This window comes from Phyllopteryx taeniolatus, chromosome 14 (assembly GCF_024500385.1).
Source record: "Phyllopteryx taeniolatus isolate TA_2022b chromosome 14, UOR_Ptae_1.2, whole genome shotgun sequence".
NCBI lineage: Eukaryota > Metazoa > Chordata > Actinopteri > Syngnathiformes > Syngnathidae > Phyllopteryx > Phyllopteryx taeniolatus.
The window spans coordinates 7,706,303-7,757,285 of NC_084515.1; the positions used below are offsets into that span (position 1 = coordinate 7,706,303).

At 38.9% G+C, this 50,983-nt stretch overlaps 5 protein-coding genes, 1 long non-coding RNA gene and 1 other non-coding gene across 12 annotated transcripts in view; 5 read left to right on the plus strand and 2 right to left on the minus strand.

Moving 5' to 3' along the window:
- The first annotated feature begins 1,033 nt into the window (after positions 1-1,033).
- On the plus strand, positions 1,034-7,542 carry LOC133489398 (uncharacterized). The gene is made up of 7 exons (XM_061798425.1): positions 1,034-1,248; positions 1,773-1,873; positions 5,200-5,228; positions 5,328-5,385; positions 5,470-5,604; positions 5,679-5,779; positions 7,050-7,542. Exons 2-7 carry the CDS (start codon positions 1,780-1,782, stop codon positions 7,383-7,385), a joined length of 753 nt encoding a protein of 250 aa, XP_061654409.1. The 5' UTR covers positions 1,034-1,248; positions 1,773-1,779; the 3' UTR covers positions 7,386-7,542.
- Positions 7,543-7,959: 417 nt separating this feature from the next.
- On the minus strand, positions 7,960-12,338 carry sf3a2 (splicing factor 3a, subunit 2). 2 transcript variants are annotated; one of them, XM_061798399.1, is made up of 8 exons: positions 12,241-12,338; positions 11,366-11,670; positions 11,243-11,289; positions 9,885-9,994; positions 8,790-8,839; positions 8,573-8,713; positions 8,434-8,502; positions 7,960-8,359 (listed from the first exon to the last, which is right to left on the minus strand). In XM_061798399.1, exons 2-8 carry the CDS (start codon positions 11,561-11,563, stop codon positions 8,117-8,119), a joined length of 858 nt encoding a protein of 285 aa, XP_061654383.1. In that variant the 5' UTR covers positions 11,564-11,670; positions 12,241-12,338; the 3' UTR covers positions 7,960-8,116. The 2 variants fall into 2 exon arrangements, with proteins under 2 accessions (XP_061654383.1, XP_061654384.1); XM_061798400.1 differs by having other exon boundaries at positions 12,245-12,287.
- A 1,003-nt stretch (positions 12,339-13,341) lies between these two features.
- Positions 13,342-17,788, plus strand: plekhj1 (pleckstrin homology domain containing, family J member 1). Its single transcript, XM_061797855.1, has 6 exons — positions 13,342-13,721; positions 13,846-13,913; positions 13,994-14,060; positions 15,018-15,108; positions 15,659-15,722; positions 16,748-17,788. Exons 1-6 carry the CDS (start codon positions 13,514-13,516, stop codon positions 16,838-16,840), a joined length of 591 nt encoding a protein of 196 aa, XP_061653839.1. The 5' UTR covers positions 13,342-13,513; the 3' UTR covers positions 16,841-17,788.
- Positions 17,789-17,920: 132 nt separating this feature from the next.
- LOC133489108 (fizzy-related protein homolog) lies at positions 17,921-32,294 on the plus strand. 2 transcript variants are annotated; one of them, XM_061797852.1, is made up of 14 exons: positions 17,921-18,938; positions 21,053-21,126; positions 22,829-22,957; positions 23,104-23,167; positions 24,057-24,187; positions 24,270-24,352; positions 24,449-24,632; positions 26,047-26,112; positions 27,013-27,115; positions 27,199-27,383; positions 28,127-28,360; positions 29,310-29,414; positions 29,486-29,578; positions 31,320-32,294. In XM_061797852.1, the coding sequence occupies exons 2-14, from the start codon at positions 21,058-21,060 to the stop codon at positions 31,359-31,361; spliced, it is 1,488 nt and encodes a 495-aa protein (XP_061653836.1). In that variant the 5' UTR covers positions 17,921-18,938; positions 21,053-21,057; the 3' UTR covers positions 31,362-32,294. The 2 variants fall into 2 exon arrangements, with proteins under 2 accessions (XP_061653836.1, XP_061653838.1); XM_061797854.1 differs by lacking the exon at positions 26,047-26,112.
- On the plus strand, positions 26,405-26,486 carry trnal-uag (transfer RNA leucine (anticodon UAG)). Its single transcript has one exon. It is a non-coding gene; the product is annotated as a tRNA-Leu (tRNA).
- Positions 32,295-38,125: 5,831 nt separating the features above from the next.
- Positions 38,126-41,512, plus strand: LOC133488440 (uncharacterized). The gene is made up of 2 exons (XR_009791662.1): positions 38,126-38,285; positions 41,123-41,512. It is a non-coding gene; the product is annotated as an uncharacterized LOC133488440 (long non-coding RNA).
- Positions 41,513-50,315: 8,803 nt separating this feature from the next.
- LOC133488795 (spindlin-Z-like) overlaps positions 50,316-50,983 on the minus strand; it is an 8,420-nt gene continuing 7,752 nt past the window's right edge. For all 4 annotated transcript variants that reach the window (XM_061797138.1, XM_061797140.1, XM_061797139.1 and 1 more), the window contains one exon: positions 50,316-50,983. This exon is cut by the window's right edge and continues 367 nt beyond it. The gene's annotated coding sequence lies outside the window, so the exon portion shown is untranslated.

The following is a 50,983-nucleotide window of genomic DNA, read 5'->3' on the forward strand; positions in this document are numbered from 1 at the left end:
AAAATGTTTCCAAACCCTGGACTAAATGCTGCAAAACTCTAACCTGGGCTTCCAAGTCCAGCAGCACACTCTGCCGGTGAATAAAAGAATAGCATGCTTGTTTAACTTGCACAGTTTTGACTGTAGCACGGTGAAATAATGGTTTGCAGGTTCTGGGTTTGAATCAATGTATGGAGTTTGCATGTTCTCCTCGTGCTTGGGTCATCAGGTACTCTGGCTTCTTCTCACATTCTAAATACATCCATGTTAGGCAGAGGTGGCAAAAGTACTCATGTGCTGTACACTGTGGGGATGTTTCACAAATATAACTTTTTGTCATATTTGTTAAAACTCTTAGCATGACTTGACAGTAGTAAATGAGCAATTTTAAATGTGAAAATTCAGAGGCAGAAGGCGTGGCTTACCAGGTGTCACTTTTCTGTTCCACAGGTAAGTTCATCACCGCGTTTTAATTTTGAATTGATTGAACATTCCAAAAAATAAAAACTTCATACCGATATAACATTTATTGTTATAGTAACATTCCATTATGAATAAGGGACTTTTCCCAAGAGCTCAATCAGTCCATCAATGAATCAAAATCTTACTTGCAGTTGATGTTACCTCTCTATACTTTTACATTGTGTCGTTAGTCTAGAAATATAAGGAGAAAAAGTAAAAAGTAATCAGAAAAATAAACACTCAAGTTAAGTACTGTACAGATACCTGAAAAATCGACTTAAGTACAATAACGTAGTATTTGTACTTTGCTACTTCCAATCACTGATCGTAGGTTAATTGGAAACTCTTAATTGTCCATGAAGGTCAATGTGAGTGTAAATAGTTGCTTGTCTATATGTGCCCTGCAATTGGCTGGCAACCAGGTCCAGGGCGTACTTGCCCAGACAGCCAGGATAGGCTCCGGTTCCCCCATGACCCATGACGGCAAGCACTTTAGAAAATGAATGGACGGATGTATTGTGATTTCCTTTGGCCACACTTTGGTGCCCCGTGGCCTTCTCTCTCCCTCTCAGCCAGGCCCAGCGTCGTGATTTGTCGGTTGGACAGCACACGGTGATGTCAACATGGCCTCTGTCAACGCCTCTCACTTGACACGCCGTGCTTTCTATTTTTTGTTTTTTGTCTTCTCCTGCACCTGTTTCGGGCTGTCAGAGCTGTTCACATTGTGCCGCCGCCTCTCCGGAGGAACAACAACTCTGTGACAAAGGTCCCCCGACACAGCCTTGGGACCCCCAAATGTCGAGTCAGGTAGGTTCTTGCTTCACTGCGGGTCAAAGGTTAGGCCTCAACTTTGTATGATACGACCAGTTTGTTTTCTTTTGTGTTGTGTGCATCCATCGTGTGGGGATTTTTCCCCACATCTATTTATAGTGGTGCTAGGACATTAACTCAGTATCATGAAATGTCATAAGGGCCTCACAGCATTTTAATGTAAATGTGAAGGTCGTGAGATAGTTTTATTTTCATTCAAATTGGAAATCTTGACGTTGTGATTTTGTGATTTCAGTTTAGGAAGAGGAGGCATGTAGAGCCAAATATACTACAAATACTTGGTTACTACGTAGATTTTTCAGATATCTGACACTACTTAATAAAGTACAGAGTGTGTAAACTTTTGCCACCGAATGTAAAAATACACGATTATGCTCAAAATGAAAAAATACTGACACAATTGAACAGCTATCAAAAAAAAAAAAAATCCACAAGGTGATATGTCTTTTTAAACACTTTTATTTTGACATGTTCAAACCCTTTGTGCCATTTTGTCTCAGGAAAGACATGGAGGAAAGCTATGAGACATTTGAAGAGGAGTTAGGGCCACCAAGAGACGATCCTCCTCCGCAGAAGCCTGTTCGACAGATCAGACAACCAGGTGGTGACACACACAAACAACCGCACACACATGCACAAAATCTGTGATGCCTGCACATGCAGTAAAATGTCTACTGTACTGTATTTACAGCATTGTATATTACAAAAACAAATATAAATACAGATACAAGCCACTGAAACACGATCCCTTGTCCAATGCAACATGGTGATAATGTGCCGGAGTTGTCCTACAGAGATAGTTGGTGCATGAATCATTCCGACTATATAATTAGCCTAAATCCCACTGAACATTTGTCTGACAGAGCCCAGAAAATAAGAGAACATGCACTGTTAGTAGCAAGGTATTTTTGGACTAGAGTACTAAATACTATTTTTGCAGATGAGCATGATCCCCAGCGGATCCAACCTTTTAGAAGGCAAGGACCCACATTTGGTCAGTTAGAGTTGACATGCGTCACCATAAGGCAGAACTGAATCATTTCTCCCAGACAATCAGTGAATAAAGGGACCATGAATAGTTCCCTCGCCCAAAAAGAGACAAAACAAAAAGAAAAACAAGGGGAAAAAAATGAAAAACATTTTAAATATATATATATATATGCAAATAGATGAATCAGCGGGTGCCGAACCGGGACTATGTGCAGGTCCACTGTAAGCAAAATTTTCAATACTGTACAATGGATCTTCCTAAAAGTGGTACATTTTGAGTTCAATCAAAATATGCCACGGAAGTCAAACGAAACTTAGACAGGATCCAATTATCATCATTATACATAATGTCATCTAAGACAAATTTTGTAAGACTTTGGCGTAAAAAAGGATTAACTCCAGCTACAAGTGTGTTTTGCCTTTTCTTTGGCTTTTTTTGTGATGCCACCACATACAGTAGACATGTGATGGCAAAGAGGAAAAATGTAATGATTACCATAGAACAAAAAATTGAACTTACTGTGTCTACTATCAGGAGATGCTAACATAATGACTAGTGTAAAAATAGGCTATTACTTTAAATGTATACTATTGTAAAGGGTAAGTAGTTTTATGTTGATTTAGTTTTATCAGCCACCTTGTCAGTCACACCTTCTGTCTCTGGTCTCTGATTGGTTATTTTTCCTCCGGTGTGTTAGTTTCTTGCAAATCAATTTAGAGGCACAAGATCGGGCCAGCGATAGTTGCTGTTTTCACAAATCATATTTATCATGTACTACAGTCAGGTCATCATGACAGTTTTAACAAAAATGGAAAGTGATTATTTTTATTTATTTATTTATTTTAGTTAAGGTTTTATGATGGAGACAATTTGTGCCTGGAATGGATTAAATTCATTTACATTATTTCCTTTGGAAAATACAAGCCCAATTCCAATGAAGTTGGAATGTTGTGTTAAACGTAAATAAAAACAGAATACAATGATTTGCAAATCATGTTCAACCTATATTTAATTGAATACACGACAAAGACAAGATATGTAATGTTCAAACTGATAAACTTGATTGTTTTTAGCAAATAATCATTAACTTAGAATTTTATGGCGTTCCAAAGAAGCTGGGACAGGTGGCAAAAAGGACTGAGAAAGTTGAGGAATGCTCATCAAACACCTGTTTGGAACATCACACAGGTGAACAGGCTAATTGGGAACAGGTGGGTGCCATGATTGGGTATAAAAGGAGCTTCCCTGAATTGCTCAGTCATTCACAAGCAAAGATGGGGCGAGGTTCACCTCTTTGTGAACAAGTGCGTGAGAAAATAGTCGAACAGTTTAAGGACAATGTTCCTCAACGTACAATTGCAAGGAATTTAGGGATTTCATCATCTACGGTCCATAATATCATCAAAAGGTTCAGAGAATCTGGAGAAATCACTGCATGTAAGCGGCAAGGCCGAAAACCAACATTGAATGCCCGTGACCTTCGATCCCTCAGGTGGCACTGCATCAAAAAATGACATCAATATGTATGAGCCACATGGGCTCAGGAACACGTCAGAAAACCAATGTCAGTAAATACAGTTTGGCGCTACATCTGTAAGTGCAACTTAAAACTCTACTATGCAAAGCAAAAGCCATTTATCAACAACACCCAGAAACGCCGCCGGCTTTTCTGGGCCCGAGCTCATCTAAAATGGACTGGAAAAGTATTCTGTGGTCCGACGAGTCCACATTTCAAATTGTTTTTGGAAATTGTGGACGTCGTGTCCTCCGGGCCAAAGAGGAAAAGAACCATCCGGACTGTTATGGACGCAAAGTTCAAAAGCCAGCATCTGTGATGTTATGGGGCTGTGTTAGTGCCAATGGCATGGGTAACTTACACATCTGTGAAGGCTCCATTAATGCTGAAAGGTACATACAAGTTTTGGAGAAACATATGCTGCCATCCAAGCCACGTCTTTTTCATGGACGCCCCTGCTTATTTCAGCAAGACAATGCCAAACCGCATTTGGCACGTGTTACAAAGGCGTGGCTTCATAGTAAAAGAGTGCAGGTACTAGACTGTCCTGAAGCGTAAAATACGACAACGGAGACCCCAGACTGTGAACAGCTGAAGCTGTACATCAAGCAAGAATGGTAAAAAAATCCACCTACAAAGCTTCAACTATTAATGTCCTCAGTTCCCAAATGTTTATTGAATGTTGTTAAAAGAAAAGGTGATGTAACACAGTGGTAAACATCAGAATCAGAATCAGAATCATCTTTATTTGCCAAGTATGTCCAAAAACACAAGGAATTTGTCTCCGTCTCTGACTGTCCCTGTCCCAGCTTTTTTGGAACGTGTTGCAGCCATAAAATTCCAAGTTAATGATTATTTGCTAAAAACAATAAAGTTTTTCAGTTTTAACATTAAATATCTTGTCTTTGTAGTGTATTCAATTAAATATAGGTTGAACATGATTTGCAAATCATTGTATTCTGTTTTTATTTATGTTTAACACAACGTCCCAACTTCATTGGAATTGGGCTTGTATGTTTGAAATTAGAACTTGAAGTCAACCAACATCACAAAACTGATTGTTAAATTTTGAATATTCCACTGTACACTGATAAATGAATGAGGAATAAAAATGTAGTCTCCCACCCTCCCAAAAAAATATGTGCGAAAATGGGGTTTAATTACAATAATATAATTACAATGAGCCCCCAATAAAGAGTTAAATAAATAGCTGTTTGATGTTCAATGTTGCTATTCTTTTCTGATTTTACACATTGTTTATGTATACCAATCATTTTAAGATTAATTATTGACTAACGAATGTGATGTTTTATATAACGTCAGTATTTCTTTCCTATGGAAGTTAGTCTTTTGACAGAATTGCCTCGAATGGATTTATTTTGCCTGGTTTAAATGAATCTCATTTTGTCTGTCGTTGTAGAAATGTATGTAAGCAGGAAAGTTGGAGAGGTTAGTAGATAAACAACCATTATCATATATATATATATATATATATATATTTCTTTTTTTTCTTATTACACAATGTGTATTATATTATGTCTGCGGTAGGAAATTTCTGAAGTAGAACCAAAGACTTTACACATGGATTCAAGCGCTCCCAGGAAATGTGAGTCTCTATAGTATTTCCTCTCTAACTGACATTATTAAAACAAACCAAAACAACTTATCTGTCTTTTTTTTCTTCCTTCAGTTCCTATGCAAAAAACCTTGTCCATGCAGAATTTGGGCCAGATTGAGACACCGTGGGAGAACGTCACACTCAACCGCTGTCTCTTTGTGGCCATTACCATCCTGGTGCTCACCTCGGGGTGCCAGAGACTTCATGGTGAGCACAGCAGATGGAACGAGGACAAGGTTGTGTGCCGGCTGTGACTGAATGCTGTCTTTACAATGTAACAGAAACCCTGCGTGGTCAGGAAACAGCAGAGGAGGAGGAGGGGGAGGTCAAATTGACCGTGAGACATCCCACCACGTTACGACACAGAGGCAAACCACCGGAGGTAAAATGAAATTAGGCCTTCTATGCTGGCCTAAACCCTATCAGAAGCACTGTGCCACATTTACAGTACAACCTAAATATATAAAATATTTGTTCCATGGAATTAATTTAATTTATTCCCAACAGTCTCTTCTAAAGACTTGGTCGTGTTTCTCTTGGTTGCACTGCTTCCAGTACATGTATGTGGAGATTAGATTTATTTTATTTTTTTTGTCCAATCAAATTTCAGCCTCCATGTGTTGCCATATCATTCTAATCTGCCCAGGCTCTGCAGCATTAATAGTGCTTGTCCAGGTAACTGAAAGTACACAGTGAACTGGGATAGCAAAAATGTGCAAGTAATTGACACCTCCCTCTAAAAAGGTTTAAAACTGCTTCAAGTTGCAAAACACAACACACAGCTCTTCTATTCACTTCAACATAGATCTTTGGCACCAAGATGCCGGTGGCAAAGCACTTACACAAAGCTCTTCAACTCACTTCAACATAGTTAATTGGTTCCAATATGCCACCTGATGGTGGCAAAGCCCTGCACGAAGCTCCTCAACTCACTTCAACATAATTACTTGGTACTAAGAAGCCGCGACAGCAGAAAAGCACTACACACAGCTCTTCAACTCACTTCAATGTAGTTCCTTGGCCCTAAGATTCCACATGATGGCGGAAAAGCACTAAACAAAGCTCCTCAAAGCACTTTAACATAGTTCATTGGCACCAAGATGCCACAAGATGGTGCCAAGACAACACTTTTATTGGTTTGGCCTGAGTAGGTAAGTTTTTCACAGGATAACAGAGGATAAGTAAAAAAAATAATAATAATAAAATAAAATCTGCAAATAGGGGAATTCTGTAATGCCCAACGGCAAATATGTTTTGATTGTATTAGCAACAGGACAGTTTCTTTAACCAATCAGATTTCAAATTCGCCTGACACAGCCAGCTCGAAGGCCCACAGTAACGTCAAGCATTTTTCCATCCTCTGGTTGGTTGGTCAGAGAACAGCCAAGTTCAACCAGCAAAACATGTTTGCGGCGATCTGCACACATCAATACATTAAAAAAATTGCATCTCTGGTGAGTTGAAAAAAAAAAAAGTTTTTTTTAATATTTATTAGATAAATATTCATTCTGAATTCTCCAGATGTACACGGCAGAGTTGCGTACTGTTATATTGTTTTTCCACATTGATAATTGCGAAATCATAGTGGTGGTAATAGGTGAATTAAGCCCTTTGTGCCATCAAATGTTAACGCACCCATTTTATGTTTTTAGCCTGAGACGACCCTGTGGGAAGTTTTGTTTTGGTGGCTGCCGGACCTTGATGACGATGAGAATGATGTAAAACGGAGGAGAAGAGGAGCAACGGGCCAAAGCTCGAGGGGTCTCAGAAACAAGCCAGTCCCAGACAAAAAACTCATGAAGCAGAGCGAAGGGACATTAAAGACCAAGAGAGCCAAGAAAGCCCGAGAACATAAGGCTAAAGACAAGAAAGACAAGGACATACTGAAGACACACGAAGGAGAGGACAAAAAGGTTGAAAATGAGGAGTTGGTATCAAACACAATGAGAGAGACTAAGGAAAAGAAGAAAAAGACTGAAAAGGAATGATGTCTTTTTCTCGGTACAAATGATTTCTTGCAGTTTTAGTATAACTGAATATAACTTGCTGGTTTGTCTTAGTATCTCCACCAACCAGTCACCTTGCCACTTGCATCCACATCTGTCAATACAGCTAGATAATTTAAATAAAAAGATGTACTCCTTGTGTTCTTGCTAAACATGTCATGTTACATTTCAATCTCAAATATCACTTTATTTTTCCGCTTTGAATTCAGTGACGTTCACCTTTAACACTTTATTTAAACTCCAAAGTGGATGTCAAAGGGCATATTTTTAAAAGAAATTAAAAGACTAATGTGCTCATGCGAATTACACTTTTCGGATATGTAACTATTAAGTCTGAAGTCACAGATGTTGCCACTTTAAGTATTACAACCCATTACTGTATTTCAGAATCGTTATGGTAACTGACAAATGAGCTCCAAATTTCATTTTGTCCTCAACTTTAAGGCAAAAACACCCAAGAGCACTACAATGATATTCTGCAATTTTCCCAATTCATATCATCATCACTAAATATGTTCACATGTGGCATATTTTTGGAAGAAATACATACCAAACCTTTTGTTTTCAAGAATATTTAATTACAAAATCTTACAAATTAGTTTGTTTTCAAATGTATCACTCCATAATCAGACATCTAAAATCACACCAGATGGAGACAAAAAAAGAAAAGAAATGAAAAACAATCAGCTTTAACACAATTAATTGTTACCCATTTAAATAGCCTCGGGGGGTGGTGGCCTCATTGGCATTGGTGGCATGGGCATCTGAGGAGGCATTTGAGGAGTACCGGGGGCACCAGGGGGGAGGATCATCCCGCCTGGAGGTGGGGGCATGGATTCGTTTTGTGGGCGAGGAGCACTCATAAGAGGTGGAGGACGCTTCATACCAGCCGGAGGCGGTGGACCAGTGGGTGGTATGAGAGCTTTTTCCATTTTGAAGTGGAACTGAAGGAAGAACTGAGGGGAGGAAATACGAAGTTTAGACCACACACCTTCGCAGTTATCAAAGACTAACATCATCTAATTGGTACCTGTTTCGTTTCTCGATTCCAGTGTGTCCAGAAGCGGCTCTCTGCTTTGTCAATTTCTCTACTGGGCACCTAAAAAAGACCCAAAGTGTTTATATCACGTTGGAGAGAAAATAAAATACAATTAGTAGTTAAGAGTCACCTTAAATGCAATTGTCTCATAAGGTTCTGCGGCCAGCAGCAGGTACTGCCAACGGCGGTCGGGGGGCTCGATGCGCTGTTCGTATGCAGACATGAAACGGTGCCGGGGCCCGATACCCTCGGCCACTTCTGGGTAGTCAATCTGAAGGTCAAACAAAACTCATTTAAGATTCTTTATATATTTCTGTTAGTTTCATTTTATTTTAGTTCAGACCAACCTGGAAAAGTAAAGACTGCTGCCCAGTTTCTGGATCCCTCTGCTTGGTTACTAAGAAGGACAAGAAGGACATCAACCACAATCAGAAAAACATGAGGATACTGCACTGACACACACACTGCTCACAAACAGTTAGGCATATTGGGCTTGAGGGTGAAATTTCACCATGAACCGAAAATGCTCTATTACCTTTACAGGTGAACTTCATCTGAACTTCTCTAAACTTTTGAATGTCCAACTGTTTAATGTTTCAGTACGTTTTGCAGCAAAATTCCCAACAGGTGTTTGCGCAATTAAAATTGTCGAGGACAACCACCTCTATGCCTTTCTGTTACTCTTCCAGTCTATGGCAAGCTCTTTTAACATTTAACAGCTAGACTGAATATGTGCTGCAGATTTCTGTAATTCAATTTTGCGTAGTCAAAAAGAACATTTCAGATATCCATAACTACAGTCTTCCTATCCACAAGTGTCATTTCAAATATCTGCAATGTCATTTTACCCAGGACAAATTACGTCACTTTTGCAGTTCACCTGTAAGGTGTTTCTCATTATAGATATCTGCAATTCAATTGCAGATATCCGCTATGTTGAATTACGGACTAGAAATCTGCAACTGAATTGTAGATATCTATAATTCCAGTTTGAGATGTCTACAATTTGATTCTGACTAGTCGTCATTCCAGTTCAAGATATAACTAATTCACCACAATTCAAGATCTCTACATGCCCCTTTTCAGATAGCTTAAATTAAGTTTTAACTAGGCGAAAAGACATCTGTGACTGGAATAATGACTAGTCAAAATGACATTAAGATATTTCAAACTGGAGTTGCATATATCTATAATTCAGTTGCAGATATCCATAATTCACTAGCAGATATCTGTGACTGAAGTGTAGCTGGTTAATGACATACCCCATACACATGAATGGCAAAAGTAATCTCATTTGTCCAAGGCAAAATTATATTGCAGATATTTGTATAAAATATTATATGAGGTTTTAATAAGGTAAAACTAAAAAGTAAAATTTTACCTGGAAGCCAAATATTTCAAACTTCTTGTGATTAGTGTGCAATCACATTGCTGTACTCTACCTTTATATCCGGGCCGACCAATTTTCACAAACTTCCTGACCTCGACCTTCACTTTAGCTGGAGCTGGCTGAGCTGGCGCTTCTTTAGCCTCTTTGGCAGCTCGCCGCGCTCTGAAAACAAACAACCCAAAATGTTTTAACTGCGTGACAATGAAGTGGGGGTTGATTTTGATTTGATTTATAGAGGCTTTACATGATGAGGATTTCTGGGGCCGATCAGCGAGTTTAAAAAAACGATAACCAATCGGATCACAAGATGGAGCAGTGTGTCTATTTAAATGACTTGTTCATTTAATTAATTGCTCACAAAATTATATTAACAATAAATATATCTTTGTTCATCTATTTATGCCAGTGAGGCATTGTGACAGACAGAACAAATAAATGCTCTTCTATTAGATGGCAGGAAGCACATACAGTAATTAATGTATCCACTTTTTGTGACATTTTTTGTTTGTTGGTGTGCTGTGAGATTTTTCAATTGTAAAATATGTTCCTTGGCTCCATAAAGGTTGGAAATCACTGCTCTAGTCAGGTCATGTATTCTAATCAGTAGGTGAAACCAACATTACAACATGACAGAAATAATTGGTGCTAACTTATTGTAATTAAATTACTTTATTGTAATTACATTACTCCACACACACCGGAACTATATAGCATGATTCGACAGAACGCCGGTACAACTGTTAGTACTAGCTCTAGCTTGCTAGGCTACATAACGTTTTTTTACTTGCTTGCGACCAGTATCGCATTAAAAATATGTGAACATACTTCAAGCAATCCTTGCATTAAAGTCCTCTCCCGAGCACCGGTGCCCATCAACACAGGTTTTTCCCCATTTAGTTCTTATAATACACACGACACGATCGATTGTTGTTGTCGTGCCCGTGGCAACGAGTGTATCCGGTCGCGTTTGAGTTGACAAGATGAAGCCCAGTGATCGTAAAAAACAGGATGCGGTGGTATCGGAATACAAGATTTTATTGCATTAGTCTGACATAGTGCAATCGTGAAAGACCATTTTTGTCTTGTAGTCTGCCCCACAGCGCCAACGTTTTTTTTTTTTTAAATAACTATCGGATGTCAGATATTTACAGTACTACGTCAAAGGACTAGGCTAAAAATTGTCTGTGTGAGGCTAAGAATAAACTAGCTTTTGGAAGCAAATATACCGTACACGATGGCGACGTGGAGTAAATGTCTTTTGCGGCGAATTATGACATTAAAGCCGATCAGCATAAAATGCTAATTACCGATCTGGCCGATAAGCTCGGTTTAAAGTCTAGATTTATATTAACCTTATCACAAGACTGCCAACCATTGTCCACATAACAAATAACAAGCCATGGTACTTACAGATTGGTCTGATGTTTCTTTCCTTGTGTATGGGCTAAGTAGCTGCCCTGTAATGAACAAGAGCACATAGTTAATATTGTACTTGAACCACACGGGATGTGCATGTAACAATGTAATTGTAACCTCGTTGTTGTGAAGCGTCAGGCAAAGTTTGCACTCGTATGATCCTAAATGATTCTTCATGAAGTAGGGATCTTTATTGATGTCAATGGTCTCCAGAGCCAGCTGGCGTAACCGCTCTCGTCTGTCCCGATTACTCTCCGAGGAGGACGCCACCCCTCCGCTGCCCGTCTTCCCTCCAGCTCGATGTTGGAAATCCATTTTTGCGAGGTGATTGACCGAAACTTGGGAGATGCTCGCAGGCAAACGCCCAGTTGATCCAACACTGGACAACTACACTTTCCCCCCCCTCTTCTTGTATAGGTTACCTAAGTGGGGAAATAAGCAGCTCAAGTTAGAAATGTACTAATAGAAGCACACAAATCATTTGTAGACTGACTTTTAGGCTATTATAAATGTGAAGTGAGAGGATACAAGAGTAAGAGTAAATAGGACAGTTTTACAGCGAATAACGGAGGATAGGTTCCAAAAATAAATAAATAAAAATGAATTAGTAGCGAACAGCGAATGGACGGGGATTACTATTCACCCAGTTTAGATTGGTACGCTTAGTACTAAATTGCGAATTCTCTCAACCTAGTTAGCAGTTATGTTATTATTAAGGATTATATTATTCAACCAAAAACAAATACTTAAAGTTACAACAACAAGACGATTTGCTGTTGTGTTACGTTGTCGGTAACTCTGAATGAAGTGTGGCAAAGCTACTGCTAAGTTACAGAGTTAGCTAGCTCGAGGCGTAACAAACCCCGTCTAACGGGCAGAAGAATTTACAACGAAAAAGTATAAAAAGTGCATTGCGGCAACATGTATTATAAGACACTCAAATGCTTTGTAAATATATATCACGTATCGTTGTATTTAGATAAGACAGTTACCAACAATACACCCGCAGAGATCTCGCGAACAGCGAATCCAGTCAGTGCGCATGCGCAAATCATCTATACTTCTTCGCTATAATTGTGCACTTGCTTCATTGTGATTCTAGCGCCATCTAATGGTCGGGAGACGCACAAGGCCAAATTCGACGCGTTTTGAGCAAAATAAGATTAAATGGCCTTGGGTCAGTGTTCAACTTGACTCGTTCAGCCAGCCACCGATCAAGTGTGAAATCTTGGTGTAAATGTTGACTCGAACTTTGAATTTTAAAAGCCACTTACAAGCTGTGAGCCTGTGACTGCTTATCTCTAGAATTAGAAACAGAAAAGCTGGTTCATGAACAAAAAAAACAAAAACAAACAAAAAATTAATTCCAATGCTGCAACTGGTCCAGAATGCTGCTACTCAAATTCGTACTGATACCAGGAAACTAGACCGCATCACACCCATCCTAAAATCTCTACTCTGGCTTCATGGGAGAAAAAAAATGTAAAAATTATTTTATTACTACAAACCTCAGAAAGGTCTTGGCAATAAATATATTCAAGACCTTTCCATATGAGACCTAGACTCCTTATGCATATTGAATGTTTCCAGAACCAGAACTAAATAAAGTGAGCAGGAGCGCGGTTCCTTCGACTGTGGAAGAAACTCCACGAACAACCTGAAACCTGCTCAAACTGTCGACACATTCAAAGCTGACCTTGTTTGCTACTACTTTTTCATGAATAAAAACAGTATTTCTTGTTTTTGCCATCTTTCTTTTGTTTAGTGATAGTTTATCATGATCATTTATGTTGTCAATTTACTGTTGTTGTTTATTTAAAATTAATCCTACCTTTTTTTGGCCTGGGGGTTATCTTTATTTGCATTATTTAATTTAGTCTCTTAGTCTTTCTTTCCCACTGGAAAACACTGGTGCTTTCCAAATCAAGTAAGACAAAACCATATGGATGTATCTTTTGAATGGTGCTATACAAATAAACTTAGTACTTATATTTACATTGCAGTAAAATTATCTAGACACAAAAAAAATATTACATTGTATAACCTTAGTGGCTGTTTGTAGTCAGTGACAGGTACAATTCGCCTAGTTCGACCCTTCCCAACTTCCGTACAACGAGCCCGCAGAGGAGTGGTTCTGCTGTGTGTGCTTTGACGGGTAATATTCGGATACATTTGTTTTCCTTGACGTCTAAAATGCTTAGCATTACTCCGTCACAACCAGTAAATAACATCTAACTATGGAGAGACTTGTTTAACAAGCAGTCAATGTTTTTGACGACGCCATTGGATACCGTCGTTGTTGTTTTCAGTGTGGGAAATGACCGGGGCTGTGGCGAGTGTGCAGCGGTCGTGTTAAATTCAAAACTTTTACGGTCAGTGATGCGTTTTAACGAGAAGGAGATGGTGCACTTGAGCCGACAGCCGTCAGAAATGGTCGCCGAGCTGGGCATGCGAGGACCCAAGAAAGGAGATGGTAACCTATTCATCTATTTGGTCGTTTCCGAGTCCAATATGGGTGACAGCTAAGGCTAGCCAAGCACTAGCCACAAGACAGCTTGCTGTGTGTGAGTTTCACTTTGCTTCCTTTTGTGTTGCAGTTGTCAAGAGGAGGCTAGTGAAACTCGTTGTTAACTTCCTCTTCTATTTTAAGACTGACGAGGAAGAAGTGAGTGTAACTACTACCATTTTCACTTATTGGTCTGTCATGAACTGTTTACAAACGGGTTAATAACAATTCTTTGTTAGCCTATTGGAGCTCTGCTGTTGGAGCAATGTCGGGTGGAGAAGGAGGACAACCTAACATTCACCATTGGTGAGTGGAAGTAATTAAACATTTTCATGTCTTTATGCCATAATGCAGCGTTTCCCAACATGTACTGAGCCAATGCACATATTTTGTATCCTTTCATTTTCTATACTGCTTATCCTCACTCGAGTTGCAGGTGAGCTGAAGCCTATCGCAGCTGACTTTGTTCGCCAGCTAATTGCAGTGTACATATAGACAAAAACAAAAAAAACAACCCAAAAAAAAAACATCTACGCTCACATTCTCACCTAACAACAATTAAGTCTTCAATTAGCTTAAAACGTGTTTTTAACATGTGGAAGGACCTGGAATAAGCCCATGCAAGCACAGGGAGAACATGCAAACCCCCAATATTAGAACTGGAAGGTTGGTGTGCTAACCGTTCGTTTACCATGCAGTGGTTACATATTTTACATTAGAAAAATCTCACAGAACACATTTATTCACTATACGTCACTGGCATAGATCAGTGATTCCCAATCAGTGTGCCGTGGCACATTAGTGTGCCGTGAGCGCTTTTCAGATGTACCGTGGGAAATTATAAATTTTACTTACTTGCTCAAAAAATTCTTTATTTACAATAAGTCGTGTATCTTTGTTCATCTATTTATGCCAGTGAGGCATACTGACAAACTGAACAAAGAAATGTTCTTCTATTAGATGGCAGGAAGTACATACAGTAATTAATGTATCCACTTTTTGTGACATTTTTGTTTGTTGGTGTGCTGTGAGATTTTTCAATTGTAAAATATGTGTATTGGCACCATAAAGGTTGGAAATCACTATCATAGATAGATGAACAAAGATACATAATTTGTAGTTAAAAAAAAAAAATTTGACCAATTAAGTAAAATTGAAGAATTTCACATTGTACACCTGGCAGTCTCTTCCACAAAATGGTTGGCAATAACTTTAATGATGTACTTGTCAGTCCATTTGCTGTAAATATGTTTTTGTCTGCAGCATTTCTAGAAGACGCAGAGAGGAAATATCTTTTTGTGTGTGACTCTGAGGAGCAATGTGGGAAGTGGATAGACTCCATCATCAGGGCTAGGTAAGAGTGTTTTGTTTGGGGATAAAATCAGCAACTAGTTGAATTTAAAGTCAGTCATCTTGAATATTTAATTCATAAAAAGCTTGTCTGGTAGCTTCAGGGCACAGATATGTCTTCGGTTGACACCAATGGGTTTGGATGCCTGTTTTTGACTCCCTTGTTTAACTGTTGGCACACTATAGCATCAAATGGGACATGCGATCAACACAGCAGGATTTACCACTTAAAGTTGCAAGAGTTAGTTTTGTGGCACTAATTGTGGGACACTAATTTAAAAAAAAAGTAATTGGAATAGAAAACAGTCATTTTACTAGAATACATTTGTATTTCTTTGAAAAAGGTATTTCATTGTGAAACTGATAATGAATACTCCCTTGACTAAAGCCTCTCAACGTCATTCTTTCAGTGTGGTCTTGATACTCCTCTGTTGTGTTTGTGTTAAGACTGAAATAGATTGTTACAGCTCAGATCCTCATCTGCATTTTTTTTAACAACTGGATCTTTTTTTGTTTTTAGCTGAAAGTCAACTCTCATTTCTTATCTCTTGCAGCTATGAGTTCATGAGGCGGAATCTCATATTCTACAGAACTGAAATCCACAGGCTCACTGGAAAAGTAACTACATTTTGTGTATAAATGTTGTCAACGTTTAGCGGAATTGAACATCTAGTACACGGAATTTAATTTAATATGTTCGAACAGCCAATCTTTAAAACCCTGTCCCGTCCAAAGTTGGAAATCCATCCCTCAGAGTGAATTATATCCAGTGGAACCTTGGTTTTTGCATTATTCAGTTTTGGACAATTTTTTTCGGCAAAATGTTATCACGGTTTATGTACTAAAAAAAAAAAAAAAACTAACAAAATCGTTTGAGTCGGCCATTTATTTCCTGGAATTAATGCTCGTTCATCCAAAGCATTTCATAAGTTGTGTTAAAGGGTTCGACAGACTATAAGGAATATGCCACAATGTACTCAGGCAACACCTGTGCAACACAACCTGTCAAAAGTCAGACCTTCAAAATAAAAGCACTAAGTACAATAACACAGTTTCAGCACACATTCTTGGGCCAAGTGTTGGCTTACTTATCAACTAACTTTTAATTAACACAATTAACTTGTGACAGGATGGCACACTAATGTTGCCCCAACTTGTCAAAGTATTGCGGAGTAGACTGGGAAGGTTTATTACCTTGAATTGTTAACAAAAGCTTGATTTGTGGAATACGCCTCGCCATCTGTTGAAAGTACAATAGAAAGTGCCAGTCTTTTGATAAAGAAGGCCAGAAACACAAGAGACTTTAAGAAAGAACTTGGAAAATGGCTCCTCTCTCTCCCCTACTTGCTGTATACGGCAATAAGAATCTTCAATCAAGGTAAAAGTGATCTTAAATGTTCATTTAACCACTTTATTAGTTATTTATTGATTTATTTCACACTGATTTTAATATTTTTGGGGTGCCTAAACTGGATTAATTGGATTTACATTGTTTCCTATGGGAAATATTGCTTTGGATTTTGTATGATTACGTTTTTGTCAGACTTTCTGCGATGGATTAATCACGAAAACCGAGGTTCCATTGTACTATGCCAAAACGCATATACAGTGAGCTCATGGCCATTTCTTTTCTGTGTCCACAGGATCCATTGGAGCAGTACGGCATATCAGATGAAGCTCGCTTTCAAGTTACTAATGGCCTGCAGCATACGCCCAGAGATGCCTCCTCAATGTAGACTAGCATTCTGCCTATTTTGATCTTTATTTTATTTTCAGTTCAGCTTGCCACTCAAATAGCGCCACCACCCTGGACTGAAAAGCAAAGGCATTACTGTAAGCGCTTAAGGGTGTGTGCACACTCTGCTTTTTATTGTTTAGTTTTTTCACCAGTTGAAAATTGAACATAGGATTTCAACTGTGTGTGAATCTTGTACCACCAGCTTGTTGTGGCCTTCAGAAATCATGTCTGATTATGGGTTCTCAGTGCCAGCTTCTGTCATCACAAGTTTTTTTCCTTTATTTTATAGTTAATAGTCTCTAATTTTAGATAATGTGGATATTGTGAGTCACTGGCAATATTTGACTTGCTACTGGGAGAATCAGTCAGGACAATAGGAAAAATATTAACAATGGCTGCAGAGCAACATTTTAGATAAATGGCTTAATTAAACTAAGACTTACCGATGGTATTTAAACTACTGAGTTGAGCCACAATTATATACATATAATATAGCGAGGGAAAATATTGTTTTTTTTTCTCCATGAGTGTTTATCGTCCTGCTCATCTAAACTACTTGGCTTGTTAAGATACTTTTGCACACTGTACTGTACTTTACTTGTTCTTGAGAGTTTATTTTATGAGTTTCTAAAATGTACTTGAATTAACTTTTTATTTTCTATTGCACTGTAATTCGCATTTCTTTGGTTAAGGTGGACCATGCTAAGTCTTTTGACTTCCTCTTGTTTTTGTATGTCGCTACAGCTCTGAACCACGTTACATGTAAACACAGTTCTGTAGTCTGCAATTTGGTAAACATTCCATACACGTCTATTTTATAATTAGCGTACAGTATGCTTCACTTGCTTTCCCAGTGTCTTGTCGTCTTCATTGAGAACATATTTAACTTCAACTTTTATAGATGATTTCTTTTTTTTTTTTTTTAATAAAATATTTTTATCTGATATTTAATTTTCTAAGTAAAGTGAATCTAGTGACATTTATAGGTCAGATAAGTGTTTAGCATTTAGAAGGTAAGAAGTGACATGATTTACTGGTGAGTAGTCCGGCACAAGGTCTATACTGGCCTTAACACTATCAGAAGAACTGAACTACATTTGTTCCATGAAATTTTATTAATTTATTCCCAATAGTCTATTATTTTAATTTCACTTGGCTGCACTGCTTCCAGTCCGTGTGAGTGTTATATTAGTAATATCGTATATACATTAGCAATGGGACTGTATTTTTAATCAATCAGATTTCAAATTTGCCTCACCGGACCAGCTTACTAGCCCACAATGTCAGCATTAGTCTGTCCTCTGATTGGTTAGTCAGAGCAAGCCATGTTCAACTACAAAAAACACCTGTAACAATCTGCACACATTAATACATTTAGTAATCACCATGTCTCGTGAGTATGCTGTATTTTATTAAAATAGTTTTTGTGTGAGTGGTGATAGATATTATGTACGTAGCACAGTTTTGTGCAGTTATACTGTATTGCGTTTTTGTATAGTATTGATCATTTCTGTAATTGGGACATGATAGTGGCGAATAAAGAGGTGGCTTGAGTCGCCCAAGTCCCCACTGAAGGGCGAGGCACCAAATGTGAAAAATGGACCTTTTAGACTTTAAATGCTCATCATGACAAATATATGAATTAACATGATGAAAAGGTCGGATACATCAGAGTAAAACAAAAGTTTCACCCTTGCATTTTCTTTTGTGAAAGGAGTCAAAATGGCGCCGATACTTAATAGAACGGTGTCATTTCCATTTTAAGTACGCATGTTTTTCGTAATGTTCCAACTTTGAAAAAAAGTAAAAAGTTTAAAAACATTTTCTTGCAGGAGTTGCCTCAAGAGACACGTTTCCTTAGCAACGGAAAATGCGCGATTCAAAAACAGTGACGTCACATTTTCCCGTGATCCTTAGCGACTGTGGCTTCAGCGCTTAGCGAAAGAAGCCCGAACCCTTTCTCTTAAGAGATTTATCGACTACACTAACCAACTAAACTATCCCCATAAGAGTTTTGGCACCGGTACGGCAATAACAGTGCCGGGCGTGGGATCGGAGGAGTATTTAATTTTTTTCCCCCTCTCTCCCCGGGACCGGTGAGTGTAAATCCAAATGTGGCTTATAAACAATGTTGCTGCCCAAGTTCCTAGACAGCTTAGGTCGCCTAGAATGGCTAGCTGTAGCTACCTTTCATTAGCATTGACACTGGAAAGATTGTTTCAACATTCCCATTCTATTGACAAATAAGACGTCTGACATGTCGGATTAATTGCACTTGAATTGTGTGAAAACGCATATATTTAAAAAATTTTTTTTTTTTTTTTTGGTCTTATAACTGTTAGCAGATAACTAAGCCAACTCGGCATCTTGATCTTCTTGTGTGTTTCTGAAGCTGATATGTGTAAAATCGAGAAATTGAATATGTCCGGTGTTTATGTTATTTCTTAAAGAACGGTGTTCTTTTCGAATGCGTTATTCGCAACAGCACAAGGACGGCAAGGTTTCTTTCCAACACACTTTTTATGGCTATGTGGCTCAAAATGTCTTTTCATTAGTGTGACAACATAAGAACATTTTGCAAAGAGCTGTGTTTGCATGCTTCTAAACTCTGTACTGACAGTACAATAAAATCCATTAAAAATACCACCTAAAAAAAAGTACTTAGCTCTCCAAGTACCACCATAATAATAATGAAAAAAAATGTTTTGCCACTAACATTATAAACATTTGAACATTAACGCCGCACCTAAATATAGGAAAATATAAAACTACTTAAATAATTCAAATATATTGAACATGAAAGTTAAATTAAAAAACATACTAAAATGTTTGAAAACAAACATTTCTAAATGAGGAAATGCAAATGTACTTGAAGGTTAAATGCAACTGAACTGTACTTAGTAAATCTACTGTAATAGATTAAAAGTTGAAGCCACTGTATGGTTGGTTGTGCACAATGTCAACATTCAATTCAGTGATTCTTTCGCATGTCACTTGGGGGAGCCTGCATCACGCTAGTGATACTCTTACCACACAATGATAATAACTGTTTTACATTATCCATGTAGAGAGATTCAGACACTATTTTCTGTTGAAAGTACTACATCAGTTACAAAAACGTTTGATTTGGTGGCTCTAATTAACATTGGATCACGGATATTGATTATTGACCCAAGGACTAATGTAGCGATCAACAACCCTGTTTATGATGTAATTCAGTGTTTCCCACCCTTTTTTGAGCTTGGTACCTATTTTACATCACAAAATTCACACAGCACACCACGAAACAAAAATGTCTCAAAAAGTATGAATACTGAAATAATTATGGATGCCCCAATAAATTATTATTATTATTATTTTTTTTTTTTTTTGCGCCCGAGTTGAGTCACTTGATTTTGAGTATCCGCGGATACCAAGTCCGATCTGATACGTTGGCAATGCATTAAGAAGAAAAGCTACTTACCATCTCAGACTTTACATTTGTGTAGCAGCAGCGTTAACACAATACCCCCCACATCAAAATAACAACATAAACAATATAGGTTTATGTAAATATTTAGTGCAACAATTAATCGATTAATCAGCAACTAATCAGTTGTCAAATTAATCGACAACTATTTGGAAAAATCGATTAATCGTTTAGAGACGACGTTTAACTTTAAATTGTCAAAATTCTTGGAATTGTGGCCTCTCAACAATAAATATTCTCAGATTTCTATTGTCCTCCATGAAAGCAGACTGATTATCCATGTCCATCCATCCATCCATCCATCCATTTTCCGACCCGCTTATGTATAATCAAAATAAGACATTTGCAAACATTTGCTTTTACTTTGGAAAACTATGATTAATGTTCTGTATTTTAAGCACTGTCAATTTGAAATAATGCCCTCAATCTTGAATGAAGGGATACAATACAAAAAAAAAAATGTATCTGATCCATCGATTAATCAAAAAAATAATTGATAGGTTAATCGATTATTAAAGTAATCGCGATTGGCAGCCCTACTCAGTATATATTTATATCGCACTGCTCTACTCTAAGTACAAGTTTTCTGGACAAAGGCGCCAGAGTGTGAATTCGCCTTTTGGTTTTTGTAGCTGCTTCAGGAACCCTGGTTAAGAATCACGGATTATTAACTCTAGCTTCAAGAGTAACTGATCGATATGGATTGTATTATGATTGGATTAATTGATATCCTGTTTTCAGGCATTATGGATCAGGACTATGAGTCTAGGCTGCTAAGGCAAATCAACATCCACAATGCGAATGCCAGCCCAGTGGTAAGTACATGACGTACACGGTACATTGATTTAATTAAACTTTATTGTAATAAAATAATAATAAATACAAACAAAAATTATACCTAAATTAATGTTTAAAAGCCAACACTTAACTACTTCACAGCCAGCCATCTTTAAAGCAGAGTTCCCCACATTGGATATCGCTGTTTTAGGGACCTTTGACTGATTTTTCAAGACTCACAGAATGTTGCGTTCTGTGACAATATAGGCACCAAACCTACCAAAAGAAAGGGGTAGGAGTCAAAATTTATCGATTAATTCCCAGCTAATTAATCATCAAATTAATCAACTATTTTGATAATTGATGAATCCTAGTTTAGACCCATTGTTTAACTTAAAATTGTCCAAGTCCTCAGATTCCAGCCCCTCAACAGTAAATATTCTCTGATTTCTGTCATCTTTCATGAAAGCAGACTGATTATCTCTTGTGTTTAATCAAAATAAGACAAACATCTGCTTTTACTTTGAAAATGAGGATCAACATTATTGCCTATTTTCTGATAGGTTACGGACCAAACTGGTAAGTGTATCCTAATCAATTCATGGAAATAATAATACTCAGTTTAATCTATTCCAAAACTAATCGTTATTTGCAGCCGGAGTATGAATAACCTGTAGTTGACATGTACTTGAACCTGAAACAGCCTCAGTGTATATCAATCTAGTAGCCTTTAGCATTAATCAGTACCCAAGAAGTAGCTCTCACTTTCAAAAGTGTTGGTGAGTACCACGTCCCTCCCTCTCATGTGATATTGCTTAATTGTTGTTTATTTGGTTTTGTTTAATCATTAAACAATATCAAATAAACAACAATCATCGGTTAATATACACTAATTGAAAAAAATATTTATCAATAAACTTTAATGCAAAATAACCGTTTTCCCCTCATTATTTGATTAATTGATGGAATAATCAGAAGAAGAATAAATTCTAAAATGTATTCGATAGTGACGTCCCTAGAAAGAGGTGACTCTTCTTTCACCAGGAACAAGTTTTTTTCTAGCTTTTTCTGTTCTTTAGTAATCCGCAGTAGAACCAGGCTTCTGACTAAAAAGCAGAAAAAAATAGACTTTTTATGAAATGAAACATGTCGAGCAGAACAGTGACTTTGACGGTAATAGGTTTTATGTTTGTGACACCTCTAACTCTAAAATAACAAAAACAAAACTGAGAAAAGGCTTTTGATGGCCAAATAATTTATTTACAGATATACAACAAAGCATGGGTCGAGTGTGGCTTTTTTACATGGTGTACGCCATTCACTCCATGTACTGCTGAAGCTTTTCGCATGATCGCGACACATACTTTTGACTAACTACCACAACACATTCTTAGTTATACCATACATATACACATATACACATTCTATCATTCTAGGATAAGGTGCCTAAACTTGTCCGACTTGTAATGTGTTGGCATTTCCCTCGGAAGAGCTGGAGGAAGTGGCTGGGGAAAGGGAAGTCTGGGCTTCCCCGCTAAAGCTGCTGCCCCCGTGACCCGACCTCAGATAAGCGGAAGAAAATGGATGGATGGATATAAATGTATTGAACTCAGGTTAAATACAACAGAACTGTATTTGGCTACTGATTCTTTCGCATACCACCAGCGAGAGCCCGTGTATCACACTTTGAGAATCATTGCCTTTGGTCATAAATGGCCTCCGGTGTCCTCTCCTGCATAGAAATCTCCTGGCGCCCTTCGAGCTCTTTCGCCAGCCAGCTCCCCGCTGTCGTCCCCGAGCAAGCACGGCGATCGCTTCATTCCTTCGCGTGCCGGCGCCAACTGGAGCGTCAACTTCCACCGCATCAATGTGAGTTTGCTGCAACACAGGGAAAGAGGCAACTGTCAGTTGCATCTTTGTCAAAGTGATTCCTTGAACTGATGGTTAATGCTCTGCCACATCAAGTGTGAGGTCTCGGTTGATGAAGCTAATGTGTTTTTGTTCCTGTGGCGTAGGAAATTGAAAAGTCACACAATCAAAACAGGAAAACGAAAGATGGCACAGCAGACAGCAACAAAGGTAAAGCAATTTTTCCTATTCCTTTTCAGACTGGCAGCACAGTTTCAGTATGGCATATTTATTTTGTAAATTTGTTTTTTGTACAGTGTTTTTGAAATAAAAAAGTTCACTCAAATAAGCATAGTTGAAGGTTTGGACTTAAAACCTTTTGTAGATTATTAAACTCTTATGTCAAGGTACCACTGTACTCCCAAAATAAAGACAAAGCCTGTTCTTCTCCTGCTTTACAAGCCTTGAGCTTTTCATTAGCCAACCATTTGAGTACTGATAGTCAAATACATAGTGTGTCGCTACTCATGCAGTCAGTGCTTGACAGCATTTATTCCTTTTTTTGTTGAGCCTGAAGACTGACTGCTATCTATGCTCATTTCCACACAGTCAAATGTAATCATTTGATTCGCTCTTGTTTGTTATGCTTACATAAGCAGAGTGAATTCTCAGTGTTCTGTAGAGTTGTGAGAAAAGCAGCAAACCGTGGAGGATTTTGAATGAATTAATTTAATCGGGCGGCACGGTGAACGATTGGTTAGAGCGTCTGCCTCACAGTTCTGAGGACCGGGGTTCAATCCCCGGCCCTGCCTGTGTGGAGTTTGCACGTTCTCCCCGTGCCTGCGTGGGTTTTCTCCGGGCACTCCGGTTTCCTCCCACATCCCAAAAACATGCATGAATTGCAGACTCCAAATTGCCCGTAAGTGTGAATGTGAGTGCGAATGGTTGTTTGTTTGTATGTGCCCTGCGATTGGCTGGCAACCAGTTCAGGGTGTACCCCGCCTCCTGCCCGATGACAGCTGGGATAGGCTCCAGCACGCCCGCGACCCTAGTGAGGAGCAGCGGCTCAGAAAATGGATGGATAATTTAATCGGTCTCTTTGCACCTTGTGTGCCTACAGCGGATGGTCTCGCTTACTCCGCGCTGCTGAAGAACGAGCTTCTGGGAGCCGGTATCGACAAAGTCCAGGACCCCCAGTCTGAGGACCGCCGTCTTCAGCCATCCACTCCCACCAGGAGGAGCCTTTTTAAAGTAAAATGTTATCTAATCCTGTTAATAATCTAAATTTCCTTTTGAATCACTGTCAAGCAAAACTACTCCTTGTGTTTTGTAGTATTCTTTGAGTACTAAGAGGTTTCTTGAAGAAGATGGAAACGCAGTCTCTCCTTATTCTTTATCACCCGTCAGTAGCAACAGGTAAATATCCCCCTGGTGTTTTTTGTTTTTTTATTCTTCTTGAAGCTTAAGTGGTTTTGGATCATACTCACCCATACAATCTGTTGCGTTTTGCAGCCAGAAACTGCTACGGTCACCGCGGAAACCCATGCGCAAGATATCCAAAATACCTTTCAAAGTTCTTGATGCTCCAGAGCTTCAGGATGACTTCTACCTCAACCTAGTGGACTGGTCCTCTCTCAATGTACTCAGTGTGGGACTGGGCACTTGTGTGTACCTGTGGAGCGCCTGCACCAGCCAGGTGTGTACGTCATGTGTCTCTGAAAACGACATTTCGCTACGTTCACCTGCAGACTGGTACTGTGTTCCCCTGCTATACTGTATCGCAGTTCATTGTTCCCTCCCCACAATATAGATTTTTTGGGGGGAACGTATCTATTTGTGGGGGATGGTGAATGGTGACCGACCCTTAAGAATAATTGACCTGCCACAAAGTAGTTTGTAATTACGTATAATGCCACAAAATGGCAGAAAATAGGGGTGAAACAAAACCTTCAGTATTTTGAGTACCTAGATTACAAAAAATGCTCGGAATTTTCTCCGCCTCAGGGAACCATTACATTTTTTAGGCTCAAGGGACGCAGAGGCTAATTTTAATGTGGCACAACGCGCGCGCTCACGTCACCTACGTGAGGGAAGAAGAAGGCGTAAACAAACCTTTTTGGTTGAAGGAGTGGGAACATGGAAGGAGTGAGGGGAAATGGCAACGATAGAAGAGAAGAAAAATGTGAGAAAAAAAAGACAAAGTATGGGAACATTTCAGACTGAACAGCAAGGTGATCACAGTGACATGTAATTGTTGTAACACGGCCCTTGCTCTCCGCCAAAGGCGCCCAAAATGGAGCAGACAACCCCAGACAAGGTAAAATTAATGTAGCGCAAATGAGTGAGAATAATGTTAATGTACCTTACTAACACGTTACGTTTAATGTTAGCCCTGCAGAAGGGCTAGGTTTCTGTTAATTATGACTACGGTCCAATTTGAGGCTCATTTATTACGATGGTGACAAGCGTCAAAGATATATGACATCCTCGTGGTTAAAAGGTCTCTGTATTAGGGGGAGGAGCTGAGTGGGTCTTGTGGTTGTTTTAGACTCGAGGGACTAAAAGTGTGATGGCGGAATCCGTGTGTTCGTGCTTTACTGAGTGAATTAATAAAGGCAAACTAATCAATGACTGAGGCCTTATTACTTAATAACAAACATGCCCGCGACTATAACGTAACTTCATACAGGGTTTATTTAATCTGTTAAAAAGCAAAAATATATTTTATCCAATTACTCAATCATTCGATGGAGTTTTCAGTAGAATACCCGAATACTAAAATATTCGATAGCGCAGCCCCATCGCCAAGGCACTTAAAATGTAGAGGATCACAAAGCACCAATGCCATGCATTTGAACACCTTACATAAAAAAAACCTCTATTTAGTAGTTAAATCACACACATCCAGAGACCTCAATTATTACTTCCGACCTGCACAATCTGATGAGGTGGACTACAAAACCCTAATCACCAATTGTCGAATAGGCTATTGTCCCAAAAAGAGCCTAGTGACAATAAAAGGGAGCACCTTAAAATGGGCCTTAATAGAACTTCCATCTGGCTTTCAATGTTTATCTTTCTTTTCTTTCTTCTTGTGTCTGTCTTCTTAGGTGACGCGTTTGTGCGACCTTTCTGTAGAAGGAGACTCTGTTACATCGGTGGGCTGGTCAGAAAGGGTTGGTTTTTCCCTCAAATCTCTTGAGAATTATTCCGTTTCAACCAAGATGGTGGATTTTTGTAATGGTGTCTTTAACTTCAAGCATAATCGATTGTTAAATAATTCAGCCCATTGAGGCAAAATAGAACATCTATCCCAGCTAATTTTGGTCTAGAGCAAGGTACCCCCTGGATTGGTCGACAGTCATTCGCAGGCCACATTCAGACAAACAACACACTCACTTGCACACATATGGACAATTTGAGTGTTCAGTAAACTATTTAAAATAACAATGCATGAGTTAATTGATAGGTAGTGTGGCGGAGTGGTCCAAGGCGCTGGATTTAGGCTCCAGTCTCTGAGGAGGCGTGGGTTCAAATCCCACCACTGCCACTTCCTTGTCAATATAGTTAATCTCAAGGGCGGCACAGTGGCCGACTGGTTAGAGCGTCAGCCTCACAGTTCTGAGGACCCGGGTTCAATCCCCGGCCCCGCCTGTGTGGAGTTTGCATGTTCTCCCCGTGCCTGCGTGGGTTTTCTCCGGGCACTCCGGTTTCCTCCCACATCCCAAAAACATGCATGAATTGGAGACTCTAAATTGCCCGTAGGCATGACTGTGAGTGCGAGTGGTTGTTTGTTCCTATGTGCCCTGCGATTGGCTGGCAACCAGTTCAGGGTGTACCCCGCCTCCTGCCCGATGACAGCTGGGATAGGCTCCAGCACGCCCGCGACCCTAGTGAGGAGAAGCGGCTCAGAAAATGGATGGATGGATGGAGTTAATTGATCTTGAATGAGTGAACTTTTCCCGTAGTCCATCAAGGTCCAAGGCTCACTCCTATTTTAAACCCTCGGAAATTTGGGCTTGAGTGCAGATGATTGTTCAGCTCTCAAGTGTCTTTGGGCTTGTTTCTAATTTAAGGGCAACCTCGTCGCTGTGGGGACTCATAAAGGGTATGTTCAAATCTGGGATTCCGCCGCAGGGAAGAAGCTCTCTGCACTCGAGGGACACACGGCCAGAGTGGGTGAGTTGAAAGGGCGAGTGAAGGAGGCTGGGGTGATTTCATTGTCTCATCTTCTCTTTGTACCCTTCCCAATATCCTCCTAGGTGCCTTGGCGTGGAACGCAGACCAGCTATCGTCCGGCAGCCGCGATAGGGTTATCCTGCAGCGGGACATCAGAGCCCCGCCTCTCCAGTCTGAACGGCGGCTGCAGGGACACCGACAGGAAGTGTGTGGGCTGAAGTGGAGCACGGACCATCAGCTCTTAGCATCTGGTGGCAACGATAACAAGGTATACAGAGAATTTATTCGCATAATTAGAGCAGGGGTGTCAAACGTCGTCAGTGTGCCGGTTCTGAAGGTGAAACCACATAACAGTAATATCGTTAAGGGTGTGATGTTACCCCAAAAATCAGTTGGGTGCGTACCTTGGTTGGTTTTCCCTCTCACATTGGGTAGAGTAAGTGAAGAAAATGCACCTTAAAAAATCTCTTCTACAAATAGACATATTTAATGACCTGTAAAATGAAACATAACTTAAATATCTTCTTTTTTAGGAAGTGCAGCAACAATAGTTTGTCTTGTTTATAGGAAATGAAAGATGGAAACAAGTGCAACAGTAAAAGTGTGAACTGTGCCAATTATTATGCCATAAAAACATGGGGAGGTGTGCTTGAAATTGTGAATCTTTGCGTGTAATTGAGACTCACTAGGCAATGCCCCTTAATGGCACACATCCAACATTCGAGTACTACAATACGTAAAGTAATTACACTGTAAGAGGAGTTGATTTCTTTACGTCCTCGTTTATGTTTTTACACAATACAGTGCTACTTTTCTTTATTAAAGACAAAAAATGCTGGTGTTTTCTGGGGTTCAGTTGGGATAAATGGATAGCATTTCAATTACTTTCAGTGGGGAATTTTTTTTATGTATGAGTATATGGAGTTATGAGCTTGGCCACGGAAATAATTAAACTCATAAGTCAAGGTACCACTATAAATGAATTGATCGACACCCTCCTGACGTTGGCAGTTGCTTGTGTGGAACCACTCGAGCGTCCTCCCAATGCAGCAGTACACCGAGCACTTGGCGGCAGTCAAGGCCATCGCTTGGTCGCCACACCAGCACGGCCTGCTGGCTTCCGGCGGGGGCACCGCCGACCGCTGCATCCGCTTCTGGAACACCCTGACAGGCCAGCCCCTGTACTGCACTGACACGGGCTCCCAGGTGTGCAACCTGGCTTGGTCTAAGCACACCAACGAACTGGTGAGTCACACGCAAAAGTACTTGCACTTTGTACTTAAGCCCGCAAAAGTACTTACACGCTCTACTTAAGTAGAAGTACAGATACTTGTGTGAAAAAAAAAATACATTGGGTATGGGTGCCAATACTGTACGTTTGTACAGTGCTCGGTACTCATAAAAATGCTCAGATGCTATACACTGATGGCACATGACTAGCCTGACATATACTTTGTGGGTAGTAGCCGTGTCAGCTGTGTGGAGAAAGGCGACTGCAGCTCAACTTTATTTATAAAGCACATTGAATAACATTCGCAGCTGTAACAAAGTGCTTGTACCTAATAAAGATCCAACATTAAAAAGAAATGCTACATTTAAGTGAAATGTGTGACAAGACTGTTAGAAAAACATGCAGTTAAGAATCTCAGTAATGATGAATATATTTTTTTAAAGTGATATATTTGAGTGAACATTATGCCATGATTAATAAAGTTTGTTTTTGAACAATATTTAACAGCATAAGAAATAAAATAAAACACGTTTTCATCACAATTGCAAGATGAATTTTTTTTTAGAACTCCTTAAAAAGAAGTACAGCCTGAATATTACTTGTGTACAAAAGTTTTTAAAAATTACCGTAAGTTATATACAATACTTAGAATGCGCCAGTATAGCATTGGTACTCATACCAATTGTCAGATAATGTCCGCACCAATACCACATCACCAGCCTGACATATGCAGCACCTTCCAGGTAGGAACCGTGTGTGTGTGCGTGTGTGTGTGGAGGGTCTAAAATTAAAAAGTCGTCAGAAAAATTTATAATCAAGTGAATTACAGTTACCTGAGAAATATGCTGAAGTACAGTAACAAAGTATTTGTATTTTACTTCGCAGCACGGTACTCCCTTAAAAGTTGAGACATGATGGTCTTACTGTATTTGACTCAAGCATGCTCCTTGTTTGTCCTCTCAGGTTAGCACACATGGTTACTCGCAGAACCAGATCCTGGTGTGGAAGTACCCCTCCCTCACTCAGGTGGCCAAACTTACAGGACACTCCTACAGAGTTCTCTACCTGGTCTGTATTTACAGATGACAGAAAAAACTTGAATGTAGATATCAATGAGTATAAGTGTGACGTGTGTGCAGGCCATGTCCCCTGATGGAGAGGCCATTGTGACAGGGGCAGGAGATGAAACGCTCCGCTTCTGGAATGTCTTTAGCAAAATGAGATCCACTAAGGTACTCACTGTTTTTTTCTGTGCTTATTTTGGTTTTAGTTAGATTTACATGGGTGTCAAACTCACTTCAGTTCAGGGGCCACATTCATCCCAATTTGATTTTTCTTTTTAATTTGCAGTATATTCGTGGCCTAATTAGCTATAAATAACGACAATTCCAAATTGTTCCCATTTGTTTGGTGCAAATAATTACAAGTACATTTGGAAAATATTCACATTTATTGGTTATAATTTTGTTGCTAATCATATGAGCAAACTGAACTTTGCAATTTCATGCAAATTTAACAGATTTTGAAATTAGTGTTTTCATTTACACGTGGAACTTACAGATCACAGGGGCTCTAATATACTACTTATGTTTTACAAAACAACTATCAAACTAACTGAGATCTAGAAATCATTTTAAATGTACCTAACTCTCTGAATCCACGTTGAAATCTTGACAGTCTCAACTGACTCATCACAAAATTCAAACTAAATTTGTAGCTATGCAGAAAGTGGGTGAAGTTGTTCCCCTGCCTTTTAAATGTATACATCAAAATATAGACAAGTTGTGTCAGTGCATGACATAACATAAAAAGGTTCCACCAAACTCTTTTGAAATGAATCTGTTGACTGACATTTTGCAATATTCAGTTTCTTAAACTATTACTACAGCGGGTATTCATTTTACCAGAACTGTATTCTTCACAGTGCAAAGGTGGCATAGCATTTTATATGAAAGTAGGCTTACTTTGCTTTAGCTTTCACAAGTGCATCTACATCAAATGTCAAATCCTGAGTCGCAGCCAATTTCAGAATGTCATTGAAGTGGTTACTCGTCATTCAAGTGGTTGTCAGTGTGACCTTGAGTGGACAAAATTAGCAACAACAGGTACTTTTATTGAAAAATAGCTGTTAATGTCTTCTCTATCCCTACGGGCCAGATTGGACCCCCTGACGGGCCGGTTCTGGTCCACGAATCGTAGGTTTGACACCCCTGATTTAGAAGGTGGTACAAAGTTCCTCTTGGAATGAATGAATTGATCGTCTTTTGGGGGGGGCCTACATTTGTCCCAAAACTCACCAATTTTCCAAGTGTGTATACCCTTGCAAAAATTAAAATCTGGCAGGAATCCCTGACAAGGAGCCCCCCCCCCCAAAAACAAATTCACTCATCAGGGCCCGGGAAAGCTGGAAAAAAAAATCCACCTGACAGCAGTTTCACCTTTCAACACCAAATTGTGTGGTATGTTTGACGCAGGGTTCTCTGTATTAAATTAAAAAAAAAAAAAAAAACTACAGCAGTGATTTGCAAAGTGTGGTCCCACTAGGAGTACGCCGGCTCCCTCTGTCTGGTGGTATGAAAAAGAAATACTGAATTAAATGTTCAAACTGCATAATGTTACAATAACTTTAAAAAAAATATATTCAGTAAAGTGCATTTTTAAGTACAGTTCAGTTTTATTTCACTTTAAAGTAAAATACAATCTTTTACAACTGTTTATTTTCACAAATGTACTTGGGTACAATTTTTGTTTAACTTTTGTTTTAAGTGATGTTATTTAAATACACTTTTTTTTATATTCCTACCTTTAAGCGTAGTGTTAATGTAAACTGTGTTGGGGTTAAACTGTGCACGATTTTGTAGTTGCAAGGAGTGTGAGGGCAACTTCATGGCTGCTGGCAGCCTTTTTAATTTTGTTGTTTATTGATCTTTTGAGTATTGTTTGACTCACCCACTCCTGTCCTTCTCCTTTCAGGAGTCTGTGTCAGTCCTCAACCTTTTCACCAGGATCCGGTAGTGAGCACACTCAGCACTACTGCGGATGAAAAATGGGAATTCCCTTTTGCATGCATCATGTCCAGGCTTTAAAGTATTGACATCAGTCATCTGCAGACTATCATACTATCACCACAGCCACACGTAGTATTCAATGATCACGGACTACAAGTGGGGTGAACAGACCCAATTGTGCATAACGGCAAAATATTCAATTTGTCCTTTATAATTTTTAAAAATTGTTTAATAATTTATTCTGTGTTTTTTTATGTACGTGTACAGCATTTTTTAGTATATTATTACTTTTGTGTTTGTCGTATAATTGTGTCATTGCAAATTTTGGTTAAATCTGGGGAGTTTGGCATTGCCTTCAGGGGGTTTGGGTTTGCAGAAATACGAGCGAGTCTTGCATATGTGAGTTTGTTTAATCATGCCAAAACAAAACAGTGTTGTTTGAGAGAGCACAAAAATGAGAAATTTAAGCCTCACCAGCCACTAGAAAATATAAATATTGCCTATCAGGTTCATTAGTAACAGCAATTAAAGCCTTACAATATAAACAATTAGCTGCACAGTAAAAAATATTCTGCTTTGTTAATTTTATGACGCTTGACTTGTGATATTTATGTGCAGACACTTGTTTTGTTTCTGCAGGACATCTTCCATATGTATCATCCGCAACCCTCCCCACATTTTGACTTATTTCCCCGTTTGATTGCCGAGTCAACGATTGTGCCAAATTTACATTAATGCTATTTATTTGTGTTGTGTAACGAAGTTCTTGTACAGTAACGGCGTGCTTGGTGACTTCATATGAGTGGAGAAAAGCAGTTTAATGCCACTTGAACGTCAGTGTACTTGTTATCACAACTTGACTTACACATTGAATGTTCAATAATGTCTATTTCTGTACTCAGGTAATGGACAATTAAAAACATCATATCTTGTACAATTATCTCGCTAGTGTTGTATCTTTTATTCTGTGGACGGATTCATTGTATTTCCATTTTTTAGGTGGATGAATTGACATTTTCTTTTTCTCTGTCTCTCTAATAACCTCTGAGGTTTGCACTCTACAAGATGTTCTTGTCGTTGTGGACAAAAAGTAATAATATATTATCACAGTAGAATTCAATCATTCAAATCTACCCATTCTGCAATACTGTATAGACTATATTAAAACAGTTGATTTTATAGTTTAAGCCTTAACCTTTAAACTTATTGAAACGCATTTTTAAAACATGCACATGTATTTGAACACACAAAAAAATGATAGAAAATAATGTATGTGATAATGCTATAAAAAGTAGCACACTACTGAAACACACACACTGCAGAATTACTTTACATTCACACACACTACTGAAACGATCTCACACACTATGGAAATACATTTCGCTCACACACTACTGAAAGGTTCTTGCTGGCAATGGTAATACTTTTTGCTAATTCCCACAATTGAAGTGACTGGAAATATTTTTCGCGTACGCACATTCCTGAAACAAATATTTTTTTCCACTCACGTACTACTAAAAACGCACTATGGGAAAAAAAAATTCTCATGCACACTACTGAAACAAACTCAGACTACACTAATGACTACAACACTACTTAAACCCCCTCATTCACTACAGAAAATATTTTTCACACACACACCTGGAATATTTTTCACTCACGCACTACTGAAATGCCACCCCCCACCCCTTTTCATTCATTATGGAAGCATTTCAGTAGTGTGTCAGAGGCTTTCAGTTGCATGTGTGTGTGTGTGTGTGAACTATGTCTATTACGGCTCAGGTTTTCATAATACATAAAAGGGCTGACAAGTCTCCATTATCACGCCTAGTATCCATCATGAGGAATCCTGTGCTTTTCTCCATGCACTTGTTGAGCCTCTCTCATTGACCACCAGAGGGAGCCATTATATTATCCTTTTGCGTGATTGACTGCTATTGCCACCCCCATACGATCAACCCTAATCAGGTTACCTACAAGGTGAAACTCGGGTTAAACACTTGCCAGACGACGTCACTTCCATGACGTAGATGGTCTTTATCTCAGGCCATGAGGCCATGCTAGACATTTATTCTCTATACGGGCCACATTTGTTACAGCCATAAAGATGTGAAAGGCTACAAAACATCCCAAGGCCTCACATTGTCCCCACTGTAGACTGCAAATTGACATTTAATGGTTGTAATGAGGAGCATCAAACGTGACTCTAATGATCAGCACCACCACTCCCTCAAAAATCACCACTCCGAGTCAGGTTTACTCTATTTTTCATGTCGGTTCATTTTCAATCTCTGAGTATTGATAAAAGTGTTAGCCAATATGAATGTATTCATAGTTTGCATGTTTAAACTGTATAATATGTATGTCTGTATGTATAGTATGTACAGTGTGTGTGTGTGTGTGTGTGTATATTTATCACGGTGGATGTGTGTGTGAATGGTTGTTCATCCATCACTCACACAAGAGTGAGTACACCCCTAACATTTAAGAAAAAATGTATTCTTCCCAATTTGGACATTTTCACGTCGGGGTGTACTCACGTTTGTTGCCAAGGGTTTATACATTAATGGCTGTGTGTTGAGTTATTTTGATGGAACAGTAAATTTATACTGTTATACAAGCTCTGGACACTGATGACTGATGTTATTGTCGCAAAGTGTCATTTCTTCAGTGTTGTCCCATGGAACAATATAATCAAACATTTACTTTGGTGAGATACTGTATGCGCCCTGCAGTTGTCCACTGGATCTCTTTTCGAGAGGGAAAAGAAAACAAATCAACAACTGAGATAATGTGATGGTACACACCCTCCTATAACTGGGGCTGTGATCGTGTTCAGTATTAACCAATCACATTCAAACTCGTTATAAATTGGAGTCAGCACACACCTGCCACCTATTAAAGTGCTTCTGATAACGCTAAATAAAAAGCTCAGATGTTCTAGTAGGCTTTTCATGGCAGTTTTTGCATGAAGCATGAAGGTTTTGTGGTAACACCGACTGCTAATTGGAACTCTTCAAGGCCCCAGTTTCAGCAGAAGAAGATCTGCCCAAATTTCACCAGACAGTGACAATATAAATCGATTGCGATGTGTTAAAATGGTACATTTTCATTCAAATGCAGAATAAAACATGCCAGTGATGACACCCAGTTTTCTTTTGCCAAAAATTAATCATATCGACATTCTACTGAATTAAAGAGAACAAATTGTTAAATAGACTTTTCCCGCTTCAGGTCCAATTATGTCATCTAAGTAAGACGTGTTCATTATAGCGATCAGACAAATGCTGCCAATGGAAACCAGTCCTCTTTTGCTCTCGGTGGTGGGTTAATGTTAAAATTAAGCCCGGAAAGCAGCGAGGGGGGATCGCTGCTAAGCATAATCCTACCTCCTGATGTTTCTATCAAGAGGCACAGAGTGTGATGTTCGTTATACAACTAAAACCCGGCAACATCCTCCAGGTTCCACCCTTAAGCCTGACTCTTGAGCTTCATTGTTAACTAGCACCCAGGGCTGTATCAAAGGAACACGGGTTTTGTAATAAATAATAGCCGGAGCCACCCAGGCTTTTTCTTTTTCCGAGTGCACAGAATAGAGCGCAGAGAAGGTCCCTCGTGTACCTTATTTACAAATACACTCTCACCCCAGAAGCATCTTGTATTCATCCAAAGGGGGGATGGGTGTTTGCGCCACAGCCTCCACACTATGTGATGAGCTATCACGCAGCAGATGTCAAAGATGATTTAAATAGCTCTTTGTAATCAAAAAGAAGAGGAAAAGATTACAGAGAAGCAGTCGTTGATATTCATGAGTTGACATTTTGTCACGCAGGGCCTTGAATGCAACACACAAAGCATGTCCACTTCATGTAGCCGCACAAAAAAAAGTCAGTGCTTTTTGGGTGTCTTCAGTGTAAAGCAAGAGGTGTCAAACTCATTTTTGTCGTGGGCCACATCTTCATTCTGGTTACGGATTTTTGACAATGACTGCTTGCTTACAAGTTTTTCAAGATATGAGAATTTGTTTCTTTGAATTGCGAGCAAAGATTTGAGATACAAACGCTGCACGGTGGCAGTCAACTCAACTCAGCTCACTTCACAAAAAGCAGCAGTTTGGCTCACCGTGAAAAGAAATCTTCAAAAAAGAGGCTTCAATCTGTTAAATGGATTTCCTAGTTTAAGTGTAAAACTAAATATAAAACAGATTATGGAACAGATTATTAGCATTTACATTTGTTTCAATGAAATATGATTTCAGACAGATGGTCACGAACAAATTAAACTGCAAATGTAGAGTAAACTCATCATGTTATTGTTAGCCTTATAACATAATTCCCGAAGTCATTTTTAACTCACTATCACAATAGATGCTAGGTAGATGCTCTAACCAGTCGTCCACCGTGCCTTCATCACAATATCAGTTAAAAAAAATAATAAATACATTTAATTTAAAAAAAATTCAAATTAACAAAATATACCAATGTGCTTGCTAAAATATTGTGTTTTCTCATTATGTCTGTGTAGATTCTGAGACAGGTCACGGTAATCAGTAAAGGTTGAATCGAGGCAATGTTGAATTTGTGTTTTCTCTTTATTTCAGAAAAGGTTCAACAATGACTTGGGCAGTTATGCTATTAGGTTAACGACTTATACCCCAGTGATTCTTTAAGTGCAGTCAAAGGGTGGTGCGCATACCACTACTGGTACAGGGGCTTCATCTAGTGGTACGTTAAAGAATTACTGCCTAAGCACCGTTCAGTTGTGTTTCACTTTTAACTTCCAAAACGTTTGTGTTTAACCTTTAAGAACATTTATTCAGGTACAATTTTTATTGAACTTTTATGTGCAATGCATTTTAATTGAATCATTATTTAAGTACAGTTTTATTTCCATTGTCCTATATTTAAGTGCAGTGTTAATGTTCAAACTAATATAGAAAAATCTTCGGGGAATAAAAGCCCTGTCTCATTGCCAGTGTATTTTAATGTTGGTCATGATAGTATTTTTGCAGGTGGTACTTGGTTTAAATTTTGAGAACCACTGCTAAACAGAATTTACCCGACATATTATTGTCATATAGGAAAACATAATTGTGGCATGCACATATTTAAGTATACAATAGAACTATTGTGTTATGTTAAGAATGAATTTGGTGAGGTGGGTGGGGGGTTAGTTATGTATGTTAAAGTGACGAAAAATTGCAATTTCGGCACCGGTTTGGTCCTGCCAAAATGAAAAGAGCAAACCCCTTCAGCAAGAAACATGGAGGTATTCTATATATTAGTATATTTGATGAGGACAGTGTATATTTGAGCATCTTTTTTGTTTGGGTGGAATAGGAACATATGAAAGTCAAAGATGATTGAAATAGCTTTCTGGAATCAAAAAGAGAGGAAAAAAAGATTACAGAGCAGAAGTTGATATTCATGAGTTTAGAAGGGCCTTGAATGCAGAACACAAAGCTTGTCCATTGCAAATAACCACACAAAATATGTCTGTACTGTTGGGTCTCTTCAGTGTAAAACATGAATGCGTCTCCACCTGCTCCATATGAAAAAGCCTTGCCATCACATGAGTTGTGATTGTTAAATACACAAAATCTGATTACAAATTTACACGATAAGGTTTGATATAAGATCATTGCTCAATTTAGGCAGTGGAGTTGAGCTACAGTACACTGCTTCACACTTCACACTCTAATATGAAATATATTGCAACATGAACATTGGAATTGGGAGGCAGACGTGTTAACCACTACGCACTGTGCGGACGCCATTGAAATAACAAAATTGTTGGCCTACTTTACCCAGACAATAGAAAAGCCTAAACTGGAGGAAGCCTGATATATTATTATACTGTATTTTATCATACATTATGGTTATTATTTTCTATACCGATTGGTCGTGGTTCAGTGGCTCAATTTTAACTTCCATCACCCATTTTCTGTAGTGATTGTCCTTATTCGGGGAGAGATCTCTGGTGAGATGGAGCCTTTTCCAGGTGACTTTTGAGTGACAGGCGGTGTACACCCTGGATTGGTCACCAGCCAGTCACAGAGCACATATTGTATAGACAAAGAAAAAGAGGACTAAATGGGACAGGAGATTGGAACCATCCCTTCTGCATTTGTATTACTCGCTAACGGAAAAGCTAACAGATGTTACAAGACTGCAGTTGTTCGTTTCCATTCAAACTTCAGCTTCTGTAGCCAATGTGGGTGACAATGTGAAGGGGGGGGGGGATCTTCTTGTATGTTTTAATTTGAAAATAATATTTATTATTATTTATTATCATTATTGTGTAACATTCATGTAAGAGATCCATTGTACGCTTCCCTGTTGTTCATATCATAATAAACAGTTTAACACACCCACAGACACTAATACAACATGTTTGTATGCTACATGATAAGATGAATAGTGCTGTATAATGCATGCAGTTTTACAACCCCCAATAAACTGTTAGAGTGTCAATCATAAATGAGGAAGATTTGTAAAAGCCAAATTTGTTTTTGCGTAGCATTAGATTGTGCGAGTGTACCTAATAAAGTGTCCGGCCTTTGCCTGTGATCTGGGTAATCATAAGGTAATTTGCCCTGGTTCGGGCCGCACCCTCAAACAGGTCTTATTTAAAAATAAATAAATACAAATTAAAAAAATAAAAGTAGTGCATACGTCACTCGACGTAACCCCGCCCCCTTTCTTGTCTTCTGGCGGCAGACATATAAAAACACAGCCAGCCATCCATCTCGCTGCAGCCTACCCAGTAACACCAGCGTGGTCGTCTCAGATGTTGTCGAGCATTTCCTCACAAAAAAGAAAGAAAGAAAGAAAGAAAGAAAGAGAGAATAGAAATGAAAAAGGAAGCCAGCAGATGCAGGAAAAATGAAGCCTTGGTCCGCTCATCCAGATGTTACATCATGCCAGAAACGGTGAGTCTGTCTCATTTGCCTCATTTATCATTGTAATTGTTTGTCTTTTATTTCATTCATTTTTTTATTCATTTACGAAGTGTTCTTTCTGAACGTCGCATTGAAACGTTGAAGCAATCCAGACCTGAATTGTCAGCATGGAGAGCAAGCAGCAAATCAAATGTCAAGCGAGGGGTGAAATGTTTACTATCGCGTCGTCAGGTTGCTGAGATCCATCCATCCATCCATCCATTTTCTGAGCCGCTTCTCCTCACAAGGGTCGCGGGAGTGCTGGAGCCTATCCCGGCTATCATCGGGCAGGAGGCGGGGTACACCCTGAACTGGTTGCCAGCCAATCGCAGGGCACATACAAACAAACAACCATTCGTACTCACAATCACACCAACGGGCAATTTAGTTGTCAATTAAACTACCACGCATGTTTTTGGGATGTGGGAGGAAACCGGAGAAAACCCACGCAGGCACGGGGAGAACATGCAAACTCCACACAGGTGGGGCCGGGGATTGAAACCTCAAAACTGTGAGGCAGAGTCGTCCAGCGTGCCGCCAGGTTGCTGAGACTTGACACAAAAAATAAAAATGTGAAAAATCCACGTGAGCGCCTCCATATACTAATACACGTATTATCGGAGGAGTTTATTATATTTTTTTAAATCCCTGTGAGAAAACTTCCGTCCAGCAACAGGTGGCTTTTTTTTTCTTTTTTTTTTTTTTACACGAGAAGGACGCGGAGGAAAAAAGTAGGGCGTCATTCAGCACCGAGACAGTGGACAGCTCCCAATCAACGCTGCTTCTTTTCCTTTTCAACGTTTATTTATTGATTTTCATGTTTGCATATTGACACAGCCAAGTGGTGCTTGAACAGCACATGCAGGTAGATGAATGTTTTTCTTTTTTAGTGAAATGTGTCTCCTTCGACACGCTTCCCTCCAGTTTGCACTGATGGAAAGCCTCCCTTATTCCCTCCTCACACTAAAGTGTCCCCGGCTCTCCCCTCCCTCCTCCTCTTCCACCGACTCCCAGTCTTGTTGCATAGCTACCGGGCAGCTCAGAAACATACTGGATATGCAGGACAATCTGTCTGTCTCTTCGCTCGGAAGGGAACACGCTCTATAACCTCCATGTTTGTCACCTGATTGTAAATGCTCATGTTGTTTATTCCTCCTCGTCCTCATCCCCCCTCTCGTTCTTTGGGCCTCCTTCTTTTGAGAGCAACAGAAAGGTTGGCATTAGAACAACAAAGGAAGGATGGAATGTCAGCAGGCTTCACAGATAAATTAGTCGAGGGGGGAGGTGGGGCGTGTGTGTGTGGGGTGGGTGAGTGGGAGGTTACGCTCCCTTCTACATCTAAAGTTCACAAGCCACATGCTTCTGATGTCAGGCTCCAATGCACAATCAATTTTGGAATATTTCGTCTAGGTACAATGCGGTATTTAAAGGGTCTGTTCGTGCTGTTCCTTTTTTTTCTCCTCTAAGGCCTATTTTGTCATCCTTGCACTGGATACCTGTTTATTTTTTAATTCTGAAATTTCAGTTATTGAGCCCTCAATGGTCAGGCTCCTCCATACTTGGTGGATTTGGTGTCATGTTGTGGTCCTGATTAGGTCACTGCGATCTGTTGACTGCCTTTTACTGTATACATATAAATAAATCAATATAGTCATGGGGGGAAAATAGACCACCCTTGTTTTTTCAGTTTCTTATTAATTTTTAATGCCTGGTACAACTAAAGGTACAATTGTTTGGACAAATATAATGATGACAAGGATAAGAGCTCATGAGAATTTAAGAGCAGACATTTAGCCAATGTCCATGATTTTCATCATAACAACCAAAATCATATATAATAATACAATAATATCATTCAAGCAATATACATTTAGTTTTACCATACAGGTATTAAAACAAATAAGAAATTGAAGAAACAAGGGTAAGCGAATAAGTTTTTTTCATGACTGTAAATATAATACTTCATTTTAAGAAAGCAGTTAAAACACCTTTGTTTAATCAGGCATTTCAGCAAAACTAGGTTGTTTTGAATTGTTTTATTTTTTTAAATTTGTGGGGCGTTTTCCTGCATTAAATGTAATGTCATTTTTTTTTATATTATACAGTGGACCGCTGCTGCTATTCTTTCGGGATAGGAACCAAGCGCAACCGCAACTAGTGAAAATCTGTGAATAATTGGTGCTTCCATATAATTGCCATTAAAAAAAAAAAAATCTGAAAAAATGGGGGTTTCTGTGGATAAGCGGCTGATGAGGTAAAAAAAAAAAAAAAAAAAGTGAATAAGTGGTGGATAGGTTAAAAAAATCCTGACTAAATGGGAGATATGTCTCCCTGCGATTGGCTGGCGACCAGTTCAGGGTGTACCCCGCCTCTTGCCCGAAGATAGCTGGGATAGGCTCCAGCACGGCCTCGACCCTTGTGAGGATAAAGCGGTACAGAAAATGGATGGATGGATGGATGGGAGATATGTCCCAAAATTCTGCGACTATGCAGGGATAAGTGGCAAAAGAAAATGTAAATATGTGAATATGTGTACACTGAAATAATGATTTTCTCGATTTATTTTATTTTATTTTACTTTGATTGATTTGTTTTTTTCTTCTAATAACTGTTAAATGCAAAATGTTGTGATTCTGGTGCCCTGCGATTGGCTGGCAACCAGTTCAGGGTGTACCCCGCCTCCTGCCCTATGATAGCTGGGATTGGCTCCAGCACTCCCACGACCCTAGTGAGGAGAAGCGGCTCAGAAAATGGATGGATGGTTGGATGTGAGTCTGTACTTTATACATGTATATAAAATGTACTTATTTACTTACTTTTCTTTCCAGAGGGCAAGCAGAGCAGCACAGAGGAGGAAAAGTGAAGAAATGTCGCTGAGTGCTGAGTGGAAGACTAGTGATTTTGTTGCGATGCTCATCAAAAGAACAACAAGTCCCAGTCTGCCTCTCAGCACAAGCCGAAACTCTTCGGTCTCAACTCACAACCAGCTCACATTTCACGCCTCGTCGCCTATTTATTTATCACGCCCCCTTTTTTACGCTCTTTTACCCACCGTGTGGGTCTTAATGGCTGGAAACGATTGACTGCATCATCCAAACTCGAATAGATCGATGCTATTTTAAGACACTGCAGTTTGCACTCAAGTCCCAATAATATGTCACATATGTGTTTATATTACTACTCTATTATTGACCTTAATAAAGCCCTGTTCAAATCTCTGAAGTGTGTCTCTATTTAAGTTCTGCTCATCACTAACAATCTCGTTCTTTTCTTGGAACCTCCACCCCCACAAACATACATAAGTTAAAGCAATAAATTACAAATTTGGCCACTACACAGTGGATTGTAGAGTTTCCCAGCCTTGTTCATACTTTACAAAAATATCACAAGAAGTATAGATACTGAAATAATAAAGTCATCTCAATTTATTCACAAATATACATAGTGTGGAATGTGGGCCTGTTTAGTTGAACACAAAGCTATTATTCTACTGTATAAGTGGCAACAGGTGGATATACAGGATAATTGTAGCATCTGCCGTCTAGAAGACGAACATTTAATTGTTTTTCCTGCCACCATACGTCGCCAGCATTGATAGATGAACAAAGACACATTATTTGGAGTAAATCGATAATAATTTTCACACCGACAGGTGGATACAGAGGTAAATTGTACCTTCTAAGAACATTTAATTGTTGTGCCTGTCACTTTACAGTACATTTCTGGCATAGATCGATGAACAAAGATAAAATTGTAGTTAACGATCATTTTCAGCCCAATTAAGAGAATGAACAATTTCCGGCGAAATGGATGGGAAGTTAAAATTGAGCTGATGAATCACAACAAATCGATATAGAAAATAATGTGTGTATGAAATAAAAACCCAAATTCCAATGAAGTTGGGACATTGTGTAAAATGTAAATAAAAACAGAATACGGTGATTTGCAGATAAATCCATCCCATCCATTTTCCACACCGCTTATCCTCACTAGGGTCACGGGCGTGCAGGAGCCCATCCCAGCTCTCTTCGGGCAAGAGGGGCGGTACACCCTGAACTGGTCACCAGCCAATCGCAGGGCACATAAAAAAACAACCATTCACACTCACATTCACACCTACGGGCAATTTAGAGTCTTTTGTTTACCTATCCATGCATGTTTTGTGGATGTGGGAGGAAAACGGATTACCCGGAGAAAACCCACCCAGCCACGGAGAGAACATGCAAACTCCACACAGGTGGGGCCTGGATTTGAACTCCGGTCGTCAGAACTGCGAGGCAGATGTGCTAACCAGTCATTCACTGTGCCGCCTGATTTGCAAGTCCTTCTTAACCTATATTCAATTGAATAAACTATAATGTTAATGTTCAAACTGATGAACATTATTGTGTTTTTTTTTTGTGGGGGAAAAACCTGGGACAGGGGAAATAAACAACTGGGAAAATTGAGGATTGCTAAAAAAAACAGCTGTTTGTAACATTTCACAAGCGAATAGGGGATAAAAGGAGCATCCCGAAAGGCTGAGTTGTTCACAAGCAAGGATGGGGCAAGGTTCACCATTTGGTGAACATCTGCATGAGCAAATAATCCAACAGTTTAAGAACGTTTCGCAATGTACAATTGCAAGGAATTTAGGGATTTCATCATCTACAGTCCATAACATCATAAAAGATTCAGAGAATCTGGAGAAATCTCTGCACGGAAGCAGCAAGGCCAACATTGAATGGCCATAACCTTCGATCTCTCAGGCGGCACTGCAGTAAAAACCGGCATCATTGTGTAAAGGATATTGCCTGCACATGGGCTCAGGAACACTTCATAAAACCATTGTCAGTTAACACAATTCATCACTATATCTACAAATGCAAGTTAAAACGCTACCATGCAAAGCGAAAGCCGTATATCAACAACACCCAGAAACACTGCCGGCTTTCTGGGCCCAAACTCATCTAAGATGGACTGATGCAATGTGGAAAAGTGTGCTGTGGTCTGACGAGTCCACATTTCACCTTGTTTTTGGAAATCATGGACATCGTGTCCTCCGAGCCAAAGAGGAAAAAAAAACATAGTGCCAAGATATAAGTAACTTGCACATCTGTGAAGGCACCATTAATGCTGAAAGGTACATACAGGTACAACATATGATGCCATCCAAGCATTGTCTTTTTCAGGGACGTGCCTGCTTATTTCAGCAAAACAATGCCAAGCTACATTCTGCATGTTACAACAGCTTTGTAGTAAAAGAGTGTGAGTACTACTAGACTGGCATGCCAGCAGTCCAGACCTGTCTCCCATTGAAAATGTGTGGGGCATTACAAAGTTCAAAATAACAGAGACCCCAGACTGTTGAGCAACTGAAGTTGTACATCAAGCAAGAATGGGAAATAATTCCACCTACGTTTAAAAAAAATGTGTCCTCAGTTCCCAAACGCTTACTGAGTGTTGTTAAAACGAAACGTGATATAACACAATGATAAACAAGACCCTGTCCCAGCTTATTTTGGAACATTTTGCAGGCATCAAAATCAAAATGAGTGAATGTCTGCAAAAAGAAAAAAGTTTATCAGTTTGAACATTAAGTATCTTGTCTTTATAATGTATTAAATTGAATAATGGGTCAAAGGTTTTTGCAAATCATTGTATTCTGTTTTTATTGAAGTTTTACACAATGTCCCAAATTCACTGGAATTGGGGTTTGTACATTGATACATCAGGCTTCCCCAGTCAGGTTTTTCTGTTGGGTCGAAGTAAAGTAGGTCATTGATTTTGTGACAAATAGCTTTTTCACTCACATTTTTCATACGGTCTTGTCTTGTGTGTTTGTGTGTGCGTGTGTGTGTGTGTGTGTCTTTTAATAATTAATTTATTTACAGCACAGTATATGTTGATGTTATGGCTCTACATGATATATTTCCCTATGTTTGGGACCTGGGGATTGTAATATGCTCCCATAATTGCCTACCTTTCAATGCATGTATGAAGGATTACAGTATGATATTTATCAAACCGAGTAGTGAGTGCTAATAAAGCATTACGAGAACCTGAACTATTAAAGCCTGGTGGTGTAAGCTGTGTGAACCCATTGTATCAGAATTAGACATAATTACAAGGGTGGCTTGAGGTAAGAGTTTAATTTGTTCTGTAACCACACTTGTGACTCAAAACGCTTGTATCTCAAATCATCTTTCTCCATTCAAATTAATGGAAATGCCATTAATCTCTTCTACGCTTCCCCCCAAAAATGTAACATTTTTTGTGAAGAAAACAATACTCCGTACATATTGTACATTGTAAAAACATAACCAAATACAATGTAAAAAATTAAACAGTTTGTGCATCACAATTTCGTGCGTCATTCCAATTTGTTGTGCTGCTCCTTCTGGTGTGCCTACCTTGGCCACCGGGCAGTAGTATAATACAGTCATACAGGCAAATAAAGAACAGCCACCATTATTCTTAGTGACTCAATCAGCTTCAATAATATTAGTCATTTTTCACAGACGATAAAGAATATATATCTGAGTATTGTGATATCGTTGGTCTACATGTGTTGCACCACCGTTGGGTCACTTGTGTATATTGGCACCACTGAATTTGCATGTAGCATGTCGCAAAACATCTATGTATTTGATTTATCCATCCATCCATTTTCTGAGCCGCTCCTCCTCACGAGGGTCTCGGGCGTGCTGGAGACTATCCCAGCTGTCATCGGGCAGGAGGCAGGGTACACCCTGAACTGTTTGCCAGCCAATCGCAGGGCACATAAAAACATGACAAAAAAAACAATAAATGCCTTTTATTCAGCTGTTACCAGGATACCTGCATGAGTGACCTGATAGGAGCCCCTGCTCCCCCCACCCACCCCGCTTGGCATACAAGCTGCTGGAACAGAAAAGTCAAGCCCGCCTCATTAGCAACCTGTTACACCTTCACATGATTTTAAAGAGCTCTATAAAAAGTAAAGACCATTGTGATTTGTACAAAGATTATATTATTAACCTGGCCATAAATTTACCGCGTGTATATATTAAGTAACAAAGCACTGCTCTTTATTTTCAGAAAAACTTGCTACATTTTAATTGAAACCCCACCATGGCTAGTCTCATTCAAGCTGCAAGTCTCTGGATTGAGGACATGCAGATTTTTTTATTTATTTTTAATACATAAAACCAGTGACTGGCTTATGTTGCTAAGCAACACAAAAGAATCAAGCACATCAGTTCATTTGCCAATAAGAACGACTGGTAAGTTTCAAGGTTTTTGAGGGCAAACATCTACTATCAATACCAAAAAAATGAACACGCACAAAAAGAGTGAGAGAGACATGAACTTTTTTCAAGTTCACTTGTGAGTGTCTGACAAAAACCTTTGAAAAAGAACACATTTAGCGTGTTTTGTAAAGGAGCAAAAGGGCTTTTTCACACACAAGAGACTCTCTACCTATAAAAAAAAGCCAACAAAAAAACTATTTGAAGTGTTCAAGAGTACAAACAACACTACACACCCATCCTATCCATTTATCTAAAACATATATATATAAAGTGATGCCTTGACAGCATAAACTTGAGATAAGAGCACTTTACTGTGGCAGTTAACTCAACTCAATTTACTGTTACACTATGTTAAACTAAACATAAAACAAAGACAATTACACGTTGTGTACCGGGTGATGGAAAAGTAACTCCCTATTTTTAAGTACTTGTAATTTATTTCTGAACTATAATTATTACAAGAAATGACCATGAGATGAAAGTGTATTGCATGGAGTTTTATTTAAAATTCGATATGGGCGCCAGCATTAGCCACCAGTTTCTCAAGCCGCCTGGGAACCGCATTAACTGATTTCACAAGGGGTGGAAGACATAACTTCTCGTATTCGCCCTTCAAGTTCTTCCAAAGTCGTTGGTTTGGTAGTATAGACTTGCTCCTTTAATCATAGAACATACACAAAAAAATGAGAAAAATATTACAGCATATGAATAAATGATAAGTACTTTAAAATAGGGAGTTACTTTTCAATCACCCTGTATTTAAAACAAACGCATACCTTTTCCTTAAGTCCACTAGGTTAATGCATAATGGGAAAGACCATAGACGGGCTAATGATAGAATCAATGCTATAACCTTTTAAGCAACAGATATTTTAACACAAACAGTGGAGCAAGACATGTAGAAAGACAATATAACAATAGTCACAGTACTGCAGGGCTGGGTGTGACGGTCCTCTCTCCCTGTTGTTGTCCCGCCGGATGGGCCCGGCCAACAGGAGGCATGCCTCTTAATCACTCAGCACACACTCCATCGGGCCGCTCTCAGTTGGGCTCCTGGTCCCGACCTCGCCTCTTGGGTAGGTGGGGTGGGGGCATCAGCCCCCGCGGTGCAGGCGCAGTAAGTACAGGTCACTTCTAAAGGTTATTGTGTATGCAAGACGGTGTCATATGACATGCATGTGTCTGCAGATACTCACCTCTGGAACTTATTCACTTGATGTAGGGCCCCTCACTCATTGCGATAAATAACTCATAACTATGCAAACTTCCTGGGTATCCCCTCCCTTACACTCTGTTTCTATAGATGTCTAGAATTTACATAACCACTCCCACCACACTTCAGTTGTACAGCCGGGTTCACTACCTTTATCCTGCATGCTTCCCCTCTTGTCCTTGTCCTGTCCAGTCCTGTCCTATATTGTCCTGTCCTTCCTTCACGAGGTGTAGCACTACTGTCTGATACGACACTCAAATCTAATGTGTCATTGTACTAGGCATATAATGATTGACTTTCTTCATCTTTCTTACAGCCAATGTTCTGTCTTTTGTTGTCTTCTATTCCTTTATTATTTAGTTATATTTTTACTCTCTCTCCCTTTTGTCCCTTTGTTGTCTGACTGAAATGTTCAATTAAAATCCATCAGAACACATATAATCAAAGTGGCAACTTAAAAACTCCACTGTGGCACAGTAAAACTGTTCCGGCATAAAACGGATCCTCCTGCTTGACCGAACAGCCGAACAGGCCCCCAAAAAAAAGAAAAAAAAAGAGAATGACTCAGTTAAAGGAGTTAGTCCTCCAAATAATTACTTGAGTAGGAGTAAGAAAGTACTTAGTGAAAAAAAAATACTCAAGTACTGAGTAACTAGCAAGTAACCTCTGATTTATTTTTTAAATCAGAGCATGAATGTCAAATAAAAAAAATAAAAATAAAATATGAATGTGCAAATTCAGACATTGCTGAACAATATCACTTAATCTAAAACATAATAAATACATCCATCGATTTTTGATACCGCTTCTCCTCACTACGGTCGCAGATAATAAATCAAATCTTTATAAAATCAAATATTTGTAAAATAACTAATTAAGGCAAATTCAGCTCCAAGAAAATGTCTCACACTATATTGTTTCTACTTGTTAAACAGCACAATACTGTAGGCTCACCTGGCAGATTACAAAAACAGGAACAAGGCTGCAGTGGATATAAAAAGTATACACACCACTTTTCAAATACCAGGTTTTTGTGTTGTAAAGGAATTTTGACCCAAATAAGTCGTTTTAAAACTTTTTACACCATTAATGTGACCTACAATTTGTACAACTCAACTGATTTATTTCTGTATCTTTTTGAGAGGAGAGGTGAAAATAAACAACTGAAATAAACTTGAATGTGATTGACTTGGACTTGTTGTTTTACTTGCTGGCTTCTTGGCCAGGTCACCACTGCTAAAGAGATGTTCTGTTTTAACCGATCTTTTACCTGGTTAAATAAAGTTTAAATAAAACAAATAAAGCCCGCGACCCTTGTGAGGATAAGCGGCTCAGAAAATGGATGGATGGATGGATAAAACAAATAAAAATAAATGTGGTTGCACAAGGATGCACTCCCTCTTATAACTGGCATGTGCCTGTGTTCAGAAGTAACAGATCACGTTCAAACTCATGTTCAATGGGAGTCCACATACAGTAAATACCTGCCACCACAGTGAAAATAAACAACAACACATGCACATTATTTACTCTATCCACTAAAATGACTAAATGAAGAAGTTGTTTACTGACCAGACTTATTGATAAACTGTGAGTGTGTGTGAGAGAGAGAGAGAGAGAGAGAGAGGGCGAGCAAGAGAGAGAGAGAGAGAGAAAGAGAGAGAGAGAACAAAACATACCTCAGAAGAGGCATGTTTTACAGTTACTTGTGACCATAAATGGGCTAATGTTACCATATGCACAGCTGAAACAACAGCAAAAAAGTTTGCAACTTACCGCAAGGTGTTTTCTCAAATTAGAAGTGGGCTGAAATATCCACGTTTGGGCAGTGACAAAACTATGCTGCATGTTAAAGCTGTTATTTTCCGTAGGCTGTAATGTAAACTAGAGTCACGTGCGGCTGTCACGACTCACTTTGCTTGGCCCACAAAGCCCAGTACAAGACTATGCGCAGACATGTGACTTTCTTGTGTCGTTTGATTGGTGAACTTGAGTCAAACATCACAGTGGTAATTACGGTGGATTGGAGCAACGGCGCACATTGCAGAAGTCGAAAACGAAAGTCTAAAAAAGGTCACGCACGCAGTTTTTGATAACTGCAAGTAGCGAGCGGCATGTAGATTATTGTAATGGAGTAAAAGCACCGTTTCTTCTTAACATAAATACTCAAGCAAAAGTAAAAAATATGCTTCATTAAAACTACTCTGACAAGTACAATTCATACGAAATGTTACTTGAGTAAACGTAATGGAATAAATGTAGAGCGCCTACCCACCCAACTGTTTTATATTGCCCCCAGGTGGCCAAGGCACACCCATCAGAAGGAGCAACACAATGTCCATTGAATTAAAAAAATGTGGCAAAAACTGTTTTATTTTTTTACATTCTATTTCATAATGTCATTACTATATGTTTTTGTAAAGTACAATAATATAAAGTACTATTTTCTTATTAAAATAAGATAGATTAAATAAGATACATTACATAAATACAAATCCATTAGAAAGGTTTTTTTTTAGGATGCTGGAATTGATGAATGGCTTTTCCTTTCATTTCCATGTGGAAAGATTATTTGAGATACGTTTTGAGTTGCATGTGTGGTCACGGAACAAATCAAACTCGTATCTCGTTCAGATGATTTTTTTTGCTTCAACTTTTGAGCAAAATCTGGACACTAGCCTTTTATTTGGAAAGTAACATTTGGACAAGCATGCATCAGAAACCTGATTACTTGGGGCGTAACAGTACATGTACAGTAATCCTCCGCTATTGGCGCGGGACAGGGACCCAGCCCTGTATCCAGCATTTTCACAATCATGAATATGGTCTCAATATGTTGGTACGCACTTTAAAAAAAAAAAAAAAAAAAAAAAGACAATGTATCGGAAATTATTTTGCGGTGCAGATTTCCACACTGAATACGGACCTTGAAATTACCAAATGGTTTATCTGAAGGACAAACAACTATACGTATATTATGTTTAGTCATATTCAAGTAAGACTAAATCATTTTCAGTATTCCTGTCTTGTGGTCCTTTGAGGATTGCAATATTACATTGATACTAAATGGATTGGAATGACATTTCATGCAGACAATCACAATCTATAGAGGATGAAACCGGATTCCATTGTTGATCTTTGAAAGCCTTTTCCTTATGCTTCTCTATGAGACTGACATTTGTGTTTTGAGATGGATGCCTGCACATATATTGGATGGACTTAGTAGTAATATCACAATTGATTCTAGAATGGAGATTGTCCTCCCACAACACAGTGGACCACATCTCTATCTGATATTTTGGATTTGAATCCAAGCTCTTGTATGGGGTTCCTCCCACATTCCAAAAACATGCATTTTAGATTAATTGAAAACAGTAAATTGTTGATAGGGGTGAATGGTTGTCTATATGTGCCCTCTGATTGACTGGCGAGCAGTCCAGGATGTGCCCAACCTCTCTCAAGCCTGAACACGATAGCTAGTAAAACGTGGGTAGGTTTCCCATAATAAAACTTGTGAAATAATCACATTGAAGGAAAACCAGTTTTCAAGCATCTTTGATTAGATTCATAAAAATGATTCAATTAAATATTTACAGAACAATATTTCAGGGTACAATTAATATTTTGAGGCCATATTGCACAAATTAGTTTCAGTAAATAGTGATGGCTTCAAAACGAAAACAATATTGGTCGCCAATTTAACGTAAACAGCATGAAACACAAACACTGTTGAAGCAACTGGACAAACATTAGTATATATGATATATTATTAGAAAGTAGAAAACTTGCAGTTTACACAATAGAACAGAAATATAATACACATTTGTTGTTTTCTTTTTATCTGGAATAATCTGTGACACAATCAATATCAATACAATTCAACTGAAATATTTTGAGTTCACTGTGATGGTCAAATCGGCACATCACTGAAAAGAATAGGACTTTGATAGTCACCTTACCCGGTAAAACACGTAAAGCACAACAGGACAGCCAGATATTCCGTATGAAGTACGATTACAACGCATGAAGATGTAAGAAAGCAGATTATTTTACATTGCTGGATGTCTTTACGACAAAATAAAATTAAACGAATATAAAGTTTAATTTATAAGCTATAACGCTATAAGAAGACGTTAACAGCTCTGTCACCTGCTGAGCTGTACAACTGGTTTATTCACATTGATGATAACCTAATCGTTAAATCA

What these genes read in the sequence shown, in the direction of transcription:
- LOC133489398 (XM_061798425.1), top strand. Translation starts at nt 1,780, where the DNA reads ATGGAGGAAAGCTATGAGACATTTGAAGAGGAGTTAGGGCCACCAAGA. An exon ending in TAAGCAGGAAAGTTGGAGAG is followed by an intron (nt 5,229 to 5,327) that starts GTTAGTAGATAA and finishes TGTCTGCGGTAG; the next exon opens with GAAATTTCTGAAGTAGAACC. An exon ending in ACAGAGGCAAACCACCGGAG is followed by an intron (nt 5,780 to 7,049) that starts GTAAAATGAAAT and finishes TTATGTTTTTAG; the next exon opens with CCTGAGACGACCCTGTGGGA.
- sf3a2 (XM_061798399.1), bottom strand. Translation starts at nt 11,563, where the DNA reads ATGGATTTCCAACATCGAGCTGGAGGGAAGACGGGCAGCGGAGGGGTG. An exon ending in AAGAAACATCAGACCAATCT is followed by an intron (nt 9,995 to 11,242) that starts GTAAGTACCATG and finishes GTTTGTTTTCAG; the next exon opens with AGCGCGGCGAGCTGCCAAAG. An exon ending in AGCAGTCTTTACTTTTCCAG is followed by an intron (nt 8,714 to 8,789) that starts GTTGGTCTGAAC and finishes TTTGACCTTCAG; the next exon opens with ATTGACTACCCAGAAGTGGC.
- plekhj1 (XM_061797855.1), top strand. Translation starts at nt 13,514, where the DNA reads ATGTTTTTGACGACGCCATTGGATACCGTCGTTGTTGTTTTCAGTGTG. An exon ending in CAACCTAACATTCACCATTG is followed by an intron (nt 14,061 to 15,017) that starts GTGAGTGGAAGT and finishes TTTTGTCTGCAG; the next exon opens with CATTTCTAGAAGACGCAGAG. An exon ending in GACTCCATCATCAGGGCTAG is followed by an intron (nt 15,109 to 15,658) that starts GTAAGAGTGTTT and finishes TATCTCTTGCAG; the next exon opens with CTATGAGTTCATGAGGCGGA.
- LOC133489108 (XM_061797852.1), top strand. Translation starts at nt 21,058, where the DNA reads ATGGATCAGGACTATGAGTCTAGGCTGCTAAGGCAAATCAACATCCAC. An exon ending in CACAGCAGACAGCAACAAAG is followed by an intron (nt 23,168 to 24,056) that starts GTAAAGCAATTT and finishes GTGTGCCTACAG; the next exon opens with CGGATGGTCTCGCTTACTCC. An exon ending in CGGTGGGCTGGTCAGAAAGG is followed by an intron (nt 26,113 to 27,012) that starts GTTGGTTTTTCC and finishes TTCTAATTTAAG; the next exon opens with GGCAACCTCGTCGCTGTGGG.